Here is a 72,089-nt window from a genome sequence, read left to right on the forward strand (position 1 = left end):
TTGAAGGAAAAGGTAGAGAAAGGAAGGAAAAGATAGGGAAATTAATACAAGGTTTGTATTAAAAAAATATTAAGTGTATATATTAATACAACGTTTTAGCTTGTTTGGTTTGTAAAGATTTTCCTACCTTTTTCTTCCTTTACCTACATTTTCCTTCAAACCAAACATAGCCTTAAAGAAACATTAAGTGTATATATATTTTTCTTGAGTAGCATATTTTTGGCTTATTTAAAAATAGAAATAGGATTTTTTGGCCGAGGTGGGTCGTTTTGGGCTTATACATAAATAGATGGGCACTTAAATACGCATCCTTTATTTTTTGGCTAGGCTAATTTGGGTAATACATAGATGCATAGGCCCTACGTGAGCCAAAGGCAGCCTGATTGTCAAACCCACGAGTTTCAAACTGCAAACACTATATATTCCTCAAAACACGAGTCCTTTGTGGGCCCCATTAAGCTGTTCTGGAAAAGCCTAAGCAAACATCAAGTGCATTTTTTTCCTTGGCCTGACCTATTTTGGACTTATTTATAAATAGATGGACCCTCAGTGGGCTCCGGATCTCCTGCTCACGCCTACCCACAATATACTACCCCCAATGAATTAGGAATATTTCCTCCTGTATAATACTATGTAGAGGATGAGATGTTCTCCATATGTGACTGCGATAAATATGAGCAAGATTTTCATGGGCAGGAGATCCGGACTCCCCTCAGTGGGCCTAGGGACAGTGATTTTGGCCAGTCTATTTTGCCAAGGCTTAAACAAACAGTCAAACACTAGGTGAAATACCAAAAAAAAAAAACAAAAATTAAGTGCAGATGTTCTTTTTTTTTCTTGTCTAAGTTATTTTGATCTAATTTATAAATAGATGGGCCCTTCCTGGGCCAAGCTAGGGTGATTTGAAGGCATACAACATGCCGAGTGCATGGGCCTCCACTAACTTACCAGTCCGTCTTCAAAGATTTGTCAAATTGGGATGATCATCTTTGGCCTTATTCATAAATAGATTTATTTAGGGATGGCAATTTCTATCCAATCTGGTGGGAATTCGCCCCTACTTGCCTCGATGGGGTGGTTTTTTTTTGTTTGAAGGACGGGTTTTGGGTAGGGTATGGTATTAGGCTAAATCCGATCCTCTCCAACCCACATATTGTTGGAAAGTATATAAACTTTATATATTAGGTATTGAATTTAGCGATATTTTGAATTTTATGTGAAGTATAATTGATAGCTTGTGTGCTTTTTAGATGTCTTAATCAAATAATTGGAAATTTTGTTATGTTGTTTGTGCTATTTTATTTATTTTTTGCTTATATATAACAAAAAATAATAGAAAGTTAGATGCAGTCTCTAAATCCAATCCCCCTACCCTTGAATGCGTGGAGGATAGGGTTTGGGAGGGTTTTGCATTTTCATGTGTGGGGATGGTTTGGATTCTCAAAATCCAACCCGCTATGGGTTTTGGGGTAGGTACAAGTTGGAAGGTTTAGGAAGGAAGATTTACAAAACCCACCTCATTGCCATCCCTATTCTTGTTATGAGTTGTTCTATTGTTTTACTTTTTTTTTCCTTTATCCCTTGGCTTGCCTTATTCTTGGTCTATTTTTCAAATCTTGAGGGGGGGGGGGGGGAGTTGTCAATGGGATTTTGGTCATCATTGACCGAGATACCTATGTTTCAAATTTTAGTTTATTTTGTTGACTGCAGTACAAATGAAGTAAATTAAGACATGAAGCAAAATAAAGTAAAACCTAAAACAAAGTCAAACGAGAATTTGCTTTTTTTCATTTGTACTCCCATGCATTTGTACTAGTGCAAATAAAATTGCATTGCCACCAAACACAACCTAAGTAAATGTGTAAAACCAATTTCGAACCAAACCCTATATGGTGAATAGGACTGTTGGGTCCAACAAAATTACCAGAAATAAAGAGAAAAATAGCTATTTTTATGGTGAAAGAAAAAAATAGGTACTAAACTAGGGCTATCTTTAATACACAACTGGGACTTTGTAATATGGCAATAGTGGCCCATTCAAGTTTTAGGCTCAGTTTAGAAAGAGTATAAATGCAAATATGTACAATATAAATACATACAAAATAATACAAAATATAAGGTTTGTACTCTACATATTAAGCTCAGTTTGGAAGGAGTACAAATACAAATATATGCAGTATAAATACATACAAAATAATACAAAACACAAAACTTTGCACTCACATATTTGTATTTGTACTCCTTTCAAACGGAGCCTTAGGCTCAATTTGGAAGGAGTACAAATGCAAATATGTAGAGTGCAAAACCTTATATTTTGTATTATTTTATATGTACTTGCACTGTACATATTTGCATTTGTACTCGTTCCAAACGGAGTCTTAGGCTGTGTTTGGTTTCAGTGTAAATTTATTTGCACCGATGCAAAATTATGGCAGTGCAAATGTTTTGAGTGTAAATTTTGATTTATTTTTTGTTTCGAATTTTACCTTACTTTGTTTGGTTGCAATAAAAATAAAGTAAAATAAGACAAAGAAAAATTAAGTAAAATCCAAAACAAAATTAAAACGAATTTTGTATTTTTTTCATTTGTACTTCCATACATTTGTACTAGAGCAAATAAAATTGTACTGCAACCAAACACAGCCTTAGGAACAACCAAAGCCAAGCTGAACGCAAATAAGGCTCTGTTTGTGATGGCTTTTGCGTTTGGATTGAACTGCTACAAAAAAGTTGCTCATGTTGAGTTAGTTGAGTACCCATGTGTGTTCCGGATAAGTTACCCGGGGTAAAGTTGCATTACAATGGTTTGGGTTTCCGGCTTTTCACCAAACACAACTTCTTGTCTTCTTCCATTTTTGTATGGGGCCCAGACCCAACTCAGAATATCAGAAGCCACGTCCTGAAAGCTATCCCAAACAGACACTAAAATCGGGACAAATAATCCAGATCCAGACCTTTATAATTGGGAAAGTTTGTTTTAGGTTTGTGGGGCCTACATGGCTTTTAACATCATCCTCTCAAATGTGGTAAGTTTTAGACCAATAGATTATTGCCACGTTTCGCTACTATCACAGCCTTCACAGGCCATTGCTTACTTGACAAAAAAAGGAGAAAATAACAACCAAACAAATCTTTTTTTAAATCAGTACAGCCAAAAACGGCCATAATTTTCATAAAAAGAATGAAGTGCGTGATTAGTTGGCAGGAATCTTACCACGTCCGAAGTTAATAGGAATCTTGCCACGTCAGCGAGTTAATTTGGGTTGCCAGCTCGTGGAGAACTCTCCGTCTCTATCTACCAAACCGTTTTCCGGAACGAGGCGAGACATATCCATGCAGCCAAACAAGACCCTTGAAAAACCACTCGTGAGAAACTGTTCAGTCTGCACGTACGCATTTGAGAGGGAGAAAATAGAGGGCTTTTGGAACGACATTTTCTTACCTGAAATTTAACGGAAAACTTCAGACAGAAGGAAGAATAAAGGTGCTCGGCGAGAGACACAGAGATAGAGAGAGAACGCGATAAAAGAGAAAAGCTCTCTGCAACTAAAACCGAAAGAATCAAAAGGAAAAAACCCTAATCATCGAAGAAGTATTTTAATCGATCGTACGTAGATTCATGGCGGAACAGGGCACTTCGGCCGATTCATACATTGGTAGCCTCATCAGCTTGACATCCAAGTATGAGATTCGCTACGAGGGCGTTCTCTACAGCATTAACACCGAAGAGTCCACCATAGGATTACAGAATGGTACGTCCGGGGATGCCCGTCTCGTTCTCGTTGCATTTCTTTGAGAATCCTTGCAAGGCTTTGCTTTACGAATTCCGTGATCGAAAGCGGATTTGGGTACAATGTGTTTGATTTTGATTGATAATGCGGTGCTAAAGAATTCATTGCCTGTGACTAGAGTCGCTTACAATGCAATCTTTCTGTTGTTTCCTTGGGATTCTGATGTTCTTTTTTTCTAAATAGGTTACTAAGATTTTGCCATTTTAAAGAAAATTCTGCGCCTTTAGCTGAAGTAGAAACGCCGAAGAGTGGCGACAAAATTGAAGGAAGCGGCTATTAGAAGCATCTTTTATTGTTTAAAATATAATATATTTCTGTATTCGGGATTTTATGTTTTCTTTAATGCTTTTTTTAATGTTAAATGGAATCAGTATCAATTGTAGGCGTCTAAGATGCTTCGTTGCACGTGGTAGCAGAAGAAAAAGGGAAAAGCAGAGATGTCACTGGCACTGTTGTGGAAAAAAGAAATGGAAAAATAGAAAATAAAATCAAGAGCATATATTCTTTTGTGAACGAAGGAAGGATAAAACAAATGATGGTACTTTTCAATTGTATGGAGTCATGTCTGCTCCTTATGGAATATAGCTTCTTAAGATAATGCAAGTTATTAAATGATCAGTCAACATAAGAAGGATTGAACTATCTAAAGAGAAACTATGGTGTCCTTTTTTAATAGATTGAGAAGGTAGAATAATTAGAACAATATTCTGTTCTACTCCTAGGGCTGTCAAACTTGATAGTCATCAAAAGAGTGAAAGATGAGTCCATATCTTCTCCTTGTATTCTTTTATGGACCTTCCTGTGTTGGGAATTTGTTGGAATATATATAGCTTCATGAGATATTTATTAACAATCAATGAAGTTGCTATTTGTAAGGTGTTAGTAAGGATTTCATTCACCAAGTATGGTCTGTAATGTGCACATAATGTCAAAACCACAATTCCAGCACAACATTATATATCACAGTTCAAAGACTTGTAAGGGCCCATTACTTAACAATTGATATGGAACAACAGAGCAGAATGTTAGAACGGGATTCATTTAATCAGTCCTATATATTTGGGGCAAGGTTTAGTTGAGTTGACTTGAGAGTTCACAGACTTATAAGATGTAATCATAGAGTATTACATGTTTGGAAGGAGTCCATCTCTTACACATCATTTACCCTAGAATCAAGTGAGTTATGAGTTGCACATTGTCATCTGACCATTTTACCATATTAATATATATTAGCTATTATTACTGAGCACTTTGGAAAGAAGGTTTCTGAGAGTGATCACTTCATGCTAGAAAATGCTAAAGGTTAGGGCCATCTCTAGTCTACCCCTCCCAATACCCCAGATAGCCATTAGCCAGGAACAACATTGGTTAAAGACCCTCTTTGATTGATTTTCTATCTGAGAAGAAAGGAATGCCAGGTTTCAATGGATCATGTTGGCTTATCTTAAGCCATTTTTTTTTTGATCAATAGCTTAGCTTAAGCCATCAATTATGTGATTGTTGCTAGAGTCACACATTAGGCTAAGGTGTTGGAAAGATCCCATGGGATCATGTGGATTCATTTGTTTCAGATTGATGTTCTGTATAAAGATGTACTTCCACTGGTTGAACTTGTGTAGATATTCCTTGATCAAGTAGACATCATTGAACTGTACTTTGGTTGGTTTTCTATATGAAATTTGGGACCATTAGGCATTGAGGGAATCTTAAGAAGAAGAGCAAATGTGGGATGTATAATGAACTTATTGGCAGGTCAAACTGTTGCAATGTCCATAGGGAAGACTGAGAAGTGCTGGCAGGGAAGCTGTAAGGCAAGGCTTATGGAGTTTTAGTGCACCATTTAAGTTTCAGGGGTAAAAGAACAAAAGGGAAATCCTACTGAACCAAGATATATCTATTCATACTTTTATAAATAAGGAGGAAAAATACAGGGGAAGAAGAGAGAAGAAGGGAAGAACAATAACCATCACTGAATCAGCACTAGCAAGGTGTGTTGTTGGCATCACCATTAATAATAGAGTAGTTTCAGTCTTTCAGGCATCAACATCTTGTCCATTGAAGGATTCCTTCCCCAACTCGGAAAATCTGTGCAACATGATTTGTAAATGGAACTTTATTTTGTTGTCTTAATATAACTAGTGAAGTGCATCTTTGGCAAGAGCATGGGAATGAGCTTTAAATGCAATGCTAATCATCCTACAACTATGAATTATAGTACTCTCATGGATTACTATTTTCTATTTTCACTTTCTAATCCCAGGCCCAACTTTTACAAGGACTACACTCAACCTTAAATTGGAAAAAGGGTGGTTTTTGGGATTTATGCATTTCACAACTTACCTATTTCACCATGTTGTAACATCTATTTGATGCAGAATTGGGAATGTATCATGTTTGGTTAAGTTGATTATTCATGCAGAAATGTTCCTTTAATGATTTGGGAAGAAATCTGGGAAGATGGATTGTCCTTGAATTTCCATTTTGACATTTCTTGAGTCACCATTCTGATCTGGTCTATTGAAAGTAAAAAGGGCTGACCGATTTTCTGAGGACCATATCTTTATTTATAATAAATTTATTAATAAAGTTAAATCAGTTTAAAACACTCAATCAGCATATGTCCTCCAGCAAACATGTTTTTCAATGAGGTGATGCATAGAGTGGCGTCTTCCTGATTCATGGCGAAATGCATCCCTCCAAGACACCCACTAAGTTTCCTTGTTTAAATTTAAAACTACTTATGCAGTAAACATATATCACAGAATCACTACAGATGAGAAACCTGAAGATTATTATAAGTGATAACTTGAAATGCACTAAAAGTGGTAATTGAGTAATACCATGTACGGTTTGTAAAATAAATCCCTAAGGTTACAATCTACAAATTCCTAATTTGTATAAATGTACCCATAAAAGGAATTAGAGTTACTGAAAAAAGGCCATTACCCAATGCTGGTGCTGCCTTATGGGGTCTTAGGAGGTAGTGAGGTACGCATGATCTAATTCAGATCTGGATCTGCAGAATCCCTATTAAATGTGTTGTCCCTGTTGTAGCGAAGTTTTTCTAACTAATACCTTACTTAGTTTTCTTATCTGTATGCATGCAAATAGTTGATTTCTATTTCCTCTTCTCTCGCTTTGTCCTTGCAATCTCTAATTAAACTTTGAATGTTACATGGTGGTATTATATTATTCTGTATTTCTGTAGGCTCTCAATGATTAGCTTGGAGTCTCCTATTCATATCTTCTTTGCTCCTGTTTTCTTTACCATTATGTGTGCCTCCTTTGCTGCCCAAGCTTCTGTCATGTTTATCGAGGTGATGTCAACGTGCTTAGGCGTTTTGGTGATTATCTGCCCCAATGATCCCTTGCAATGCATTCTAATGTGGTTTGGCCATCATTGTTCCTCCTGATGTGTCAAAGTTGATTGTTATTTGATCACTTGGTGGTTTCTATTTAACCCTTACCTGACCTTTCTACTTTTATTTAATGCCATTATTGGAGTTCATAAAATTCCTTATACTTTGTTGTTGCCTTTTTGTATTGTTTGAGATGGACTCAATTCCGTATCGTTGAAGGTCCTCCAATTTTTGTTCTTCCAAATTGCCCATAGTAGGACCACCACCTTTTCTGTTAGGGAGAGAGAGAGAGAGATTACAATTCTGTTATACCAGCCTCTCTACTTGTCCAGTCCACTTGTCTAGTTTGTTATTTAGTTTGTTCTAGTGGTTGGCTGTTAGTTACATTCTTTAAAGGCTGGCGTGGCCTTTTCTTGTACACTTGTATTCCCTTTATTTGTGTCTCAACAGTCCCTCCTCCCTTGAAAGTGACCTTGCCCTCAAGGTCAAGATGTGGGAATCTATTCTGTAAATCCAAGTAAGGTTCCCAAGTTGCATCCTCAATTGGGAGACTTGACCATACCACCAATGCCTCTGGTTCAATGTGATTCCCTTTGCATATCCACCTGAAATCTGTTATTTGAGTGGGCTCAGTTTGAACTTGGCCATCTTCCGAGAATGATGGGAGGGTGGTTGTTGTTATTGCTCCTGTTTTTGGCCATTTCTTCAATAGGGATACATGGAATACAGGGTGTAATTTTGATGTTGCTGGGAGGTCAAGCCTGTATGCCACCGACCCAATGCGTTCCACAATCCGAAATGGGCCGAAAGTACCTAGGGCTCAGTTTGTTCCACCGGTGGCCTGCTACTGAAACTTGCTTGTATGGTTGTAATTTAAGGAAGACTTGCTCCCCAATCTGGTGCTGGACAGGCCTATGCCTTCTGTTGTAGGAGTCTGCCATCCATTGTTGGGCTCGATGGAGGTAAGATTTGAGATCTTGTAACACCCTATCTCGCTGGAGGAGTTGGTCTTCTACTGCTGCTACTGCTGTAGACCCTTTCTCATAGGGGAGGTGGGTCCCGTCCATATAGAGCCCGGAAGGGAGTCATTCCTGGTGCACTATGATACATGGTATTGTATGACCATTCTGGCCAATGAAGCCACTTGAGCCACTGACGTGGCCTATCCCCTGCATAGCACCTTAGATAGGTTTCCAAACCCCTGTAGTCGAAAAAGTTCTGCCCAGAAACGACTCATAAAAATAGGGTCGCGGTCTGAGACAATAGAGTTAGGGGTACCATGCAGTCGTGCCACCTCCTTAGTAAAAATCTCAGCCACCATGGAGGTTGTAAAGGGGTGGGACAGAGGGAGAAAATGGCAATGGCAGTATTTGGTGAATCTATCAACCACTACGAGAATGACGGACTTGCCATAGGAAAGGGGGAGCCCCGTTATAAAGTCCATGGATATATCTGCCCACACTTGTGTAGGAATTGGGAGTGGTTGTAGCAGTCCTACTGGAGACTGGGTATCCGCCTTATTTTTCTGGCAAATGACGCATTCGACTATGAATTTTTGGACCGAATTTTGCATGCCTTTCCAGTGGAATTGGGTGGCTAGTCTCTTGTAAGTGCGCAGGATCCCTGAGTGTCCACCTGCTGGGGATGAGTGGAACACTTCCAAAAGCTGCTGAATATGGGCTGAATCCTGTGGTATCACCATTCGGCGTTTATACAACAACAAGTTATTCTCCACTGTGTACCCTGGGTGGCTAGTAGGGTCCTCTTGGACCTGTGAACGCAGCTTGCTCAGTTGTGGGTGCCTTTCAGCTTCTTCCCTTAGATGACCCATGATGGAACATGTTGGGCCCGTGAGAAGTAATGGAAATAGTTGTGGCTGGCGTGACAGTGCATCCGCCACCTTGTTAGTGTGCCCTGCCTTGTATTTAATGACATAATCGTAGCCAAGTAATTTGGCTATCCATCGCTGCTGTTTCGGGGATAGTACGGACTGCTCCAATAGAAATTTTAGGCTCTGGTGGTTAGTTCGTATGATGAACCTCCTTCCTAGAAGGTAGGGCCGCCACCTCTGAACTGCAAGAACAATTGCTATCAGTTCGCGTTCGTATACTGATTTGGCCCATTTCTGTGCTGTCATTGCTTTGCTGAAAAACGCTAGTGGCCTTTCTTCTTGCATGAGGACTGCACCAACTCCTTGGCTTGACACATCACATTCAATGATGAAGTCCTTCGAGACAATTGTTTTGAGTGTCTCGAAGGCCTGTTGGGCCTCCCTAGTCTAGCAGAACCCGTTCTTCTTAAGTAAACTTGTCAAGGGGGCAGCAATCAGTCCATATACCCTCTAATGAATCGCCGGTAGTACCCTGTTAAACCCAAGAAGCCTCGTAACTCCTTAACATTTTGAGGTCGGGGCCAATTTATCATGCTTGAGATCTTTTCCGGGTCTGCTGCTACAATGCCATTTTTGACCACGTGCCCTAAATAGTGTACTTGTGTCTGTCCAAATGCGCATTTTGACTCCTTTGCAAGGAGTTTATGAGTCCTTAGCAGTTCCAAGGTGATTTGTAGATGTACTAGGTGTTTGTCCCATGTAGCGCTATATACAAGTATATCATAAAAAAAACAAGTATAAATTTGTGCAAATGGGGTCGAAATATGTCATTCATAAGGGCTTGGAACGTAGCTGGCACATTGGTCAACCCAAACGGCATAATCGGAAATTCATAATGCCCTTCGTGTGTACGAAAGGCAGTCTTGTGGATGTCTCCCTTATGGACCCGAATTTGATGATATCCCGATCTCAGGTCTAGTTTAGAGAATATGGTGGCCCTGCCGAGTTCATCTAGTAGTTCATCGATTACCGGTATGGGAAATCGATCCTTCACAGTAATGTTGTTCAGAGCCCTATAGTCTATACAAAACCGCCATGTCCCATCCTTCTTTTTCACAACTAATACTGGCGAGGAGAAAGGGCTTTGGCTGGGTTGTATAATTTTTCTGTCAAGCATATCTTGCACTTGCCTCTCAATCTCTAGTTTCTGAAAATAGGGGTAACGATAGGGCCTTACATTTGTGGGTGCAGTTCCGGGCAGCAACGAAATGCAATGATCATGGGCAGGTTTCGGTGGTAGTTCCTTAGGTTCTTGGAAGATCACTGAGAACTTCTGAAGTAGCTGCTGTAGTTGTGTGCGGCCTTCTTCGGATATGCTTCATTGGGCTAGAATGGGGCCGTTCCCGTGGGAGTCTATCTGTATTAAAACGATGTGGGTTGGGTCTGCTGCCTGTTTCCTTAGGGAGGCGAGACTAGTAGGTCCTGGACCCTTGGACAACTGCCCTTGAATATGCACCTGTGAGCTGCCCACTTGAAAATCCATGGTGAGACGGGCCCAATCACATATCACCGGCCCTAGTTGCCTTAACCATTGGACTTTGAGAACTACATCTGCTCCATTGATTTCCATGGGGTGCAGATCTACCTCGAACTCATGGCACCCTTGTACCAGTCTGGTTACTCTCATAGTTTGAGAAGAAGCAAGACCGGTCAAGGCTTGCGGGGATACTTCTGGGTATTCCTTTGTCCATTGCCCCCATTCTTGGTTGTCCATTGGCTCTTCAATGTTTGTTGATTTCTCGACATATTCAGTTTCAGGTTGAAGGAAGAAAACTTAAGGGATCTTACAACGATGGCCTGGTCCGAATTTGTCACCACATGCATAACAAAGGCCCTTTTCCCGTTGGGCTTGCATCTCAGCCCAGGTTAACCTCTTGGCTGAGCCGGGGCCTGAACCAGTGTTGGCGTCCTTGCCTATGATTCCTACTCCTGATCTGGGCTCCGGTTTACCCAAGGTACCTGGTTTTGGGTTCGGTATACCTGGTTTGATCATAGCTCCCAGAGGTCGATTAATCCTTCTTGCCCGATTCAGTTTGTCTTCATGTAGTCGAGCTAATGCTGCTGCTTCAAGAATGGTGGTGGGCTGCATGGCTTTTACCTCCAACCGCAATTCTTCCCCGAGTCCACCAACAAAACTGCCGACAAGCGCATTTTCTGGCCAGCCTTGCACGTGCACAGCTAATCTTTCGAACGCCATCTGATAATCTTGGACGGAGCCGGTCTGTCGTAGCTTAGCGAGGCTTTCATCATAGTTCTCAAAAGCCAAGACTCCAAATCACATGGTTAAGGCATCGGTGAAGTCTGCCCATGTGGCTCTTGGGTGCCGTTGCCGGTACCACTGGTACCAGACGATCGCCTCTCCTTCCAGGTGTGTAGAAGCTAATGGAACACGATCAGGTCCTTGTGTGTCGTGGTAATCGAAGCATCTTTCTATTCGCAGAAGCCAAGATGTGGAATCTCCCCCTGCGAAGATGGGAAACTCGATTCTTGCTGTTCTTGATCCGCTTCGATGACTGGTGTCACTGCACTCTTCCTGATTCGGCGCAGGTGGTGCCTGTGCCAGTCGTTCAAGCAAGGATGCAAAGCTTTCTTTGATTTCTTTGACGTCAGCCGATATTCTTTGCATTTCTCCTTCCATGTTGTCGACTCTGTTCTCCATTGTGGATGACCTTGTGCTTGGCATCTTAGCTCTAATACCAACTTGTTAGGGACTGCCTAACTCAGGGACTCTTTCGAGGGAGCCTGCCTCCTGAATGAGAGAGAGAGATAGATAGATAGATAGATAGATAGATAGAGAGTTCCCAAATCGATAATCCCCTCCTAACTTCCTTTCCTTATTTATATACTGCTGTTGCAATTCTGTTATACCAGCCTCTCCACTTGTCCAATCCACTTGTCTAGTTTGTTATTTAGTTTGCTCTAGTGGTTGGCTGTTAGTTACATTCTTTAAAGGCTGGCATGGCCTTTTCTTGTACACTTGTATTCCCTTTATTTGTGTCTCAACATTTTCCTAGTATTTGTTCATGTCATGGTTGTTTCCTTCCTATTTTTTGTTCTTTCCCACCATATCATCATTATTAATCCTCATTTTTTGGGTACCTTAAAGAATTCCTTAGTTTTTTTTTCTTTTTGAAAAGTGTCCAACTTGAAGATTAACCTAGGAAAAAGTTGTGTTGTGGGCTTAAATCTACAAGAGGAGGAAATCTTTAGAATAGTAGGACTCGTGGTATGACATTAGGAGTTGGCCCTTGGATCACTTAGGTCTCCCCTTAGGAGGAAACTCAAGATCTAAAGGTTTTTGGAATCTGGTTGTGGAGAGATTTGCTCGTAAGCTAGCTTTGTGGAAGAGAAATTATATATCCATGGGAAGGAGAATGAATTTAATCAAAACTACTTTGGCTAACCTTCCTATTTATTACTTGTCCACTTTTAAAGTTCTAATCAAAATAGCAAGAAGTTGGAGAAGATGATAAGGGGTTTACTTTGGGAACTAGGAGATGAAAAGAAAGATCATTTGGTGAAACGGGAGCAGGTGTGTAGACCAAAGGACAGGGGGGCCTTGGGATAGGGAACTTAGTCCAGAAAAACATAGCTCTTTTAGGCAAAATGTCTTTGGAGATTCTCCTTAGAACAAGAAAGGCTCTGGCACAGGGTAATTGAAAGTATACATGGGTGGTCAAACAATGGCTTGGATGCAAAAATAGCCCTTAAGGCTTCATCAACATCTCCCTAGAAAGCAATTCAAGTGATCTATCCTTCCTTCCTCAACCATATTGGATATGATGTGGGAAATGGGAACAAGGTCTTGTTTTGGGAAGACCTTTAGCTGTGAGAACAACCTTTGAAAACACGATTCCCCTTACTGTTTGCTTTGTCAGAAGGGGTCTTAGGGAGATGGAATGTGTTATGGGCCCGCGAATAGGATCTCGTCACGGGTCAGTCCATGGGGAAAACCCTCTGTTTTCCCTTGTTCCTCCCTACTCTTGATGAACCTATCTAGGCGCCCTAATGGTGATTTGTTCAAGAGATCACCTAACTCTCCTTTACTCTCTTTCTTGACTGAATATTCGATATCCTCATTCAATAATGGTGTTTCCTTAAATAGGAGATTACAAGAGTCCTAATCTTAGGGAGTCTCCTTGCTGAATAGGGAGACTTCCAATTCTATCTTGCTAAGGATAAGATAAGCTAATCCTAATCTGATAATAAGATAAACTAATCCTAATCTGATAACTTACTAACAAGATAAGATAAGAACAAGCAAGATGATCTAATCTAATCTGGCGGTGGGTCAGGTTCCTGTTGTTGCCGGCGGCGATGGTACGTCTTTTCGAGGAATGCGTCCATAACATTACTCCCCTCTTGGACTACGAGCTTGTCCTCAAGCTCGAACTCCGAATATGTGGCTTGGAACTCTGTCAATGGGATCCATGTGGCTTCGGTCGATGGTAAGCTACACCATTTCACCAAGACTTCAAGAACTCCTTGATTGAAACGAGAGCGGATGACAACTTTAGGTTGGGGAATCAGTTTGCCATCTTGCAGGGGTGGTAGGGAGGGGACTTGGTCCGGAGGAACACCCGTAAATGGTTTCAGCAAGGCGATGTGGAGGACATCATGAATCCGGCTGGTCTCTGGCAGTTCCAGCTGGTAGGCCACACTGCCAATCCGTCGTAGAACCTTGAAGGGCCCATAGGACTTAGGGGCCAGTTTCAGGGCAACTATACTAGGACTAGTAATAGCTGCTCGGAGAAGCTGCTGTTGCTGTTGTTGATCATGTTGTTGCTTCTGCTGCTGCAGTTGTTGCTGTTGTTGGTTGTCTGGCTGCTGTGGCTGAGGGTGTTGCTGTTGCTGTGGACCAAGAAGAGTTTGCTGCTGCTGCTGTTGTTCGCCGGACGGCTCCGTCAAGTCTGGTCGGAGGCTGTTTGTGGTTACAGCCCCTTCTGGATTCCTCTCCCTGTTAGAGAAATACGATTCCAGCAAGCGTCGCAGCTCCCGGACATCGTCTTTGACCTCATGAACCTCCCTGCTGGTTTCTACGAGCCTATGCTCCAGTTCGTGGACCCTGGATGATAGCTGCTGCAGATCTCCCATGACGACCGGCTCTGATACCAAGTTGTTATGGGCCCGCGAATAGGATCTTGTCATGGGTCGGTCCACGGGGAAAACCCTCTGTTTTCCCTTGTTCCTCCCTGCTCTTGATGAACCTATCTAGGCGCCCTAATGGTGATTTGTTCAAGAGATCACCTAACTCTCCTTTACTCTCTTTCTTGACTGAATATTCAATATCCTCATTCAATAATGGTGTCTCCTTAAATAGGAGATTACAAGAGTCCTAATCATAGGGAGTCTCCTTGCTTAATAGGGAGACTTCCAATTCTATCTTGCTAAGGATAAGATAAGCTAATCCTAATCTGATAATAAGATAAACTAATCCTAATCTGATAACAAGATAAACTAATCCTAATTTGATAATAAGATAAACTAATCCTAATCTGATAACTTACTAACAAGATAAGATAAGAGCAATAGAATAAGATAAGAACAAGCAAGATGATCTAATCTAATCTGGCGGTGGGTCAGGTTCCTGTTGCTGCCGGCGGCGATGGTACGTCTTTCCGAGGAATGCGTCCATAACAGAATGTGAGTCTCTAATACATCTATTGGCCGAGCTGGAGTCATTTTTCCTAGACTAAAGGATAGAGGACACAAAGGTTTGGACAATCCCTACTGATGGCATCTTCACCTATTCTTTTTTCAATAACCTAATTCAGCCTACAACCTTGGGTTTAAACCTCCTGGTTAAAGAAATTTGGAGCAAGCTGATTCCACCAAAAATTCAGGCCTTTTGTTGGGAGATTTTTCTTGGGATGATAAATACCCGTGACTTGCAAAACTAGTGGAGAAAGTTTTTCACATTTGTTTATTCACTGTGCTTTTGTACTTTCTATTTGGGAGCATTTTTGTTCTCTTTTTGGTTGCTGATGGACACCTCCTTAGGATGTGTTGGGTCTCTTTGATCCACACTTCTTGAGACAGTCGAAGAAGAGAGGAAGAATTCTGTGGAAAGCAGTGAGAGCAGCTCTGATTTGGATTATTGGGAAGAAAGGTGTTATAATTCAGGTCTGCCTTAGAGTTCGGCCTGACTGAGTTCAGTTATGTAGAAGAAGAAAAAGTGATAAAGAAAGAGAGAAAGAGAGAAAGAGAGAAAGAGAGAAAGAGAGAAGAGAGAATTCTGGTTCGAACTGAAAGAGTCAACTTGACTTCTCCCAGTCGGCCAGTAAGTATTTATATTATTATTAAAACATGACTGAAAAGACCTATGTGCCCTTACTTAAGTTAAGAGCACATGTTTCAACACAACATTACAGATCAGCAACATCAATCAAGGTATAAAGATAGAAATACCCCTACGCTAACACTCCCCCTCAAGCTGGTGAGTATATATCATATACTCCCAGCTTGTTACATATGTAGTCCACTCTTCTCCGACTCAAGCCTTTTGTAAATAAGTCAGCCCACTTTTTTCTTGTATTAACATGTGTAGTGTCTAGCTCTCCATTCAGCACCTTCTCCCTCACAAAGTGACAGTCAACCTCAATGTGCTTGGTTCTTTCATGAAACACTGGATTAGAGGAGATATGAACTGCAACCTGATTATCACAATAGAGCTTCATTGGAGTGTTAATGTTGTACCCTACTTCCTGTAGAAGGTTCCTTAGCCATACTAATTCACAAGCGGTGTACGCCATAGCCCTATATTCTGCTTCTGCACTGCTTCTTGCCACAACCGTCTGCTTCTTACTTTTCCATGTCACCAGGTTACCTCCCAGACACGTGCAATAGCCTGTAGTAGACTGCCTATCAGACATAGAACCGGCCCAATCAGCATCAGAATACCCTTCTATTTCAAGTTTTCCCCCACTCTTGTATATTAGATCGCGACCGGGGCCCCTTTTAGATACTTCACAATTCTCAGAACTGCATTCCAATGAGGAATCAGAGGTTTTTGCGTGAACTGGCTTACAACACTAACTGCAAATGAGATGTCTGGTTTGGTCATGGTTAGGTAGTTCAGTTTGCCCACAAGTCGTCGGTATTTGCCAGGGTCTTCAAACACTTCACCCATATCACTGCTTAGCTTGGTATTTGTGTCCATGGGTGTTTCAGCTGGTTTGGCACCCAACAAGCCTGTTTCTTCCAGCAAATCAAGCACATACTTCCTCTGGCACAGGTTAATCCCATACTTGGATCTCACTACCTCTATCCCCAAGAAGTATTTCAGTTTACCCAGATCCTTTGTCTGAAAGTGATCCTGCAGATAAGTCTTCAGCCTGTCAATACCAATGTTATCATTCCCAGTAATAACAATATCATCTACATACACCACCAATAGTATTTTTCCTCCCGGAGAGTCATGACTAAATACAGAATGGGCAACTTTGCACTGTTTCATGCCAAACTTCTTTACCACCTCACTGAACCTACCAAACCATGCTCGAGGAGACTGTTTAAGCCCATATATAGCCTTCCTTAGTCTGCACACCTTACCATCCTCCCCCTGAGCAACAAACCCTGGAGGTTGCTCCATGTAGACCTCCTCGAGTAAGTCACCATGCAAAAAGGCATTCTTGATATCAAGCTGATATAGTGGCCACTCATACATGGCTGCAAGAGAGATCACAACACGAACTGACCCTATCTTAGCAACCGGTGAGAAGGTCTCTATGTAGTCAATGCCATAGGTTTGGGAGTACCCTTTTGCAACTAATCGCGCTTTCAGGCGTTCAACACTACCATCAGGCAGATACTTAACCGTATAAACCCACTTACAACCAACAACTTGCTTCCTAGGAAGAAGAGCAGTGAGGTCCCAAGTATGATTATGATGAAGGGCTGAGAGTTCTTCTTCCATGGCACGGCACCACCCTGGAGAGGCAAGGGCTTCCTGGACATCTTTAGGAACAATAACTGATGATAACAAGGTAACAAACTGGCGATGGGAAGCGGAAAAGTGAGTAAGAGAAACATAATTAGAAATGGGATGAAGGGTGCAAGTACGTTTACCTTTCCGCAAAGCAATGGGTAGATCAATCTCAGATGCTAAGTGGGGGTCTGGTGCCGGATCCGTTGACGGAGATGTAGCCGGAGGAGTAGTAGCTGGTGCACGTGGGCGATGTGTATACACATGACGGATAGGTGGGCGTTCAACAGGTCGTGGCACCGGAGGCAAGGATTTGGTCACAACTGGAACAAAGGGAGGAGGATCGACAACGGGAAGTGGAAGATGAGGAGGTGATGAGGAGGAAGAAGCATCACCAAACCCCAAAAAGAATGGAGTAGACTCAAAGAAACTGACATCAGCACACACAAAGGACCGTCGAGAACCAGGATGGTAACACCTATACCCTTTCTGGGTCCGAGAATAGCCAAGGAAGACGCACTTGAGAGAACGGGCATCAAACTTGTCGTTCCCGGGACCCAGATTATGGACAAAACAAACACGCCCAAAAACTCTCGGCGTAAGAGGGAACGGAGACAAAGTGGGAAACAAGACCTAAAACGGAGACTGACCATCAAGGATGAACGTGGGCATCCGATTAATCAGAAAACAAGAGGTAAGCACTGCATCACTCCAAAAAGGTTTGGGAACATGCATGTGATGCATTAGGGATCTTGTTGTTTCAAGGAGATGGCGATTCTTTCTCTCAGCCACCTCGTTTTGTTGTGGGGTGTAGGTACACGAGGTTTGATGTATAATGCCATGTTGGTCCAGGTATTCCTGAAATGATGAGGATAAATATTCGCGGACATTATCAGAACGAAAAACTTTGATGTGGGTACCAAATTGGTTACGAATTTCAGCATAAAATTTTTGAAAAATGGTAAACAATTCACTTCTTTCTTTCATTAAATAGAGCCACGTCATCCTTGAAAAATCATCCACAAAAATGACAAAATATCTGTATCCATTATATGACATTACTTTATAAGGACCCCAAACATCTGAATGAACTAAAGAAAAAGGACTCGACACACGGTTATCAACCCTAGAACTAAAGGGAACACGATGGTGTTTCCCAAACTGACACGACTCACAATCCAAAACAGAAAGCTGACTCAAGGACGGAACCAAGGGCTTCAAGACTTTGAGCGACGGATGACCAAATCGACAGTGCCACTGGAGAGGAGAAAGAGATGATTGGAGAGCTGTTGAAGTTCTACCACCACCACCGTCATGATAATACAGTCCCCCTGCTTCATGCCCTCCACCAATCTTCATCCCCGTCTTGAGATCCTGAAAGACACACATAGAAGGATAAAAGGTAATGGAGCAGTTAAGTGATTTGGTCAGCTTACTAACAGACATAAGGTTAAAAGGCAATTTAGGAACATACAGAATAGATGAGAGGGATACAGGATCTAGGTCAACATTACCAACACCACAAATTGAGGATGTGGAACCATTAGCAAGGGTGACAGATTGTGATGTTGAGCAATGAGATAAGGAGGAAAACACACCTGGAGTTCCAGTCATGTGATCAGAGGTTCCAGAGTCAATGATTCGGGGATTGGGTGTAGATGCCAGACAAGCCATACCTGAGTGAGCAAAAGTCGCCGTATTCTGCTGTGATTGGATAAGCCTCTCATATTCATCACGGGGAACACTCACCATCTCCTTCATGGGACCATCTGTGGATGTAGGAGGCAACTGGTTAGATGAATGATTCTCCTGTCTAAAGCTGGAACTTGAGTCACCAGTCGCGGCATGATTGGCCCAGGTTGAGGGAGGACCATGTAGATCATAACAATAGTTGATGGTATGTCCATCCATACCACAATGAGTGCACTTCCTCGGGCCTGAGCTACGTCCTCTACCACGGGCTCCTCCTGAATCTCTGCTCCCAGTACGACCACCACCACGATTATGAGTAGACCCACCATTGCCACTTCGGCCATATGCAGAACCACTACCACCACCACGGCCAGACTGAGCTCCCCGAGCTCCACCTCTACCACCACGGCCTTTCGATGCAACAAAGGCAGATCTATCTGAGATATTAGAGTTCTCAGTAGATCCGATAGAAATCCTCCGAAGTCGAGCAAATACCTCTTCTAGGGACGGAAGAGCTGATCCCCCTAATATCTGAGCCCGTACTGGTTCATATTCAGACTTTAGTCCCACCAAAAATCTAGTCACATCAAGCTACTCTCTCTGTTGTTGCTGAATCTTGACATCAGAAGTGAGAGGATGATAGACATTCAACTCATTACGTATGTTCCTCATGTTGGCAAAGTACTCCTCAAGACTCTGATTGCCCTGTTGCAGATTAAAGTACTCTTGATAAAGCTGATAAACTCTGGTTGTATTGTCCTGCCCCGAATACAATTTCTTTGCATGGTCCCACACATCTTTGGCAGTATCAAGGAACATGAAGTTCACACTAATCCTGGGTTCCATACTGTTCCACAACCATGTGATGATCTGAGCGTCCTCTTGCTCCCAGTCTTCATACTCGTGAGAGTCAGAGGAGGGTTTCTCCTCTCTGATGTGTTTTACCTTCTTCTTTGCCTTCAGAAAGACTTCAACGGATTTAGCCCAAGGCACATAATTCTCTCAATTTAACTTAATGGAGGTCATTTGAACATTCAGGTAGTCTGTAGGCACCATCACACTAGGTTTATAATCATTATTGTCTCCCATTATGTTATCACCAATTCTGCACACTTGCTGAATTCTAGTATCACCGAGATTTGCACAGTACACACCACTAGGTCACACCTGTCACACTGATTGCAGCACTAATTGTTGCTGGAATGTGTGCTCTTTAGACCACAAACCCTAGATCACACCTGTCACATTGATTTCAGCACTTGTTGCTGAAAAGTGTGCTCACACCACAAACCCTACTCCTACAACTACCTGAAATCTCACCACTATATGATCATATATCTTCCTTCAAAATGCACAAAGAAACCAGCATAAACCCTAGCACTTACTGGCCGAAACCCTAGCAAATGGTCTGAAACACACCTCCTATTTAATCCATAACAGATATCATGCACTGAAATCTCTTACCTTATCACTGAAGTAACACCCATGCGAGCAGGAGAGCAGTCCACACACAACAGCCGCTTCACACACAACAGCCACTGCCCACACAGTTTGGCCCTCTATTCTTCCTCTACTAGGAGAGGGCGATCTCAGAAATCACAGCAACCGACCACATACGACCTGACTGGAGGCATAGAGACCCCCAAGGGAAGAGGGCAATCACTCCTTTTCAGCCCTTTCCCTTATCTCCAATCGAACACAGAAAAAAAAGAGGAAAACCCTAGATAGGGTGCGCAGAGAATGAACCCTAGGCAAGCAGAAATCTAGGCAGATTTAACCTAGCTCTGATACCATGTTATAATTCAGGTCTGCCTTAGAGTTCAGCCTGACTGAGTTCAGTTATGTAGAAGAAGAAAAAGTGATAAAGAAAGAGAGAAAGAGAGAACGAGAGAAGAAAGAATTCTGGTTCGAACTGAAAGAGTCAACTTGACTTCTCCCAGTTGGCCAGTAAGTATTTATATTATTATTAAAACATGACTGAAAAGACCTATGTGCCCTTAAGTTAAGAGCACATGTTTCAACACAACATTACAGATCAGCAACATCAATCAAGGTATAAAGACAGAAATACCCCTATGCTAACAAAAGGAATTGGAGAATCTTCAATGGAAAGAGTAGGCCTGTGCCGGAGATCATGGAATCCATCAAGATAAAGTTGCACATCGGGTAAAAACCTTGGAAAGCTTCCATGACATTTCCTTTAATGACGTTGGGATCATGGAAGGAAGTGGCAAATTCAGCTCAAGAGAAAGAAAGGATGGTTATGGAATGGAGACCACCAACACTCAATGCTGTCAAACTAACAGTGATTTAAAAGGTGCGCATGAGGAGTGCCTAGGCGCATTTTAGGGTAGTCGCCTCGCCTAAGTCCTAGGCGCAACACTTTCAAAAGGCGTACACCTGATGCACCTTGCGTCTTGGCCCAGACATGTGCCTTTTGAAAATTGTACGTTTTTTTTTTTTTTTGTTTTTTTGAGCCTAGTGGCTGGGCCGGGGGCTCCACCCTTGGACCTCGACCATGCCTCCCAGAACCCTCTATTTGCTAATGTTGTTCATTCATCTTAATAAAATATCTTCTTAAAAGGCAATTAAAATTATAATATCATTATCTTTTGTGTGAGAATTAAGAATTTAAGACCTGAAACATGGGCTTGTTTGGACTTTCCTCGAGGGGCGTGGCACAAAGGCGACTCGTAGGATCAGGAATGTAATATGTTTATGTATTTTAATTTTAGATAATGGGTTTTTTAAACCATTAATTTTAAAATTTAAGCGTATATTTCTTATTAATATTATGTTTAATATATATATTTTTGCATTTTTTTGAATTTTCTGATATATATATTTTTAGCATTTTTTTTTGTATTTTTGCGCCTTGTGCCTCTCGCCTTGGGTACAAATTGGCCGTTGCACCTTTTTTGCGCCTTGCGCTTTTAAAATACTGAACTAAACTTTGATGGAAGCTTTTTGGGAAATGAAGTAAGGGCTGGTTAGGTGGTGGTTTTCGTGATATAGAAGGTGGGATACTAGCACTTTACTCAGGTCCTGTAGAGTAAGGAGATCCACTAACAGCAGAATTATTGGCTCTGTTTCAAGGGCTGAAATTTGCAAGGCAGTTTGATTTTCAGTTGCTAGTAGTGGAAGGGGACTTTCAGGTGGTAATTTCCTGGACACAATTTCACAGCCAAACTCCTTGGGTCTATAGGCACAGGATCAGGGAAATTGAAAGCTTAACAAGGGAATTGAATGTTACGTTTAAATGGGTGAGAAAAACTGCAAATGGCATGGCAGATGCTTTCGCTAAACAGGGGGCAAATAGGCAGCAGTTATTTTGGGCTAAATTGTATGGCTGGGTATGGGGACTGCATTTTCTAGTTGTATTTGATTATCTCTATGGGTGTGGGTAACTTACCCACAGATTTGTAACCTCAAATTTGATATATTGTTTAATAATATTTACCTTTTTTGATAAAAAAGCCTCAATTTTTTTGGGTGAACTGTTAGCCAATTCTGTTTTATGAGTGGGCAATCCCTAAAGATGTGTATTTTTTCTTTAACTTCTTCTGTACAAATGCTGCATTCTGGTTTATTTTCAACCTCCTATTAACAAGCATTTTCTTTGTCAGAAATTTGCCATTTAGAATTATCCCGAGGAAAATCTTCAATATGGGATAACATTTGATTTTCCATATGTTAATTACTTCTATAGATTGCTCTTGTGGGGCTTCCATTGGATTTGGTCACTAAGCTTTTTTAACTGAGAAATTTCCTTTTGTATCTAGTTCTAGGCTCCACCACATTTTGTCTTCACCCTCTACCATTGGGATTGATGCATCTTGGATTTCTTTTTTGATGGAATCTGGCACTATATGCCCCATGGTGTTGAATTTCCATGTTCTGTCAGCAGCATTGTTTAAGTCCTTGACTTTGATATCTTGCCCATCTTACATGTATTCTGGTTATAATTGGGCTATTGGGTAACTGGTTGTCTATCCAGAAGGATCACAAGGAAAAAGAGAATATCTTGGCTGATAGCTTGGCTACAATGGAGAGGCTCAATATTATTGTGTACTTGTGTGTGTGTGTGTTTGGGTGTGGGGGGTGTTTAATCCGGGATGTCATTGTGTTATGTGCTATTTCATACTATTATGGTGCTTGATCTTTAGACTATACATGATTCCCTTTTCTTCAAAGGTTAAGGGGTTGCAGAATTTACTTTTTCATTTTATAGAATATTAATATATTCCCATTTCAACTAGCGAATGAGGTCTTGCCTTTGCTTTGATGAGAATGGCTTTCATATATGCTTTTCTATTTGTATCTATGTCCATGTTTGTTTGGTACTGTAGATTACAGATAATTTATGATTATGCAGGTTCGAGATGCCTATCTTTTCCATTTTTTTAAATATCCTGACTACATGGTTAAGACTTTTCCTTTGGGATCTATATGTTATAGCAATCCATTTTTATTTGACTTCAATTCTCTTTGTTGGGAGTTGGTGCCTCTTTTTTGTACTGCCTTTACTTGTTATCTAGAAGACTAATCAAATTGCCATTTCTTTTTTATACATTTTCCTTGAAGTTATTCATTATCTATAATATTTTTTTATTATGCCTGAAATAGACATTAAACAAACTGCTCTGCAATTTCCCATGATGAGTTGTGAATTTTAGTAAGCTACCATGCTGGATAAATTAATGAATTCTTGTAGCCTAAATTAATTTTGGTAGGTGCCATCTTTTTGGTCTTTACCTCCTATGTTGCTTGATTGCAGTCAGGTCATATGGAACTGAAGGACGAAAGAAAGACGGTCCACAGGTTCCTCCAAGTGATAAAGTATATGAATACATTCTGTTTCGAGGAAGTGATATCAAGGCGAGTGATGGATTTTTACATTGATGCATCAGTTTGAAATGCTGTTAACATGTTCTGGGACCTTCTGTTAACTGATTTTCAGTAGATTAAGTCTATTTGGATATAGCAGTTATTTTTTTCATTATCATCTTACTTTTGCATTCCCACATTTTTCTTTTTTCTGGAACCAAATCTGGACTTCTTTGTTTTTGAGGAATTACTAGCTTGAAATCAATGCTTTAAAATGCGGAGGGCTGACGTGAGGCATTCCACTACCTACAGGCATGAGACGTAGTTCAGAACATAAGAGGTGTAAGCCTCCTGAACACAAGGCGTAAGCCTCCTTAAGAGAATAGGGGGAATGAGGAGGAAGGAGGAGGAGGAAGAAGAATCTCATTTTTCTTTATTTTTAATAAAAATATTTTATATTAAGAAGAATGAAGATGCATAGCACTAGTTGAACATTTTGAACTAAGCAACGTCGCAACACCATCTCCCATTTAGAGACACCTTGCCCATCAACGATGACTGTGATAGAGTCATTTAGAACCCTAACTCTTGTGTCTCTCTCTACAGGGATGCCTAGCTGCATTGCATACATCTCCTACCCCTCATTAGTTTCTCAAATTTCCTATCTATCCTTTGGATTTTAATCACCAACAAGAGGTAGACAGGCAAATTGGCTAAGCTGGATCTAATTAGTGTGATTATCCCTCCAAAAGACAATTAAATTTCTTTCAAGAAGTAAGTCTCTTTTCAAATCTTTCTACAATTGGGTTCCAAAAATTTCCTTTATTAGGGTTATCTCCTAGAGGCAGTCCCAAGTAATTCAAAGGCCAATTGGACACCGCACACCAAAATATTTGCATACTCTACTACCTCACCCTCCCCCATGTTGATTCCCACTATACAACTTTTCTCAAAATTCATCTTTAGATTTGATATTTGCTAAAAAAGTTGTACAACAAGTTTCAAATTCCTAATCCATCTCAAATCACCTCCTTCACAAAAAAGTACCATGTCATCTACGAATTGTAAGTGGGTAATTGGTACCCCATCCCTACCAATTACTAAGTTCACTGAATTTGCTCTAGAAATTAGTCTCTCAAGGACATCTGCTACCAAGGTAAACAAGAAGGGAGGAAAAGGGTCTCCTTGTCTTATACTCCTCAAGGCTAGGAAAAAAAAATCCACCATTGTCCCATTTACCAAGATAGAATAATGGCATGTCCCAACACAACCCATCGCCCATTTGTGCACCACCTGTCTCCAAAACCAAAGCTTGCCATCACCTCCAACAGAAACGACCAATCCACCATATCATATGCTTTTTCTAAATCAAGCTTGCAAACCACTCCTTTCTTTCTTGACTTCTTGAAGCTTTACACTTTTATTTGCTATTGAAATTTGATCAACTACCTATCTCCCTTTGACAAAAGCTCATTGATTAGGTGCAATGATGAGAGGGAGGACTTTCCTAATCCTAAGAGACAACACCTTAACTATAAATTTGCAATTCGCCAAGATTATTGGTCTAAAGTCTCTTGGCTTGGATAATATCTCTCTTTTTAGGGATCAAAGCAATAAAACTAGAGTTCAGCTACGAATCAATTACTCCTTTCTTGTAAAACTCACCAAAAGCTAACAGTATGCCATCTTCTAGTTCTAGTATGTCCCAACGATTTTGATAAAATGCCATTGTAAAACCATCTGGCCCCAATGCTTTTGATCTATCCATAGAAAACACTGCTTCTTTTGTTTCCTCCAACTTAAACTTTCTTTCTAACCATTCCCTAGCCTAGGCTGCTTCTTATGATTCAGTCCTTGGGGGAGGTAACATCTCGTGCCTCTTCCTAGGCCGCTTGTATTTCTGATATTTGTTTCAATAAAATTACTCTCATTTATCAAAAAAAAAAAAAAAAACTTTCTTTCTAACCATTCCCTAGCCTCAGTTTCTAGTCTTGGCCACTCGGCCCACTCCATTCCTTCTACCCACACTTTGCCATTTAAGGGTCTTCTAAAAGTAGACTTAAAGTGATCCACAAAAGCCCCAACAATCTCATTCTATTAGGTTATATTTGAGCCCTTCTAGCTTTGAGATAAAACTTTTCCTCCTCCTACCATTTTCCACAATACGAAAAAAAATTCATATTCCTATCTCCTTCCTTTATCCATTTGTACCTTGAATTTTGCCTCCAACTTATTTCCTCCTTGTACATGATATCCTCCAATTGCTTTCTCAAAGTCCATCTTTGTTCCTTGTCTCCTTCCTCAAGAGTTCCCCTACCTTCCTTCAAGTCTAGCTCCGTGATTTGGTCAACCACAACTTGCTTCCTCTCTTCTAGCCTCCTAAAATCCAATAGATTCCACTCCTTAATTTTATCTTTCAGATATGAAGTTTCTTATTCAACCTCATTTCTTTCCATTTCACTCTAGGGTTACTTTCCACCAACAAATCCTTAACTTTTTTAATAAATCCCATTTGACATAGCCACATGTTTTCAAACCAAAAAGGAGATAACCCAATATTTCTCAATTCTCCCTTATAGATCACTATTGGCCAATGGACTTGCTGATGTATTAGCTATGTAAGGAGATCATGGGCAAGAGCTGAGTCCCCATGGAAACTCACTGGTTCAGCTAGTGATGTTTTAAGCAAATTATTCTTTTATACCATCAGTTACTGATTAAAAAAATTGTTGATGGTTGTTACTGATAAACAAGGTGTACTTTGTGGAGCAGTAGAGGTGAAAGTGCAAGATTCAATATTGATATGTAGATTTGGGTTTACTAGAAGCTTGGAATTCACTTTCCTTGGGAACTGGGTTTGAGATTTGGAGGGAGAGTTTCTGCTATGTTTAGGTCATCTGTTTCTTGTGTGTCTTTCATAAGTACTTTGCTGTCTCATTTATAAAATAAGGTGAAAGCTAAAAGTGACCTAAGCATATGCACCATATACCATTGACCATATGTAACATAATGAAGTCTTCAACTTTCTAATAGCCTGTAATTATCAAAATAAATAAATAAAATTCTAATAGCCTCTTCCTCTTTTTTGGCTTGCCATATTGGAATAGCTTTCTTTCCCATGAATTTGCAGTGGGATTTGTACTAAGACATAGGAGTGCACCTTAGGTACTGAATTTGAAGAATTTCCACTGCATCAGGTCCAGGCCCTTGGACTGGGGTCCCTCAAAATTTAAGAAATGCTCAACCCAAATCTATCTATGTTGCACCCCTAGTAAGACATGATTAACTTTATTGGGTTATATCCCTTAATACATATCATTTTTGCCTCTTTCAAAAAGGAAAAAAAACATGATTGGCTTAAACATTGGTGGTTCTTTTGTTCATGCATTCTCATTTAAATTTTATGAGAACAATGCATTTTAACTATGAAACATAATAATTGTCTGTGATTTCAGGATTTGCAAGTTAAATCTTCCCCACCTGTTCGTGCAGAACAGATGGACAATGATCCTGCTATTATTCAGGTAGTTATGTTACTGTTAAATGATAAAAACATACATTATCAATTAAATGTTTCTTTTCATTTTGTGAGATGCCCTTATCGGTTCTTTTCTTTTACTCTGCAGTCACGTTATGTCTATGGACCATCATCTTCTTCAGCATCAGCTTCAACTGGAGGTGGAACACGGACAGATTTGAGCTCCCAAGGAGAATCTTCGGCCTCGGCCTTCCCCAGGACAGCCTGTCCAACTGCATTGTCTTCTTCATATCATAATCAAACCCACTTTGATTCATGGGCTTCTTCTTCTTCTTCTTCTACTCAACATACAAATGGGTCATCTCTTTCCATGCCGATGTACTGGCAAGGGTATTATGGGTCATTAAATAACCTTTCACATACTCAACCTCAATCTATGCCTTCTCAGTCACCTTCTACAATGTCTGATCCATTGATGCTGCAGAATAAGTTGCAATATCCTGAACTTCAGGTACCCTTGAGCACAGGAGTGGCAAAACCTGTACCTCCACTTATCCCTACATCAGGATCAGCTCCTTCAAATCTTTCTCCCACTCTGACTCCACAATTTTCTACTTCCCCTACTGACAAATCATCTTTGTCCATTAAGGCATCTCTTCCATCTCATGCTTCATCTATCACCGGTAATCTACTAACTGCTCAGGATATAAGTGGGGTCCCAGCTTCAACATTTTCAAATGCCATGTCTGCCCAATCATCTAACACTTCTGTTCAATCCTTGCCCTACTCTGCCTCTTCTGCTTCTGGTTCTACTTCTGGTTCTTTACTAACAAAACCTTTTACTTTGTTAACTCCCGATCAGTTGGCACAGCCTGGGCCACTTGTGCCTTCAACGTCCCAGAAACTATATCCTGAGCAGAAAATTGAGGGTTTGATAACCATGGCATCAAAACCTTTATCCCCAGTTTCTTCTTCACCACTTCAAGAACCATTATTGCCTCTGCCTCTCTCTCCACAACAGGTTAGACAATGTGATTACCTCTCTTTACAAAAAAGTAAATGTTGTCTTTTGATGTGAAATTCATGATCGATTCCCTATTTGATTGATTATTCACTGATGTGTTTCTTCTATATATAATGTCACTCTTGGCAATTTGTTGCTTTATAAGATACTTCAAGTTATATGTTATCAAATTAGCCTTCCAAAATTGTTGGTTCCTCTGTAATACTTGTTTATGTTATTTTTCTAGGGTATTTAAATAACTATATGAGTCTTCATAATAAACAGAAAATGTTGGCAAGTTCTAAAGATGTTGCAAAGAAGAGGAGACAAAGGGGTAAAAGAAAAAAAAGAAAGCAAACATGAATGGATATCATATAAAACCACTAATCAACTTTAGTAGCAAACAGTTGAGGCTTTAAAACATGCCTAGGCCTTTTTACTGTCAAGACTTCAAGATATGGTACCTAGGTGATGATTGTGTGCAGAAGTATATATAATTGAATCTTGGAGAAACAAAGATTTTGTTTCCTTTGCTAGGGTTCACTACTTGAATAAAAGCATGAATCCTTAGACCTTTCTTAATACTTACCATATCCTTTTGGGCTTCAGCCTAGCTCTTTTGAATTTCTCACCTTGATTCAGATAACTCCTTTCTAGTGCAGTAGGTCCCTTTATTATAATTTTTTTTATGCACATGTGAACTATCCTAGTTGATTTATAAGGGCCTTCCCTTCTCTAGTCCCCACGAATGTGCTCATGTCTAATACTATCCATTATCCAATGTACTCTTCTCTTTCATCCATTTCAAAAATCCTTTTCTCCATTGTGTTTTTTCTCTTCGTTGCCTAAATTTTTTCTATTTCTTTCCCTTGTTATACAACATGCTGGCCTTATTCTTTGATAGATTGGAAAGAAATATCAGTAAAAGAAAAAGAGAGTATACAAGTAAAATATGTTTACACCAAAGACTCTGATACATTGATACCCAGATATTTGTACATAAGTGCCATGTCATGTCAGATATTTCAATTTTTATTGTAAATCCTATGCCTGACAAGTTATCCAACAATAGCTGATTTAATAATCAGATTTTTTTTTGATAAATGATAGAAATTTTATTAGAACATAATTATCACAAGATTACAGAGTACAACCAGCGGAGGCGAGAGATGCAGCCCCAGCCATATAAACGGATTACAACTGAGCTCAGAATAATTCAGACTTATGCACCCCCTGTTTTGCAAAGAAATCAGCCATCCCGTTACTGACTGCCTTTCCCATTGGACTGAAATTTTCATATCTCTGACCGGTCACTTAAATATTTTCGTATATTCTTTGTATTTCCAAATTACAGTTTCAGGTTCCTTCAACCATCCTATTACCAGTTAAGAGTCACCTTCAGTTAACAGCCTATCATAATTTAAAGTTTAAATCTCTAGCAATCTGTACTCCTTGCAGGACAGCTTGGAGCTCTGCAAAAACCGAGTCCCCTACTCCAACTGGACCTGAGAACACAGCAACAACTTGACCTTCATAGTTTCTAAAAACTCCCCCTATACCAGTGGCCAGCCGGGCCTGGGTTCCCTAGGCTGCTGCCATCAAAGTTCAGTTTGATGAATCCTTCATCCGGTGGTTTCCAGCCCATAACAGGTTTAACCCTTGTAGCAGAACTTCTAGCTACAGCTTCCAAATTTCTCCGCATGTGACATATCATCGAAGGAGAAATCAGAAAATAACTTTAGGGACTTGGCCCACATTAAAGCTCTATATAAGATGCAATCCAGAACTGCTTCCTTATTTCTTTCTTTATCATTGAACACTGCCATTCCTTTCCTCCCACACTGTCTAAATCAGTGCAGCCCTGATACATCTCCGCAGAATTTTACCCCTTCTCTTTGCCCAACCGAACTACTCTAGGCTTTCTAAGAATCACATAATCTAGGATCACCTTAGGATTGTTGCATCACAGTAGAAAGTTTGCAGCAGCAAAACAGTGAAAAATTCTTAATTCCATTACCTTTTTTCTTCTTTTTTCTGCTAAACTTCTTAATCCCATCTATAACTTCTTTTTGGCTCATGCTATGATTATTTTGTTTTATTGGTAACAATTGAAAGTATTTATTGCAAAGAATGAATGAAGACAGGCTTATCTAATGTCAACAAGCATGTCCAATGTACAAGGAGGAATAGATGCCCTTGAAAAAGGATACGCTTTTATGGCAAGGTAGATGAACAAACGGCAAGGTAGAAAGGTCGGAGCCTTCGCCCGGACTAAGTGAGTTTCAGAAGGAAAGAATAGCAGAGGAACAGTCAAGGCAGAAGAAGTTGGGAAAGTTGGGTGGTCTAAGGGGATGCAAAACCTGAGAAATGGGCGGAGGCACCAAGCTGAAACATATGCAGAAGCTGTCAACAGCTCTTTATGGTCGGAAGAAGGATCGACGGAGGTTAGTGCAGATAAAGCTGGCCTGTACATGGTAACAGGGGAAGTGGAGAATGAGAAGAGAAGCCAAGAAAACATCATGAGATCTTTGGAGGAGATTAAACAATGGGCCATCTGGAGATGGAAACTGAAAGGGGGACTGAGAATCCGAAGGTTACTGGATGCCAAGCTTCTTTTCATCTTTGTGAGTGAGGAGGAAGCCAAGAAAACTTGGTGCCTGGGAGACAGGAAGTTTGAAGGGGAGTTACTTCGTCTGGTGCCTTGGGACATGGGATGTTTAGCCTGGAATGAAGGGGAAAGGAAAGATTTCTAGGAGAGAGTTTTTGGCCTACCTTTGCACCTCTAGAGTATGAGTTTAGTAGAGAAAATCAGAGATGTCTGCGGGGGTTACCTTGAGATGGACGATTCTAACCAGGCTAAAGAAACAACGGAGTGGATTAGGATCAAGGTAAAATGGAAAGGGTACCCGCCGAAATCCATTAGAATAAAGGATGGGGTCCCAATGGTAGAGGCAAGTATATGGATGGAGATCCCACCTGTTCGTGTTGACAACTAGACAGTCCGTTCCTTGTTAGTGCAGCAGAATAGGAGTGGATCGACAAAGTTAGGGCGGGATCAAATATTTCTGCAGAAGTGGGGAGAAGACTAAAGGGGAAGGAGATCTGGTCGGAGGAGGAAGCAGGGGGGTTGGTTGTCGCCAGAGAAGGAGGAGGTGCAATGCTGAACACCACAGTGGAGTGTTTGGATACTTAGTCGAGTAAACCCAGAGCTGATGTGGTGGAACCGGGCAGCTTGATGTCTGATGAAGCTGGGAAGACAGTTGATGCTCCTTGTCAACCTGGACAGTTGACAGCTTGTGGTGTTCAAATTTCAAATGAGGACCGCCTAGTGGAAAGGGTAGCAACCCATTGTATCCAACCTTTAGCTGGGATGGGAGTAGGTTTTTTTTTTTTTTGGTAGAGTAAGGGTGAGCTACACAAGCCTGGGGGTAGCTCTTCCCCATAATTTGCACCAACAAATGAACTCTAGCGGCTTAGGAAGCACAGGGAGAGAATTGCTAACAAGAGCATCTGATTCGAGAGCATGTTTCGCCAACCAATCAGCTGCTTGGTTACCTTCATGAAAGGCATGAGAGAAAAAGACACCACAGTCCAGCAACTCCACCAGTTTGAAGCATTCACCAATGATAGTCCGAATTCTCCATGGCGGGTCAAAGCGTCTTCTTAATGCAGGAAATGACGATGAGCGAGTCACCCTCAATGTAAATGGATTGATCTCTGAAGTTAAAAGCCATATTGAGGGCTTCCCAAGCAGCCCACGCCTCAACAAGATTTATCGATGCCTCCCCGATAGGACAAGCTTTCAGATCCAAGACTTCCCCAAGGGAGTTCCTGGCAATACACGCAACAGTACAACGACCCCCACTATTACGGGAAGCATCAAAATTGATTTTGATAACCCCTGGTTTTGGGTTCCTCCAATAAACTGAGTTCCAAACTCTTTTATCGATCTTGGCCCTTGTCGCGCTGTTACAAATCTCCAGTTGGTTGTAGAAGATTGAGCTTTATCAATGATCCCAACTGGAGTGATGTTGTTATTAAAAGTTTTCTCATTTCTATTCTTCCACAAGAACCATAGAATAATGCTTGCTTTTTCTCTGCTTAACTGAGTTACATGGTTGCTAATCATGTTAGACCACCAACTATTAATAGAAATTTCATTGTCCATTTGGTTCACAATGTCTTGGCCCACTAGCCTCCAAACTTGTTTTGCAGTCATGCAATTTTTGAAAATGTGATCAATGTTTTCGTTATCTCCACAAAAGTTACATGCCTCATTTATGGTCATACCCCTCTTTCTAAGGAGGTCTTTGGACGGCAGTTTTTATGATTAAGGAGCAGGAACATGAAGATTCTTATCTTGGGGGGGGGACATTGAGGCCCCAAATAGTGTTTAGGAAGCCTTCGTGCTGCACTTGCACATTATCCCTAACACAAGCTTCTTTGTACGCTGATCTTATAGTGAAATTCCCCTTAGGGTTGGGTCTCCAAATGATTTCATCTTCTTTTGCATTCGAAGGGATGAAAATCATTTTTATCTTGTTCCAAATCAGCTTTGGGACCATTTTGCAGATTTGATCTTCCTTCCAAATCATTCTATCATGATCAATACAGTCACTAACTTTTAAGATCTTCATTAGCAAGAGTGTCCTTGAAAATCCCACGGGGGGGGGGGGGAGAGATGGACCAAAGGAAGCTTTGCGATAAGGGGGTAGCAGGGAATCAAGCCTTGTAGTGCTGGCGTTGGACCACCTAACCCAAATCGATTCCCTTAGCCGTCGCAAGGACCAATCAACCCAACTAAACTATAGTTCTCACTTCCTGTCCTCCTTTTATTCCTACTGTTAATCCCCTTCCCCAAACCTATAGTTCTCCAAAGTGGGGTTTGGGAACCAAGGAGGGAGTTGAAGCAATAGGCGACAACCAACAGGAGCAGTTTCTTGGGAGGCAACTCTTCTCCCTGATGACAGAAGAGAGACCCAACAATGATCATAGTGCAGAAAGTTTGGGCAGCCAGTTGACAGAGACAGAGACGACGGGGATGGTACAAAGACTGGTTAGGGAAAGGAATGACGGCGTAAGTAGGGTGGTTGACAGGGGGAAGGTGGAGAAGGTGGGTTGGGTGAGTCGAACCCCAATGTCGAAGTGTTGGAGGTAAGCCCTTTCGCCCTAATACCTACAGAATGGCCGTTAGTGTGGGAGGCTTCAACAAGCTGTTTTGGGAGTAAGTCACAAAACAAGAGTTTGGAATTGGCTCTTATAGCTGGTGCGCCAACCCCAGAACCGTCATCTTGGGTGTTATTGAAGTTTTTGGAGTTTGGGACGTTCCTGGGGGTCTCAATGAAAGGCATGGAGGAAGAAACATTAAATTTTCTAATGGGGGTGGAGAAGAAAACCTTAGAGGAGAAAGGGAAAAAGGGAAGACAGACTTAGAGGAATTGTTTAGGCTGGCTTGGGGACTGAGCGATAAGGCAAGTTGGTGTCAAAGGAAGGCAAAGAGAGGGAAATAAGGGAAGAAGTTCTCTATAACAGAGGACGGAGGTTACAGGTTTTTTCTATCTGGTGATTTTCTTAACCGTGAAATTAGTATCCTGGAACATGTGAGGTTTGAACTCAGGTCGCCGGAGGATGGTTGCGGGTTCGGTGGTGAGGTCCTGGAAGGTAGACATTCTTTTCTTGCAAGAAACAAAAATGGAGGTGGTGGAAGCTCAAATCATTAGAAGCATTTGGGGAGACCGGAGTTGTGTTACCGGCTGAAGGTATAGCTGGGGGTGTGGTGGTGATTTGGGACATTGATACAGTGAAGGTAAAAGTCCCAGAAGTGGGGCTTTTCTCAATTTCAATTTGGTGAGCGCTATAGAGGAAGGCTGGGGTTTTTTCGTTACTGCAGTTTATGGTCCAAATGAGAGCAGTTTGAGGGATCTCTTTTGGGTAGAACAAGATGGCATGAGACAAAAATGGGATTCTCCTTGGGTGGTAGGAGGCGACTTCAATACGATCCGGTTTTCTTATGAGAAGAAAGGGGGTTCCAGGCCGAATAGGGGTATGAGAGGTTTTGCTCATGGAAAGGTGGGAGTTAATGGATTTACCTCTGCTGGGTGCTAAATATACCTAGACAAATAATCAAGAAGAGGCAACGTTAGTGAATCTGGATCGTTTTGTAGTCTCCCCGAAGTGGGAAGATAAATTCCCAAATCTATGCCTCGAGGCATTGCCTAGGCCACTTTCAGACCATGCACTAATTTGTCTAGATTGCAAAGGGGTCCAATGTAAAAGTTCCCCTTTCAGATTTGAAAACTTTTGAGCAGGAAGAAGGTTTTGTGGAGAAGTTAAGGGGATAGTGGGAGGAAACACAAGTGGTGGGGACAGCAAGTCACAGATTCAGCAAAAAACTAATAAGTCCTAAAAGAGAAGATAAAAAGGTGGAGGAATGAAGACTTTAAGGGGCTGGATCAGAAGAAAAAGAGAGTGCCTAGAAGTAATACATGAAATAGACAGAGCTGAAGAGGTCTTTTATCCCAAGAAGACAGGAGGAAAAGATTAAATGCGAAGACAACTTTCGACAAGATAGCTTTCCAGGAAGAAGTGAAATGGAGGCAAAGAGCCAAGTGCTTATGGTTAAAAGGAGATAACAATACAAAATTTTTTCACAAAATGGCAACAGCTAGAAGAAGGGAAAACGGGGAAGTGATGGAAGAAGAAGACAGAATTAAAACCAGTATAGTTAACTTCTACAAAAACCTTTATAAAGAAGACTGGAAATACAGGCCCAAACTCGATGGTTTAAACTTTGATGGGCTGACAAGTGAGCAAGCAAGGGAGCTAGAGAGGGATTTCCAGGAAGTGGAAGGGAGGCAATTATGGATATGGAAGGGGACAAAGCTCCAGGACCAGACGGTTTAACCATGTCTTTCTACAAAAGGAGTTGGGATTTTCTGAAGACAGACATCATGAAAGTTTTAGAGGAATTCCATACATCAGTAACCTTAGAAAGGAGTCTAAACTCTACTTTTATCATTCTGGTCCCAAAGAAAAAAGGGGCTGAGGATATTAAAGACTACAGGCCTACTAGTCTAATAGGCAGCGTGTATAAAATCCTTGCAAAGGTGCTAGCAAAAAGGATGAAGTTAGTCATGGGGCACATTATTTCGGAGTGCCGGGGAGCTTTTGTAGAAGGAAGGCTGATGGTAGATGGGGTTTTAGTGGCAAATGAGCTGATCGACTCAAGTCTGAGAAGTGGAAGGGGTGGGCTGATATGCAAAGTAGATCTGAAGAAAGCATATGATCACGTGGACTGGAGCTTCCTGGACTATGTGCTTAGAAGAATGAACTTTGGCTCTAAATGGAGAAATTGGATGAAGGTTTGTGTGGGTACTCCTTCCTTCTCAGTTCTAGTAAATGGGAAAGCTTCTGGGAACTTCAAAAGTTCGAAAGGAATCAGGCAAGGGGACCCACTATCCCCTTTCCTGTTTATTTGCGTGATGGAAGTTTTAAGCAGATTGGTGAAGAGGGCTGGTTCGGGGGGTTTCCTAGAAGGCTTTACAGTAGGTAATGAGAGGGTGGAGGTTAATTTACTGCAGTATGCTGATGACACCTTGATCTTCTGTCATGCATAGCAAGAGCAGCTCTATTTTGTGATGTCAGTGCTAAAATGGTTTAAAGTAGTCTCGGGCCTGAAAGTTAACTTAAACAAAAGTGAGTTGGTGGCTGTGGGAGAGGTGCAGGAGCTGGCCAGTTGGGCAGATTTGTGGGGATGCAAGGTGGGAAAGTTGCCTATAAAATATCTGGGCATGCCCCTAGGTGCTAAGTGTAATTCCAAAACAATCTGGGAGCCAATTATTGAAAGACTTGAAAAGAAGCTAGCATCCTGGAAAACCAAGTATCTTTCTTATGGAGAGGTAAGGTTACCCTGGTGAAAAGTGTGTTATCCTCCTTCCCAAATTATCTGCTTTCCTTGTATCCAATCCTGGCAGGAATGGCTGCTGTGAATAAACCCTAGTTGTTTCTAGGTCAAAGTAGAGAAGAAAGAAGAAAGAAAAGAGAAAGAAGAAGAAGAAGGAGAGGAGAAAAGTATTCGGCCAGACTAGAAGAGAGGATGTACTAAAGTACCTCTCCTAGCCGACCCACTTGACTTTTATTCATGAAAATTTGAGTTACAAGAAAGACAATTCTGTCCCTCATAGAAGATGGGACACATAACTTAAACTCAGATACAATAGACATTTCACTTTCAATAAGATACACCAGAATGACCAAAATACCCCTGACTCGAGCATTCTAACACTCCCCCTCAAGCTGGAGAGTATATATCATATAGTCCCAGCTTGTTACAAATGTAATCTATTCTTCCCCGAGACAATCCTTTTGTGAAGATATCTGCCCACTGATTTCCTGAGCTCACATGAGATGTAGTTATTACCCCACTTATCACTTTCTCTCTCACAAAGTGACAATCCACCTCAATATGTTTAGTTCTTTCATGGAAGACCGGATTGGATGAGATGTGAACAACAGCTTGGTTATCACAGTATAGTTTCATGGGTTTGTCAATTGAGAAACCCATCTCCTGTAGTAGGTTCTTCAACCATACTAGTTCACATGTGGTATGGGTCATAGCCCTGTACTCTGCTTCCGCACTACTTCTTGCCACCACTGTTTGCTTCTTGCTCTTCCAAGTTACAAGATTGCCACCCAGGAAGGTACAATACCCTGTGGTTGACCTCCTGTCTGATATAGAGCCAGCCCAATCAGCATCTGTGTACCCTACTATCTCAAGAGGTCCTCCTTTTTGGTATAACAGACCACGACCTGGAGCACTCTTTAGGTACCTAACAATTCTCAGAACAGCTTCCCAGTGAGGAACCCGGGGATGTTGCATAAACTGATTCACCACACTCACAGCAAATGATATATCTGGTCGGGTAATGGTCAGGTAGTTCAACTTTCCCACCAACCTTCTGTATCTTCCAGGATCATCAAACTCATCACTTGCATCCACACTTAACTTGGCATTGAGTTCCATAGGAGTCTCTGCTGGTTTAGCACCTAACAACCCTGTTTCTTCAAGTAGATCAAGAACATATTTCCTCTGGCATAGGTTGATCCCCTGTTTTGACCTCGCAACTTCTATTCCTAAGAAATATTTTAGCTTCCCCAGATCTTTCGTATTGAAGTGGTCCTGTAAGAATTTTTTCAGCCTGTCAATTCCATTGCTGTCACTTCCAGTTATGACAATATCATCCACATACACGACTAGCAAGATTTTTCCATCTTTCGAGTTATAGCTAAACACGGAATGATCAACCTGACACTATTTCATCCCAAAGGCCTTCACCACTTCACTGAACCTGCCGAACCATGCACGTGGAGATTGTTTCAGTCCATAGATTGCCTTTTTGAGCCTGCACACCTTACCGGCCTCCCCTTGAGCAACAAACCCTGGTGGTTGCTCCATATACACCTCCTCAACAAGATCACCATGTAGGAAGGCATTTTTGATGTCAAGTTGTAGGAGAGGCCAATCATACATAGTAGCCAATGAGATCAACACCCGAACTGAACCAATTTTAGCCACAGGAGAGAATGTCTCCATATAGTCCACACCATATAACTGAGAATAGCCCTTGGCCACTAACTGTGCCTTCAATCGTTCCACACTGCCATCAGGAAGATGCTTCACTGTATAGACCCATTTACACCCAATAGTGTGCTTACCAGGAGGAAGGATGGTGAGTTCCCACGTATGATCATGTTGTAGAGCAGAGAGTTCTTCTTCCATGGCTTGCCGCCACCCTGGAGAGGCAAGGGCTTCCTGTACAGTCTTGGGAGTGGGAACTGAAGAGAGTAATGATATAAACTTGCAATGGGAAGCAGAAAGGTGAGTAGTGGAAACATAGTCTGAAATGGGATGAGAAGTACAAGTACGTTTACCTTTCCTCAAAGCAATAGGGAGATGAAGATCTGAGGGAGAAGGAGCAGTAGCAGGATCTATCGACGGGTGCCGAAGTGGAGGAGGAGTCGAAGCACTTCTGCGAGTATACACTTGAGTAATTGGCGGCCTCTCTGTAGTAACTGGCATATGATGTGCATCTGCAGTAGGAGTGGGAGCTACGGGAAGGGGGTCCACAACCAGAACAGGAAGAGGAACCACAGAGGGAGAAGAAGAGACCCCGGCATGGGAGAAAAAATGAACTGATTCAAAGAAGGTGACATCCGGGCACACAAACGATTTATGAAACTTAGGATTATAACATTTGTACCCTTTCTGAGTCCTTGAGTAGCCAAGAAAAATACACTTCGTAGCCCGAGCATCTAGCTTGTCTACTCCAGGCCCCAAGTGCTGAACAAAACAAACACAACCAAAGACTCTTGGGGTGAGAGGAAAGGGAGACAAAGTGGGGAACAACACGGAGAAAGGGGATTGACTTCCAAGGATTGACATGGGCATCCGATTTATCAAAAAACAGGATGTAAGAACAACATCACTCCAAAAGTGCTTTGGGACATGCATATTGATCATCAAGGACCGAGCAGTTTCAAGAAGATGTCTATTTTTCCGTTCAGCTACACCGTTTTGTTGTGGGGTGTAGGCACAAGAAGTTTGATGAATTATTCCATGATGTTCTAGGTATTGCTGAAATGATGAGGAGATGTATTCTTTGGCATTATCAGAGCAAAGTATTTTCATATTAACACCAAACTGAGTGCGTATTTCAGCATGAAATTTCTGAAAAATAGAGAACAATTCACTACGGTCTTTCATAAGATAGATCCATGTCATCCTTGAAAAGTCATCAACAAAGATTACAAAATACTTAAACCCATTGTATGACACCACTTTAATTGGACCCCATACATTAGAATGAACTAAAGCAAAAGGACTTGAGACACGACTATCAATTCTTGGACTAAATGAGACTCGATGATGTTTTCCCAACTGACATGACTCACAATCTAATGATGAAAGATGACTCAAGGAAGGAACTAGCAGCTTCAAAGCCTTGAGAGAGGGATGACCAAGTCTGCAGTGCCATTGGAGAGGAGTAAGAGACGACTGAAAAGCCACTGGAGGGCCACCACCATCAAGGTAATACAAACCACCGGCTTCATGCCTTCCACCAATCTTCGTCCCCGTCTTGAGATCCTGAAATACACAAGAAGAATGATAGAAGGTTACAGAACAATTAAGGGACTTGGTTAATCTACTAACAGACATAAGGTTAAAAGGGAACTTAGGAACATATAAAACAGATGCTAAAGACAATGAGGAGAGATCAACATCACCAACACCACAAATAGGAGATGTAGAACCATTAACAAGTGTAACTGTCTGAGATGTGGAGGTGCGAGAAAGGGAAGAAAATACATCAGGAGTCCCAGACATATGGTCTGAGGCGCCAGAATCAATGATCCAGGGTGAGGCTTTGGAAGCTAAACAAGTCATACCTGAATGGGCAAGTGTAGCTATGTTCTGCTGAGATGTTTGAAGGAACTGCTCATATATTGCCCGTGGTACACTCACCATTTCCTGCCTGGAAGCACAAGTGGGTGTGGAGGGGGTTGGTGCAGTTTGCTGGCTTTCAGTAATTGTGCTACTACTTTTAGATGTAACACGGTTAGCCCAAGTGTTAGGTGGACCACGCAAATCATAGCAAAAATTAACTGTGTGCCCCTCTAAGCCACAATGTGTACATTTTCTCTGAGCATTACCCCTTCCTTTTCCACGGCCTCCCCCTAACTCACGGCCTCCAGTCTGGCCACTGGCCCAGTTAAACATGTGTCTACCACGGTTGCTTGGAGGGCCACTGCTGCCACCACCACTTCTACTTCCACGACTACTCCCTTTAGTCACTACCAAACCAGATCTATCAGAGAAGGAAGAATGTTCCACTGGCTCAATGGATGTCCTCTTAAGACGAGCAAAAACTTATTCAAGTGAGGGGAGAGCTGATCCCCCCAATATCTGTGCTCTGACAGGCTCATACTCAGCCTTCAAACCCACAAGAAACCTAGTCACATCAAGTTGTTCACGTTGCTGCTGTTGGATCTGGACATCTGATGTGAGAGGGTGATACACATTTAGCTCATTGCGGATGTTTCTCAAACTTGCATAATACTCTTCTAAGCTTTGACTTTCTTGCTTCAAATTGAAGTACTCTTGGTATAACTGATATACCCTAGTTGTGTTGTCTTGTCCAGAGTACAACTTTTTAGCATGATCCCAGATCTCTTTGGTTGTATCTAGGAACATGAAGTTCACACTAATCTTTGGTTCCATGCTGTTCCAAAGCCATGTCATTATCTGTGCATCATCTTGTTCCCAATCACTGAACCCAGGAGAATCAGAGGAAGGTTTCTCTTCCCTCACATGTTTGACTTTCCTCTTGGCCTTCAAGAACACCTCCACAGATTTTGCCCATGGTATATAGTTCTCACCATTCAACTTGATGGATGTCATTTGAACACTTAGATAATCTGAAGAGAGCATGATGCCTGTTTTGTTGTCATTCCCAACTACAGTTGAAGCCATCTCAATTATGTCTCCTCTGAATATACACCACAATCTCACACTTGTCACAAGACTTATCTCACTTACAATACCACCAACCCACTTTCTTCAACTGCACATTACACACTACACTCTAAAGCTGAAATTATTCAGTCAACACATCAAACACTTGGACTGCACACTGCAGGACCATTTACCACCAACACACCACTACTGAAATTACTCAGTCATTTCATCGAACACTTGTTCTGCAAACTGCAGAGCTGATTACACACAAGGTCTAGGGGTTCACTTTTAAGCATTTAAAAAATAGATATGCCAGCCACCACTGTTAGACAATTTTGTATGCCCTTAGCTTCAATCAGAATGATGTACTTTATGAGTTTATTGTAAATGAATAAAGATACATATTTGATTCATGTTCCCTTGGTATGTTTCTGTGTAATACCCATAAACTGGACACTTAATGAGACTCGTGTTAGTTTAGAATGTTCACAGCCGGTGGGTCGGTCTGGGGAGACCTATCCTGACAAGGCTGACACTGTGGTGCCACCAAGTCGGTTGGGGTGGCCTGTCTCAGCTGCCAGGGTGAGACCCTAGGCACATACAGTGTAGGATTAATTGAATCTTTGAACTGGACCAGATTTCCAGTATTGCCCTAGACCTTGGAGATTGATGGGCAAAACTGGAAAGTTACACCCGACCCCTAGACTCGATTATGATACTGCACTAGGTGTCGGATTGGGCTATCTTTGATGTACCAATCAGTGAGATCCTTAGCGGGGGTCAAAACCTGGGTATGTTGGGACAGTCCGAGAATTCATCTGAGTGGGTGATCATAGTGACAGGATCAGCCCCTTTGTCGGACAAAGGTAATGATCAGGGATGCACTCTCATTGATGGAAGCCAAGACTGCCGGCAGCCGATTTCAATCGTTGAGATTTGTTTTGCAAAATATATTTTATATAAGATATAAAAGTATATATATTATGTTTTCTAAATTGTTTGCAAGAAGGTTTTAATTCCCGGGATTCATATGAGTGGAGAGCGCAACACTGTTCCTTGCAGCTGAGGGAGAGGTCCTCTCTTGTCGGGCAGTGTATGATCATTATGGGCTGAGAGGTTAAGTGTAAGACCATTGAGGATAATGCCTGATGGGCTAATCTTGCATCTGCCCACAGTCCCTGGGTGTTACAAGGTGGCTTGGCCCAGGGACCACTTAGTGTAAGTGTTGGGCCCATAGAGCTCATTTGATGGGTTTCAAGGGGTACACTGTCTTCAGCAGTGCATTCGGCCAGGCCTTGTAACAAAGGCTGGGCTGAACCCATGTGGCTGATGTGTAGATCAATGCTTGGGTCCCACGCCATACAAGGAAGCCCAACTGGGCAGCAATTTGGAAGGTTTTTGAGTACATAACCTTAAATGGGCCTTAAGCCCATTTCGAACTGGGCTGATTTGATCAGTCATCTAAAGGGGGCGAATTCTGAAGTGGGTTAGCTAAAAGGATTGGGCTTAGACCTTATCCACTCAGAGAGTCCAAGATCTAAATAAGATTTGGATCTGGAAACCTCCTAATTAGATTAGGAGACAGTTGATCTGATCTGCAGATAAGATAAGGATTATCCCTTATCACTAAGGGACTTTTAACCCAAATATGATTTGGATTAGCAACTCCTAATCTGATTAGGAGCTGATCCCTTTAAGATTATAAAAGGGGAAGGGGGCGGCAGCCTTGAAAAAAGGACAATAACATCAATAGCATTCTTCTCTTTAAGAAAGAGAGATTAAGAGATTTCCTGCATACTGCGAATTCTCTTCTGCCGCCACCTTCCTGCCATTGCCATTCCTTCAGTTCGATCTCCAGTTCTTGGGAGCAATCAAGATTGGATCTTGATTTCAATCTTTTGGGAAAAGATTGATTGGAGCTGTACTCACAAGCCGTCCAGTTGATTCTTGCGAAGGGTCAAGTTCTTTTGAAGAACATTGCTGATTCTGCTCCATCCTTCACTGCGCCATCTTCAGTGGGAGCAGATTTTGGATCCTTCCTTGGGCGTGAACACCTCCATTGGGAGATAGTATTTCTCCGTATCAGGTATAATCCTCTCCCACTCTTTTTGGTTCAGATCTGGTTCAGTTTATGGTTCAAGATTGATCCTTGAAAATATGATTTTCTAAATAGGGAATACGATTCCCAGTTGAAGGGAGAGATAAAATTTTTGAAATTCGCCCCTTATTCCGCAATCTTTGGGCGTCCATTGGATGGATCTCTCATCCCTTCAACCACAACACAATCAACACCACACCATTGCTGTCGTGGATATCAGCAGTCTACCACTCTTCTTTCAGCACACATGTGAGCAAGAAAACACAAAAAAAACATGACTGATATGTGTATCAGTTTCACCCAGCACCACAACAATTAACTTTTGATGTACACAAAAAAAATCAGCATTCACAGTCCATTTCTGAACACACGACAGCAGTGTCCATACCTGTATACGACTAGCTCTCTTCGTACACTGAATAGAGGGTCTAGTATACCACTTCAACGACCACCACAGCACCGGCCAGAGGCATTCTCACCTCCAGGCCCTCAAAACGACAACTCCTTTTCAGCCCTTTATCGAGTCTTCAATCAGATCAGCTGTAGGATGAAGAAACCTACTGTGAAGCTGGCGGCGAACCCAGGAAGAAGACAGCAGCAAGAAAAAAAAAACGAACACCAGACCTTAATGCTCTGATACCATGTGAATAAACCCTAGTTGTTTCTAGGTCAAAGTAGAGAAGAAGAAAGAAGAAAGAAAAGAGAAAGAAGAAGAAGAAGGAGAGGAGAAAAGTATTCGGCCAGACTAGAAGAGAGGATGTACTAAAGTACCTCTCCTAGCCGACCCACTTGACTTTTATTCATTAAAACTTGAGTTACAAGAAAGACAATTCTGTCCCTCATAGAAGATGGGACACATAACTTAAACTCAGATACAATAGACATTTCACTTTCAATAAAATACACCAGAATGACCAAAATACCCCTGACTCGAGCATTCTAACAGCTGCTATCATCGAAAAGAAGATGAGGGGTTTCCTCTGGAGAGACTGGAAAGTGCAGAAATACCACTTGGTGAACTGGAACAAGGTATGTCAGCCCAAAGCTGTAGGGGGTCTGGGGGTTAGAAGGGTGAAAAGTATCAATACTGCTCTGCTGGGGAAGTGGTTTTGGAGATTTGGGGAAAGGAGGGCAGTGGAAAAGGGCGGTGCAGGCCAAGTATGGTGTTAGAAATATGGGATGGGATCCAGGAACTTCAAATCACTCCTAGGGATGCTTGGTTTGGAAAGGTATTGAGAAATCTTACCATTGGTTTGCAAAAGGTGTGAAATTCAAAGTAGGAAATGGGGAGAGGGTCAAATTCTGGAAGGATGTTTGGTGTGGGGAGAGACCTTTGAATGAGAGGTTCCCTGTTTTTGTTTGAAGTTGTAGCAAACAAGGAAGCTAAGGTTGCTGAAAGTTTGAAAATCCAAGATGATAATGTGGTTTGGATCCCATAGTTCAGGAGGAATCTAAACGATTGGGAAGTGGAGTGGATGGAACTTCTGCAACTCCTTTACAGTACTCAACTGGAGGAAACAAGGGCTGATAGTAGAATCTTTTTAGAAGGCAGTGGACAGTTCAGAAGGACTTTCAGTTCCAACCCACATCATTTGGAGTAAAAATGTGCCTTCAAAGATATCATTTTTTGTATGGACAGCTTACCTCAACAGAATACTTACAAGGGATAACCTCTCTTGGAAAGGTGCTCTGCTGGACTCAAATAGCTGTGTCCTATGCGAAGGGCATCTGGAAACAGTGAATCATCTATTACTTCACTGCAAATTTTCTTCAGAGATCTGGAACAGAATCTCACATTTATTTGAAGTGAAAAGTTGCTGCCCAGGTTCAGTACAGGATTTTGTAAAAGGTGGGAGAGTGGAGGGCTTGAGTAAAAGAGGAAGATTAGTTTGGAATTTAACCCCAGCAGTGGTTTATTGGTCTGTGGCGAGAAGGAAACAGTTGGGTTTTCAAAAATAAGACAAGTTCTGCTGACTCCATTTTTCAGAAAATTGTGGGAAAGATGTTTTCTTGGTTGTCTGGTAACAGGCTGGTTAGGGGTATAGGTTTTGAGTCCTTTTTTGTACAGGATAATCTTTAAGAAGGGTGGGGTTCAAGTTTAAAGGGATCAGTTTTGTGGTTCCTTTAGCACTTTATCTTGCTGTATGTTTTGTTCATATTTAATACAATGATACTTTACTTTCTCTCTCTCTCAAAAAAAAAAAGCATGTCCAATGTACATATAAGAGATCCAAGGAAATCATACTTCATATTATGATTGTCTGCCTCCCCAGTCAGACCCTCCAATATAGATCAGTCTTGTTTGCAGCTTCCCTTGCAAGGGAACCAGCAGAAGAGTTTTCACTCCATGAGATATGGGGTCCATTTAAGCAGAATGTTCAACCTTGATGCCATAGATCTTGATTCCCTTATGCCATTGGTATGGATCCAAAGGTGAATGGAGAGGCCATCTATGATATGAAACTTGAAACATTATACACTATTACTAGATCGATCACTCCTAGTGGCAGGACCCTACAGACGTTAAGGTAAAAACACCAAAAAAAGAAAAAAAAATCTATCTAGAAACTAAAGAATATAAAAAGGACTTCAATAATTTTAACCCCTAGTTAACTAAACAGTAGCTTTTTGCAAGACTGCTTATAATCTTCACCAACAAGGATCTACAAATTTTCTTTATTTACACTCTTATATTTTTTTTTCTAAAATTTACAGTTACGCTGTATTACTATATCAAAAAGTAATAACCACAAAAGGGCTATCCATCAATCACTGATGTCCACTGCAATCAGCAACTCTATGATAGAGGCCTTACCTTTGAGAGTGCAGCTATTCCTATCATTCCAAGTACACCAATACAAGGCCAAGGAAAGGAAGTTCTAAAGGATAGTACAAAGGGTTCAACTGTGATACCAGAAAATTACAGCCAACCAACCCGTATCATAAAAGAGCTCCACCGGTACCATGTCTTTCTGGTGTCATAGTTCCCTAGTTCAAATTTGCTGAAACCTCAAGTCGTCCATGAGGGAATGAGTGGAAGAAAATGATAACATGGTTTGTGGTCTGTACAAATCCTGTATATTGCATGCAGAAACAAGTGAAAGAAGAGGCAAAATAGAAGAGAAGGGTGGGAGAAGAGAAGAATAAGGGAAGCTCAGTGCACAAGGCTCCTGCCAATGCAGGGTCTGGGGAGGGACAGATGTACGTAGCCTTACCCCTGCACATACAGAGAGAATAACCGGCAGATAATATGTCTTCTGATTCAGAGAAAAACTCAATTCTCCCAGTTGGCCGGCCCTCTTTATATAGCTTTCTTTCTTATGACTGAAACCAAATTGCAACATTACCCCTGCTTTTGAAATATTGTAAGGCCTAAATTACCCCATTTAAGTAAATGAAGAAAAGACATATATGCCCCCAGACCCCAGATCTAAATAACAATAGACAACATGCATAATTTACATAAATGCTAATGATCAATCTCTCAAGTCTCAACATGGGTGAAGGCACAGTTAGCAGTAAATGAGGAACCGACTCCTGAACCACTGCAAAGGTTATTGTTTGTCCTCCCTCTGAAAAGTAGATGAATTAATATATTTTCTAGAAATTCAGTCAACATGAAAGAAGCCTTGGATGGGAGCCTCCCTGATTTCCATGTGAAATGATCTAGTTGGATCAAAGAGATAATCTTAGGACTTCAGCTGGAATCTTCCTTGCCATGTGTATTATAGAGTGGCTTTTCTGGGCTAGATGTATTTGCTTCCCAATCAAATACATGTCAATGAAGATGGGGTGTCCAGAATCCAGACAATCATTCCATTTATTACCTTGTCCTTGATGGTGGCATTTTGGGATGATGCAATATTCCAAAACCTAATCCCTCTTCCTCTACCAGATTTATTATTACCATGACATCCACATGCAACACCTTTGCATCAGCACCACGACCAGCTCTCCCTATTGCAGCAAGAATTGACTGGTCTGGAAAGACTTTGATAGTTTAAATCCAATGATAACCCACAGTTTTCTTATGTAATGAAAGTGTGACAAGTCTCCAAGTATTCTTATGTGGGGTTATCATCTCCTTCCATAGCTGTGCTCCACCCAGGATCATATGACTCCCTCTGTAGATTTGGGATTGGAAATTAAAGATAAAGAAGAGATGAAACTAGAAACAGGAGACAGGCATAAGAAACAAAATTTTCAATATGATGATGGTAAAAATCTTTTACCTCTATGAAGAGTAATATTATGTGATATGTCTAGGTTCTCATATGGAGCAAATACTGGAGTAGGATCACCTGGGTAACCAGTTTGACATCAGAAAATGGACCTTGTATTTGCTTCTTGTTCTCTTCTGATTGTTAATAAATTTTTGTTTTTCATCCAGAAAAACAAGTGTTCTCTAGCTCCCTTCTTTTGTTAAGATGATTCTAGTAGGACCGACATGCATGGATATACATGTTCTTGTAGTGCTCTATACTTGCAAAACTGCAACCTATTTCATTGTGAATCTTTTGTGATCCCAGTGCTGTACAGTACTGCTTCGTGTAATTTGTTAGTCCTGGAAACCACAACCTGAATTTTTGTTTCATTGTGCAGCTTGGGCTTTTGGCCTAATGGAGTTTTCTTTTCTTTCTATTTCGATACATGAATGTATAAGTAGGGCTAAATTTCAAATATTGTCCTGAGGAATTTTGTCTAGCTTTAATTAAGGGAAGGAAAAGAGAAAAAAGTTCATTCTTGTCTGTACAGTTCTTAGGTACATCTCCTAGATAAAAATTGAAGTTCTAATATCTTATCCAAATTCTCTCTGCCTTTTGTGTAAAATTTTGCAGTCTCAACATTCTCTGACACAATTTACTGAAGAATTTGACTTTATGGCCATGAATGAAAAGTTTAAGAAGGATGAGGTATGGGGATATCTTGGAAAGGCAAAGCAAGGGTCTAAAACAGAAGGGATAGAGGAAAATTCAACTGATCAATGTGTGAACAATGATGAGGATAATGGTCAGACAACCAAATCTATTGTCAAAGTAGGTCCTGAAACCTTTATTCTCATTCTAGTTTTAATTTGTCTCCCAATTTAGACATCATTAAGATTAGTGTAGCAACTTTAAGTGCCTGATTCTCTATTAAGCTATTGTTGCTGAAAAACTGAAGTGACGTTCTTACTGTTGTAAGTGAACTTGAGCTCTGTTGTATCTGTATGCAGCCTGTATATGTTAAGGATGAATTCTTTGACACACTTTCTTGCAACTCACTTTCCCATGGAGCGAAGAATGAACGGCCTAAGTTTTCAGAGCGAATGAAACTTGATATTGAGGTTTACTTTTTGGGTTTTCATTTCTTCTCTTCAGAAGTGGAATGCCAGGAAACATAGTTATGTTGATGACTAACAAACTCTTCAATTTGTCTTGCAGACCTTTGGCGATTTTCAGCAGAGGCCTCGTTTATCTCGTGGTGGTCGTGGAAGTGGCCGTGGTAGACATTACAGGGGCTCACATAACTGGGGAAGGGGATATGGCTATGGTGGGAGGGGTCGTAGTGGCTATACACCCCTTTAACATTTCAAGCTTTTATGCCATCTGAAGGTGCCATGCTCTGCTTGTATTTGGCAGTACCATTCGAATTTGGCTTCTAGGGTATTTGCCACAATTTTGACTGCAGCTTTCTGGGGAATCTATGCTAATGTGAAATATCTTTTTCTTGGTAAATCATGCAAATGTTTAATGTGTAACTTGTAGAGTTTCTGGTTATTGAAGGTCCTTTTTTGTCCATGGGCCAGCGTTTCCATTCAACTATAGGGGGGCATCAGTTCCCGGTTGATTGATTTCATAACCTGAAAAACTTCTGGATTTAGTTTGGTTTGTGTTTATGCAAACGAATGCATTTTTGAGTATGTATTTTCTCACGTACTGAATCAACTGAGCATGCTTATAGGGGGCTTTGTGAATGATGAAACTAGCTTTCTATACGAGCATTGTACTTACCAAATTTTCTCATGTAATACCTTACCAAAAGGTTTCTATCAAAATTTGAAGTGTACTACCGAATCTGGTTATGTCAAATTATGTGAATATACTTTGTTTATTCTTTATTCCATGACATCTATTATTATCTCCAAAAAAAAATATTGGTATTCATTGCAGTCAATTAGTTAAATTTGAACTTTTGATTCAGAGCCAAGGTTGCTAGCAAAAGTGATGCAAATTGGGCAAATTGGTCTTCCATAAGCTCATCAAGGGTTATTGCCCTGGAATGTGGAAAGACGGCCTACAAGAGCCTTTGTTCCATGACTAAAACCTATATAATGACCTTTGCTTTTTGCTGCAGGGAAAACTTGGTACCGGTTCAGGTGGTGATTTGGCTCAGAGGAAACAGAAGGCCTACTGGTAAAGAATTGATCCTTTGATAAAGGAGAGATCCCAACTCAAGTGATGGTTATAATATTAATAAAAAGTAGGGTTATATATGCTGTATTTTTTTAATTTTTTCGTTCTGTTTTTCCTGGTTGGTGGGGGCGGGGGAGGTGGGAAACTGAGGACCTGTTTATCAGTTTTTCAAGGGATGGAGGTTATTCTGACAGGAAAGGAACCTCCCTGCAGCTATGGCTATGGCAATGACGTAACTGAACCATGAAGAGTACCTTTTGTTTTTGATTTGTATTACTAGACTCCTTGCAGAATTAAAACCTAAGGAAAGCATGGGGCCGACCGTCGAGGTGGTGTTGCCCGTGGGTGTATTGGATGGTTGGAGTAGGAACCGGCAAGGACACCTAATTGCATTGCTTGGTTGCTGAAAGCCCGAAACCTATCCACGGATGGCAAATTGGCTGTTGGCACTTTCTTAGAGAATGGTTCTTATACGGAGATATTCCCAATGCAAGGCTGTTCAAACAGTGTTCAAATGGGGCTTGCACTGATTGAAGCCGGTCTCGACGGAATTTAGCATACAAATGGTCCCCATGACTTGGAATCTTGTGAAGTTGAACAATTGGATTTGGATGAAGTACTTGTCCTTTTGAAACAACCCAGAGGTTGACAGGAAGTGCCACTGATCGGTGGATGATGACCAAGGTTCAAAATATTAGTATCAGAAAGTTTATGGATCAGGTTGGAAATGGATGGGTCGCCATTTTGATATGGTTGAAAGAGCTGGATACCCATTTGCTCTCATGAATCCCATAAATACATTATCACACTAAATTTGAGGGTTTCTTTTTTGAAACCGCTATTTTTTTTTTCATATATTAGAATGCATTACCCCTACCACTAGAAATTAGGATGTACGCTCTCCCACTTGAGGTTGAAATAACCATGTATAAGATACAAACATAAAAGAATACTGCAATGGATTGTTTAAAAGAATCCATTACAATAATAAAAAAAAAGAATCCATTACAGATGGCTGGAGTGGATGCCACTTGTTCTCTTTTCTTCTCATATTTTACTTACAACCTCTGCTCAGAGTATTTCTTTTACATTTTGATGCCTTGAGGCTTTGCTAATCAACTCAGAAAAAAAATAAAGACAAAGCAAACGTTTAATCTGCAACTCCTATCCTTAATCCTTCCCCTATTTCATCTTATTGTATTTGGAAAAGTATATTACACTTACAAAAACAAAAAATATATATGTACACGATGGAGAGTAAGATTTTGCTTGGTAGATGGTATAATGTAGTTCAGATTTGACCCATTATTATTATTATCCATATATCCAAATGTGAACAAAAGATCTCTCTATTTCTGTACGTGGGGTCCTTTGCTTCGTCAACACTAAAATGCTGCCATTTCTCCTTTGCAGACAATCTCAATGTCTTCTTTATTTGTCGTAACTTGCTACTGTCTTCATCAATGCCTTTCTTTTGTCGGTTGAAGAGTGAATACTACACTTCAATTTTAAGGGGCTCTGTGCTTCTCTCCATCTCTGTAACTCGTCATCCCATCTGTGCATGTATCTTCTTCCCTTGTTCGACCTGCTTTCTCCAATCTCTCGTTCTAGTCGTCAAGATGGATCCCAGTGAAAAGATTACAGTAGCCAGAACTAGTACAGCTGATCCGGCATAAACTCCGGCCCTGACGACGTAGCAATCTCCGTCCAGCCACCCTTCGCCATACGGCTGCCTCTGGCTTATACTTGTAGCCCCACCCAATAAGATCATTGCAAGTATGAAGCTGATCCTGTTGATCAAATTCAAACCAATATAATATTCTTAGAACATGTCCCCATGTGGTAGTACTATTGGCCACGAAACACTAACAAAGAAAATGGAGGGCCCGGATGCTGAAAATTGTTTTATCACTACAACTGGTTTGGCCTGACAAGGCCAACTCACAAAGCCATTTTCTAAGGATAGTACTTATCCATGGTTCCACCTATTTGATGATTGGTCCAATACATGAGTCAGACACCATGAATTAAAACATAACAACTTTATCAGATGGTCAGGATTATACCATCAATGAGGTTTGTGGGCTGGCCATGACTGATCTAAAAGCTGCTCATGGATTTCAAAAATCTTGGGTGCTGTGGTGGGCCAATATATCCTTGCCATTGATCAAAAGCTTTGTAGAAAATCAAAAGTTGGTGAGGAGAACTGGAAAAGAATTGACTACCTACCAAGAGAGAACCAGCAAAGCGATTGCAATTTTTGGTTTTCTGGGCTTGAAACCGGTTTTCTTCTCTCTTGAGCAGAATTGCATGCCGATGGCAGTGTTCCCGGCGATCTGAACCACCAAGAGACAGACCAAAGCTGCGAGTCCGAGCCCAAAGGCTGGGCTAGCTGGAAGGTAGCATAACTTTCCATCCAATTTGATATCCCTGACCTTCAAAAAAGCAACCCAATAAACAGCCCCAGCGAAATCATCAGGAATATGGAACAATTTCTCTGAGCCATCAAATGCAGGGCAGACATGAAAAAGCAGGAATCTAACATTTACGCTACTATTGCGTATAGATGAAGAACTCATGGAACAGCACCTTACCTTTGTTCTCTTCACCTCGGCGGCAATACATGTGGAGAAGGCAACCAGGCCGAGGAAGACAATGGTTGAGCAGATTATCACGAACCCATGTCGTTGTTCCTCCATTGGAGACCGAATTTCCTATCTGCAGCAGAGCCCGGAGAAGCCTTGGGAGTTCCCCAATTGAATAAACAGAAAAAGCTTGGAGCTTACTCAAGGGAAAGAAAGATATGGAGGTCTCCCTTCGGGATCTCTTCCGTTGTGGTTCTCAAGACTTTCTTCCAAAGTCTTTCATAATTGCTTGGAAGGAGAGATACCATTCCAACTGTACTTAGACGATATAGAACATCTGATGAAGCTTGGGATTTCATCTTGCCTGATCTCATCTAAGCAGTCTCATCTCCATTGACAAGGAGCTCGTCAACTACTACAAGGTTCCCAATCGTTGTAGATAGTAAATAAATAATACAAATAGAAAGATTGGTTTAGTCTACAAAGCAAGGTGATGATTCCTCCTAGATGGAATTCTGGGTTGTGGATATATATAAAAACTACAAATGGGTTCCTTCTTTAATTAATCAAAGCATTAGAGATCGAGGATGAATGGTCCCAACAGCATCAAGAGCTTTAAGACTCAATGGCTTATGGGATATTTTTTGTTACAGAAATACATGGTGGGTGGCCAATCCACTTTTGTTTATTGGAGGGGATTTGGTTGATTATTTTGGAGTTCATGATTCTTCCAGGAAAGTTCCAAACAACCAAATTCTTTTGTGTTTGGATTCTGGGGGTGTAGGGTCCATGCAAGACGACGTGTGGATAGGTAGCTTCAAACTGAATCAGACCCAGATTGTGTCACAGACTTGGACAAGCAAAATGAGGATAAAAATGAGTCACGTACCTTGTTTAGGGGAATGGTGGGTAAGTTTTAGCTGGTGCAATTTAGGTCGGGTTAGTCCGAAGTCCGAACCCAATCCAAAGGTGAGTTAGGTTGAAGGCCTCTCTCTGTTAAGGCAAGGATTGAAAATATGAATCCAATTTTAACTTCAGGTTGTATTTCAGTATTTGGGTTGAGGCTCCGGACAACCTGATTCGACTTTGAACTCGTTTAGCAGAACTTGATACATTTATTATGTTTATTCACTTTTGTGTTAGGGCAATTTTTATGAGATGCTGGAACGGTACGATCCCAGAAGAACTTTTGTATTGGGCCAACCTAACCTCAATACAACCTGATCCCATCCATTCAATAGGGTTGACGTCAACCCCAAGCACCTGACCCAGCATGGTTGAACCCTTAGTAAATTTCATTTTCATTCAATGATGATTTTCAAGTGGTCCATTAATATTCGAATTTGAATTTGATTAAATATTTGAATATTCGATTTGATTCGAATTTGATTAATTAATTACTTTAGATAATTAAAAAATATATAAAATAAATATTTTATTAATATAAAGTATATAAATATATAAATTATTTATGTAACTTAATTATTATATATAAATTATATAAAATATTTTATATATTATATATAAGAATTAAATAATTGGTCGAATTCAGATATTTATCGAATTGAATCAGGTCATATCCGAATTTGAATCCGATTAACTATTTGGTATGAATAGGATATCCAAATTCGACTGATTAGATATTTGAATTATCCGAATTCGATTCGATTATGCTAAATATCAAAATCGAAATCGGATTTTCGAATACCGTTTACACCCTAATTACAAATGAAAACATAAATGCCTATTTCATATTTTAAATTACTTCATTAATAAATGTTGCTAAAAATCTATTATTTATTATTTTATCACTAGTATCTAAACCCATGCAATGCATGAACTTATAGAAGTTAGGTTTATGTTGGCAAATTTAGGTTTTTGATTTAATTTGGGTTTAGGCTAGGGTTCATATGAGTTAGGCAGAAGTTAGGTTTTGCATGGCTGATTTCGATTTTTGGTGTCAATTTGATTTTAGGCTAAGGTCCATATTTAGAGCTAGGCAGAAGTTGGGTTTTTGGTGGGCAAATTTAGATTTTTGTCATCAATTTGGTTTAGGATTTGATTGGAAAATTTAGGTTTTTTGTGTCAATTTGGGTTTAGGATAATGTCTATATTTAGAGTTGGGCACAATAAGTTAAGTTCTAATTGGCAAATTCGGGTTTTTGGTGTCAGTTTGGGTTTAGAATAAGGTCTATATTTAGAGTCGGGCACAATAAGTTAAGTTCTGATTGTCAAATTCAGGTTTTAGGTGTCAATTGGTTTAGGCTAAGGTCCATGTTTAGAGTTGGTTTGTCCTTTAACTTAATTAACTGAATCCATATAATTTATTGAGAGAAAAAGGGTTGAGATTTGACAAGAAAGAGAGAGAAAAAGAGTTTTAAGAATGAGAGAATAATGATTGACTTTATCAAAGACAATTGAGATTCGTGAGGTTTATATTTTGACATTCTATATTTAATCATTAATTTAAAAATAAATAACCACATGTGTGTGAAATGAAAGGATAAAGAGGTTTGGGTGAGTTGTTGTTCAAAAATGTATTTTTTAAGGGAAAAAGTGAAGTAATAGTGGTTAAACAAAGTTTTTATATATTTTTAGCTCTTTAAATACAAATTAGTAGCAAAAATGATTTTTTTTTCTTTTTTAGTTATTGAGCTTCAAATTATTCCTTTTTTATATAGCTTATATATTATTATATACATAAACCAACTGTTAGTTGCTTAGTCAGTAGATACTTTCACTTCTTTGGCTAGTTGTAGTTAGAGACTTGAGATCAAATCCCATTGCCACTAGGGTTGGGGGATGTTTACCCCCATTGTATAGCCCTATAAAGCATTAAAGCCAAGAAAATGTGCTTACCATGAGACCCATAACCAAGTTAAGAAAACAATTTCAAAAATGAACTAATGAACCAAAAGCTCATGTTAAGTGTTTACTTACTGTATTTTATTGTTGAACTAGAACAATTCATGAAACAAATCTACACTAAATTAATAAAAAAGAGAAAAACCTAATAAACCATGGAAAGTAGCAATTAATGGTTTCTTTAGACTTTCATAGAAAAAGAAGATTGGTTCACCCCATAAAATTAGTTTAAGTCCAAGTTAGGTTTCGTATTTAGAATTGGTCCTAAACCTAACCCAATCCCTCTAATTTATACCCCTACTTTATTAAAGACAACCAAAAGGAATCAATAGAGAGTTAAGAAGAAAGGAGGGATTTAATGGGGAGAGGAGATGTTTGTGACAAACATTGACTATCAAGGGGTGTGTGTGTGTGTTTGTGTGTGTGTGTGTGTGTGTGTGTGTGTGTGTGTGTGAGAGAGAGAGAGAGAGAGAGAGAGAGAGAGAGAGTATATTTAAGAATGATCTTATTAGAGAGTCAAGATGGATTTTATAAGAGACAATGAAGACCTATGTGGGTTTGATTTGCTATATTTTTAATAATTTCATTTAATATGAGCTATGTAGTGAATGATATAAAAGTTATATATATATATATATATATATATATATATATATATATATACTACTTATAAAAGTGTGAATGAGGAGGTATTGGCTTCTGGAATTTTTCTTTACTAAAATACCCCTCCTCTTGAATTTAATTCATCTCTATTAAAATGGCATAAAATGTAATTAAAAGAATACCATTAAGTACATTAATTACCTCTCATTAAGTATTCTTAAATTTAAGCCATTAAATAAATCACATTCTCTCTCATTGAATCCAACATTTATACTTTTGTTTATCATCATTAAATTCCACTAGGCTGTGTTTGGTTTTAGGAAAAGGTAGGGAAAGGAGGTGAAGTGTAGGGAAACCTTTACAAACCTTGTATAGGTTTCCCTATGTTTCCCTTCCTTTCCCTACCTTTTCCTTCAAACCAAACATATCCCTAATAAATCCATACACAATAATTATTAATATAATGAAATTTTATATTTTAAAATAAACATAGAAATGAAATCATATTTTTCATCAAGGTGGTGGGTAAGTAGTTCAACCATTTGGATGAAATGGATAATTTCATGATGTCATAAATAAATAATACAAATTTAGAAATATAGAAAATACATTTATTTATTATTATTAAATTCCACTAATAAATCCAAACATAGTAATTATTAATAGAATGAAGTATATTTTAAAATAAACCTAGAAATGAAATCATATTTTCCATTTAGATCGTGGGTAAGTACTTCAACCATTTGGGTCAAATGGATAATTTCATGGTGCCATAAATAAATAATACAAATTTAGAAGTATAAAAATATAAAAAATATAGAAAAAATGAAACTTTGATAAAATAAGTATGACAAAATAGACATAATTTTAAAATAAGTATGATAAAATAGATGAGAAATTAAGTATGATAAAATAGATATAATTTTATTATTATTTATTTGTCATATTAAAAAATAAATATGATAAAATAGACATAATTTTATTACTGATGGACATCAAATATGCAATTTAAAACTGATGGAAAATTAAGCCATCTTTCTATCTAGGGGGTGGGTTAGTGGTTCAACCTTTCAAGTCAAATAGGTTAACCCATGACGATAATTAAAAATAAAATTTTTAAAATAGAATCTATACTACTTTAGAAAGCGTGAATGGCCTCAAGAATATTTTTGGATTTTTTAGGACAAAATTTACCCCTTTATATTATTGATAAAAATAAGGGCAAATAGGGTAATTAGTTATTGACATTAAATGAGTTGAAAAGAGGTAATTTTAAGATATTCAATTCCCTCTCATTAAATCCAACATTTAAGTTATTAACTTGCATTCATGTTCGTTGAATCATATATTTAAGTAATTTTCGTTTCTTCTCAAGTTCTCATTATTATGCTCTGTTAATTAATTTCATACTTAATAAATTAATAATTCCAATAAAATAAAAGCTTATACTTTTAAAATCTACTTAGAAAAAAATAGTGTTTTCATCCATGTGGTGGTAAGAAATTAAACCATTTTGGGTCAATCCATGTTGCCATGATTAAATAATAAAATAAAAAATAGATAAAATGAAAAAATTAGAAATTAAAAAATTGGGAACATTTTTAACATGCATATTAAATAACAATAAGTATGATAAATAAGAAATATTTTTATTAATGATGGAAATGGAATGTAAAATTTAATTGGAAATAAAAATATTTTCCTATTCTCTCTCATTATATCCTATATTTAAGATATATTTTTCTCATCATTGAATTCTTGTATTGAAATCCACAATATTAACTTTAATAGTATAAAAATAAATATTTTGAAAAGTAATTTAAAAACAAAACCATTTGCTTCCCTCCTGGTGGTGGGCAAGCAATTCAGCCATTTGAGGTCAAATGGATTAATAAATAACACCATAATTAAATAATAAAAGATTAAAACCAATAAGTATAAAATATAAGAAGTGTTTTTATTAATGATGAGAATGGAATGCCAAATTTAAAATCTACCTAAAAATGAAATGATGTCATAGTCAAATAATAAAATTTTGAAAAATAGAAAATTCAAAGAATCACAGAAATAAAAAAAAAAGAGAGAAAATTTTGGGCACATATCTAATGTTATATATTTATAAAAATAAAATATTGGGTACACATCTAATATTATGCATTCATTATATTGAACAAAAATAAGTATTATAGATAAGAAATAATTTTATCAATGATAGAAATGTAATGCAAAATTTAACGTCAACCTAGAAATCAAACTATTTTTCTTTTTGGGTGGTGGGTTAGTGGCTTGGATCAAATGATATCATAGGAAAACAAAAATTAAGTGTGATAAGTAAAAATTATTTATATAATGTAAATAAAAAATATAATTTAAAGAGAAAATTATAGTAAAAGTCGGTTGTACATTTAAAATTAGGTTGCAAGTTGGTCTAGAAACCAACAAAATTCAAACAACCGACTCTACATTTCAAATTATAAAAACCCCCACCATGTCACCAGAGGCTTATTTGGTTGTTACCAACATGGGACTCTTAGTCCATGTTAGACACAACAAAAAGCCTATAACAAAAATAGGTTTTTAGTTTCTCTCCTGCTCCCTCTATCTCTCGATCTCCCTCCCTTCTCTCTCACTCTCACAGTCATCTCTCTATGTCATACTCCCTCTATCACACACACACACACACACACACACACACACACACACACACACACATTCTCCCTCAATCTCTCTCATTCTTCTCCCTCAATCTCTATCATTCTCCCACTCCCTATCTTGTTCTTTTTTTTTTAATTTTCTTACAAACTTATATAATATTAATTAAATAGTATAAAAAAACTAAAGGGACCAATCACTTGTACAATCAACTTATAAATTTTTATCAAGTTGGTGTAAATTTCTTAGGCAAGAGTTTCTTATGAATTTTCATCAAATTGGTGTAATGATTTTTGAACCATACCAAAGTTGGTCTCATGTTCTTTTATACGGTCTGATTAAAAGGCTCTTGTGTGAAAGACAAATTAAGCAGCTTGAATGTTCGGCTGCTATGGTATATTTATATACAATGTTGAGGTTGTTACATTTGAATTCAAACTACAAAAAGATAGGAGATTACAACATATAAGATTATCTATAGAAGCAAGAAAACAGGGATGAGAACTGCCCATTGTCTATCCAGAGTTCTGGATGGAGTGGACTCTATTACCCCCTTTCAAGCTGATAGGGCTAAGGCACAACACTCAGTTTGGATCAGAGCTCAATGAAGCAAGGTGATGGCAGTGGTTTGGTGAGGATATCCGCCAGCTGATTGCGAGTAGGAACAAACTAAACATCAATTACTTTATGGGCAAGATTTTCTCGAACAAAGTGAATGTCCATTTCGATATGTTTGGTGCGAGAGTGATGAATCAGATTCAAAGCAAGGATTTTGGCATCGAAATTGTCTATCCATATGGTGGGAGGAGAGGAGAGAGGAACACCCAGCTCTTGAAGCAACATACGAAGCCAAGTAACTTCAGTAGTGGTGGCAGCTAAGCTCTTGTACTTAGACTCAGTGGAGGACCTTGACACTGTTGATTGCTTTTTAGAAGACCAGGAGATGAGGTTGGAGCCTAAGAACACACATTGACCACCTTGTGAACGACGATCGATAGGACAGCCGACCCAGTCAGCGTCTGAGAAGGCAGTGAGAATGCGAGAAGATGGACGATAAAGGAGGCCATGAGTGATAGTCCCTTTAAGGTAACGCAAAATGCGTTTTGCAGCGGCCCAATGTTCATCTATAGGTGCTTTAAGAAACTGACATATCTTGCTGACAGAGTAAGCTATGTTTGGTCGGGTGAGTGACTGAGTGTTACATATTGCAAGGCACCAACAATACTCTGAAACTGTGTAGGGTTTGGTAATGGAGTGCCCGAGGATGGAGTGAGTCGAGTTGATGCTGCCATGTGAGATGAAACTAGTTTAGCTTTATGCAGCTGAGTCCATTGTAACAAATCCTGAATGTACTTGTGCTGGCAGATGTGAACACCAACACTGGTTCTATGGACTTCTAAACCCAAAAAGTAATGTGTGGGACCCAAGTCTTTGATTGCAAACTAGGTAGATAGTTGCTGAACAAGAGTAGAAATAGCAGTGGGGCTAGAACCCGTAAACAAGATATCATCAACATAGACAAGCAGTAGTGCAACAACACCTCCTAAGTGATAATATAAGAGAGAGGAGTTCGCCTTGGACTCAACAAAGCCCAAAGAAAGGAGATAATCTCATAAGCGTGTGAACCAGGCCTGTGGGGCCTGTTTAAGCCCATAAAGAGAGCGATTCAGCTTACAAACATATGTGGGATGGCGAGGATTTGTAAAACTAGTAGGTTGCTTCACGAAGACTTCCTCTTGAAGAATTCCATGGAGGAAAGCATTGTTTACATCCAATTGGCGAATAGACCAGTTGGATGACACAACAAAGGAGAGGACAGTCCGAATAGTAGTAGGCTTTACCACAGGACTGAAAGTTTCATCATAGTCTAGACCTGCTTCCTGTGAGTATCCTTTTTCTACAAGGCACACTTTGAAGCGCTCAATAGCTCCATCGAATTTCCTTTAATCTTAAAAACCCACTTATTGCCAATTATGTTTTTGTCATGTGGTGGTGGCACAAGGGTCAAAGTGCGATTCTCTTGAAGGGCGCGGAATTCATTGGCCATTGCAAGAACCCATCGATGATCTTTAGAGGCTTGATTGTAGGATGTAGGTTCAGTTTCACATAGGGGGCTAGCAAGGAGAGCATACTTGGGATTAGGTTGAATGATGCCACTACGAGATCGAGTGACCATGGGATGACGGGATGTAGTGAGAGGGTCAACATGGCATGGGTCAGGGGATAAAGCAGGCTCAATTAGAGGTGTAGTGAAAGTGGAGGATGGGCTAGGTAACGGTTCTAAGGGAATAGGAGAAGTAGGTTGGGTTGAGGGTTGTGTAGTAGTAGGTGCTGGACAGGGAAGTACAACATGGGATGACGGGATGTAGTGAGAGGGTCAACATGGCATGGGTCAGGGGATACAGCAGGCTCAACTAGAGGTGTAGTGAAAGTGGAGGATGGGCTAGGTAACGGTTCTAAGGGAATAGGAGAAGTAGGTTGGGTTGAGGGTTGTGTAGTAGTAGGTGCTGGACAGGGAAGTACAATAGGTGGGGCACCAACAACACCACTTTGTAAGGTAGAGGGCTGTGGAGAAGGAGATAGGTGATCAACAAAGAGGAAGTCGAATTCATCAAGGGTAGCATTCCTAGTTATGTAAATCCGGCCTGTGGGTAGATGAAGACACTTGTAACCTTTGTGTTGGCCACTATAACCTATGAATACAGGACGTGTGGAGCGTGGTTGTAGCTTGTTTGAATTGTAAGGACGTAAGTGAGGATAACAAGCACACCTGAACACTTTGAGAAATTAGTAGTCTGGAGGTGTGCCGAAGAGCCGTTGCAAAGGACTTTGCATTTGAATTACTGGTGAAGGAAACCGATTTATAAGATAAACTGCTGTTTCAAAGGCATCAAACTACCGATTTGTAGGCATGGAAGCATGAGCCATTAGTGTTAGGCCTGTCTCTACAATGTGTTTGTGCTTGCGTTCAGAGGAACCATTTTGTTCATGAACATGAGGGCATGATTTTTGATGTGTGATTCCTGCTTCACGAAAGAAAGAACGCAGGGGGGAGTACTCAGAACCACCATCGGTTTAAGTATTTTAATTTTGGCACCCAACAGATTTTCCACATTTTGCTTGAATGCAATAAATAAGGAGGGTACTTCAGATTTAGAGCGCAAAGGAAAGATCTAAACATATTTACTATAAGAATCAATAAAATGCAAGTAATACCGAAATCCCAGAATTGAAGGACACGGGGCAGGACCCCATACATCTGAAAAAATAATCTCAAGTGGTGAAGTGATGATAGTCTGACTAGGAAAAAATGGAAGGCTATGGCTCTTCCCAATTGGACATGCTCGGCAAAATGCTAGAGCTTTATTTGAGACTGGAAGTTGATTAATGGAGAGCACATGTTTGGTAACTTTGGTGCTGGGATGGCCCAGACGAGAATGCCAAATAGAAGAAGATGTACGCTCTCCTACAAATGCAGATGGTGCTGAAGGTTTGGAGCAGGAATCTACTTGTAGCTGATATAATCCACCTTTAACTGGCCCTCGAAATAGAGTTTTCCCTGTCAGTTTGTCCTTCACACAGAAACCATGAGAATTAAATAAGAAAATGACATCGTTTTCTTTACAAAACTGGCTAACATAGAGTAAATTTTTAGTGATGTGAGGCACTCATAATATGTTACTCAATACAAAGGAGCCCGTAGAGGAATGAATAACTGAAGAGCCAATATGAGATATTCTCAAATCTGCACCATTACCAACAGGGATCTGATCATCACCGGTGTATTCATCATGAACTGAGAGATTGCTGAGATCAGAGGTGAGATGGTGTGTGGCCCCTGAGTCCGAGTACTAGTTGACATCCTGATGTCAAGAATTGGATGTAGTGTAGGCAGAACTTGCTGATTTCTGATGCGATCGACTAGTGAGAGCAAGGTATTTGCGACAAGTAGCAGCAATATGTCCAACGTAACCGCATAACTAACATACAACATTTTTGTCCTTTTTTCTATAACCAGTATTATTAGAAGGTGGGTGGCTCTTCTTGGCATTGTAATCCTGTTGTCTTGGCTGAAACTTGAGAGTCAGACGCATGAGAGTGAGAAATAGTATTGGTATTAGAAGAGGTATCCTTAGTCTTCTTTGCTAGATTATTAGAGCCTGTTTCTAAGGAATGTGTACTACGGTGCTTCTTTAACCGTTTTTCATAGGCCATGAGAAGACTTTGTACATCTATAAGAGTGAAATAATCCATTCTTGTGGTAATAGAGAGAACAAAGTTATCATAATCAGATGGCAAACCACCAAGTAAATAATGAATCAAATCTGAGCCAGACATATTATAATTGGATGCAGAAAGAGAATCAGCAAGTCCTTTGATCTTCTGGATATAATCATTAGCATTTAGCTCACCTTTGGTCACATAAGCTAATTCAAGTTTTAGATCATGTATTCTAGCCTTGCTAGTGGAAGAAAAAAGATGGTTAAGAGAATCCCATACAGATTTAGAAGTGTTGCATCCCACCACCTGGGCAAGGACTGGCTCTGTCATAGAGGATAACAACCAGCTCAAGATTAGCTGGTCTTGTTCTTGCCATGTTGCGTACAAGGGATTGAGAACCTATCATTTGTAGAAGTTGTAGAGGAGGATTCCTCAAGATATTGTGATGGGTAGGGGAATGAACCGTCAACATAAAAAAGGAGTTTATAGCCCCGCAATGTTGGAACTACTTGTGTAGACCACAAAAGATAATTGGTGCGATCCAGTCGAACTGTGACTAGATTCACAAAGTTGGAGAGTGAAATAGTATTCACTGGATGAGTTGAAGAGTGACTGAACGGCTGCTATGGTATATTTATATACAATGTTGAGGTTGTTACATTTAAATTCAAACTACAAAAAGATAGGAGATTACAACATATAAGATTATCTGTAGAAGCAAAAAAAATAGGGATGAGAACTACCTAGCATCTATCCAGAGTTCTAGATGGAGTGGACTCTTTTACTGATTAATACCATATAAGTGTGTAAGAAAACAAAAAAAAGAAAGAAAGAGAGAGGGAGCGAGAGAGAAATTGAGGGAGAACAACATAAATTAAGGGAGGAGAGATCGGCTGAGAAAGGGAATGAGAGAGATTGAGGGAGAACGATATGTAGAGAGAGAATAAGAGAAATTGATAGACAGAACGTAAATACCAAAACCAAAAACCATTTTTATTTATTTTCAAATCATGCAGTCGTTGAGTAGAGAGAGACGATTGTGAGAGAGAGAGAGTAGAAGAGAAGCTAAAAACCTTTTTTTTTTAGTTTCCAATCACCTAGCATTAAAGGGCAATTTTGGTATAAGATTTTTGTTGTGTCCAATATGGATTAAGAGTCCTATGTTGGCATTATCCACATAAGTCTCCAATGACATGGCGGGGGATTTTATAATTTGACATGTAGAGCTGATTGTCAGAGTTTTTCAATTTCAAGACCAACCTATAGCCTGATTTTAAATGTACAACCCACTCTGACTATAATTTTCCCTAATTTTAAAACTAATCCTAAAGCAATGCTATTTTCTTATTTAGATGGTGGGTCAATGATCCAACTTTTCAAAGAAACCCATAAATGACATAATTGAAAAATAAATATTTAAAAAAGGATAGAAAACAAAAAATGAAAATATACAGAATTTTATAGAAAATATTTGAGAACATTTCTAATGTTATATATTCATCATATTAAATAAAAATAATTGTTAAAATAAATGTTATTTGCTACAAGCATTTAAGTTTATTTTTAATCATATTATTAATTTTGTCAATTTTCAATTTCTATCTTAACTATTATATATCTAAAATTCAAGTAATTAATATGAAGAAAAATTTCCCACGTACAACGCATATGCTTCACTTCTTCACACCCTTCTATCATTTTTTGTACACTAGCATAGCAGGTATCCTTACACTAGTTGTATATAAATGTGGTTTCCAAGGCTCAAAACAAAAAGTAACCTATACTAAAGACAATCAAATTTTTTGTTGTTTATTTACAGACTTTAATCAATACAGCTTAATTTTGTGAAAAAAATATATCTCATCAACTCTGACAAGGCTGTAAATCATTCTTTTAAAAGGCTGTCCTCTAGCCATTTTTTCTTGTTTTTTCCTAAACAAATTGATTCCACCACTCCTCACACATTCTTCATTTTTTACTCTACTGTTGTTTGTTTTGAATCAAATGCCCCCAACAGTGGTTTTTGCAACCAACTAGGTATGATTCATTTATTTTCTCATTTTATTCATACAATGAGCATGGATTGATTGAAATTCCCTTGGCATGAGAAACATTGGTTTGCTTTTTAATGTTTATATACGATGGAAGGTAATATTATCTTTATATTGGTAAATGCCCCTTCTAAACCAAACAATGCTGTCAAATAAATGCTTTATTTTTCATTAGAAAAAGCATCTTTACTAAGCGGATAGTTCAAACACTTTTTTAGAATTACTTATGAAAAAAGCACTTCTAAAAAATCCCACTTTTTCAGTTTGGGCCATTGTTTGATATCAAACTAGCAGCATGCAACTATCACACACTACAGTAGTATCAGACTTTGTCCATATTTTATTATTTTAGTATTTCTCCCTATCACACACTACAGTAGTACCAGACTTTGCCCATATTTTATTATTTTAGTATTTCTCATCCCCTTCATTCATTAATTTATTTTATGGAAGAATGAGCCTCTGAAATGGGCAATCGATCATAACACTTCTAGAATTGAAAACTTATTAGATCATCCTTCTTCCTCCTAAGCACTTCAAGCACCGACTGTGCAGTGCAGTAAGCGATGGACTGAATGGTGACCATGGGATTCACACCCAACGCCGTTGGAAAGACACTCGAGTCTGCCAGGAACAACCCCTCCACCTCCCACGTCTCCCCTCTGTGGTTCACCACCGACGACTTTGGGTCCACTCCCATTCTGCAGCTGCCCATCTGATGGGCTGAGGGTATTGGAGTTCTGAGGTCTCTCAGTGCCCTCCTGCTCTCTTTCTTCACAAACCTCTCAAACTCATTTGAACTCACTTTCTTCACATTCACTTTCCTCCCCAAACAATGACTGGTTCCAATCTCTTCTGCTCCTGCTGCTGCCAGTATCCGAAGTATCTTCTCCAGTCCTTGCTTCAGGTGCTCTTCATCCATGGCATCCATCCTGTAGCTGATGGAGCTTGGAGAGTTCACTTGGCCTGAGCCTTTATCTCTGGCCAATGCAAATATGTAGGCCGTCCTTGAGAATTTAGACATCCTTTCTCTCATGTCGACGCTGGATATCCATGGAGTTATCACCGAGAACATACCAGGGTGCAGCATTGGTGTCTGTATCACTGCACCATAGCCAGAGCCCTCGGAGTTTGCAACGACGGTCGACATTGCCGTGATAATGCCACCTTTGTAGCTCTTCTTATCTTTTTCCGGCCACCCACTGTCAGCTGGTCTACTTGGGAAGTGACCCCATGCCATCACCACCGGATGAAGATGCAGGTTCTTTCCAATGTTGGAATTCCTCAGCCCACTTCTTTTTAGCAGTGTGGGCGTGCAGAGAGCACCACCGGCGACGATCGTCACCTTCGACTCCAAAACACAGAAATCTTTCCCCCATCCATTGTTGAATTCGAAGACAACCCCAGTTGCTGTGTTACGTTTCCTCCCTTTCTTTCTCTCATGCAAGATTTTCAATGCCTCGCACCCAGGAAGAATCACGCCATTACCAGAATCAACTAAGTCCACCAGCCATGTCTCTGAGGTACCCTTCTTTCTTCCATCCTTGCACCCGAAACAACACCAACCACAGTAGTGATTAGGTGGTGAGTTCCGAGGAGCAGTTATCACTGGGTAGCCCAACTCGGAGCATCCTTTTCTCAACACTGTGTTGCTCAAGCTTTCTTCTTCAACATCAGGCTGAACTCCCATGCGCTTGCAGACAACATCCATGGCCTCTTTGTAAAGCTTGCTACCGAATAACTCAAGCTCATATTCGTTGCACCATTCTCTGATTACATGCTGGGGCGTCCGAATTGAGGCTGACCAATTGATTGTGGAGCCTCCACCGACGGTGGATCCTGCAAGCATAATGACACCCATATCATCGGTGACCATCAATCCTCCGCTTAAGTACATTTCATCCATGGATGGCCCTTCCAGGAGTGAAAGGTTTTTCCTTCCGAAATAGTTTCCCTTCTCTAAGACAGCAACTTTGTAGCCAGCTTTGGCAAGAATGCCTGCAGCAACACCACCGCCGGAGCCTGAACCCACCACAACTGCATCACATCGAATGGTTAAGGAAGGATGTGACGGTGATGGATTATACCGTCGATGAGGATGGAGACGGACATGGAATCCAGACTGCCGCAGAGTTTCGGCGAGTGCTTCTCTGGGTTGTCTCATATTAACGATGCCTCTGTAAAGGGGTTCAAATAGTTCTTCATGTTCATGACCTTGTGGGGTTTTAGTTTCTCGAGTTCGATTGTTTATGAAATCTGGATCAGGACCACAGTAGTCTATACCTCTCCAGGTTGGGTTCTCATTGTTCTCGTCTACCTGAAAAAACCAGAACAGTGTAATGTAACAGATGTCATGTCTCAGTCTCACCCATGAACAAGAATTTGCAGACAAGAGAAAAAGATTATTTGAGCCCAAATCTCCTGGACCCATTGACCGGTCCAGCCCGTTCAAAAAGTTCTTGGGGCGCCTTGGCAGAAAATTTTCTCCTAAGCCCAGCCCAACATTAAGCCCAAACTTAATAAGGGCTAGGCCCAGTGCCTAAAATCTTCAGCGAGGAATATATACAACTTATGTGGGTATATATATTATTAGGCTTGGGGTGTGGTATGGGTCGTATCGGGCAGCATGCATGATCATCCCTAGATGGGGTCATTTGGGAATGGTTGAATTGGCTGAACTGAATGACCTATTTCTTTGTCTTTTTGTGAATAGAGCAGTCATATAATAAAAATTTTAGGATGTAGCAATCAAGCCAACATGAAGTTCAGCCATTAAAGAGCTTACAACCTACTAATTAATCATTTAATAACAGTTAGAAATAGCTGAACTCGATGACTTGTTTGTTTGATTAAGCTACTGGAGATTCTAGGCTCTTTAATTAATGGCTGAAACTGAAGTTTGGTTTATTTTAATATCCTCAAATATTTTATTATTTAATTATTTTATATATCCACTAAAAGACAGTGATAAATCAATGGATTCAGCCAGTTTAGCCATTACTAGAAGACCCCTTAATGGCTATTTGGCTAAAAGATAAAGAGCCCTACTATGGTAAAGTTTACCATAAAGCCAAATCTCAGGCTTTCAATCCATGGGGACTAATGTGACAAGTGAGCAGCTTATCAAATTCAACCACTTCAGCTGTTACCAAACAACTCTTAAGTGCTCGTTTGAGAGGGCTAAGCTGAGCATTCAGTTAAGCTGGTTCAGCTAGCTGCTTCGAGGCATTCCAGATAAGCTATTGTAGGGACAGCCTAAAAATGACCGACCGACAGTCAAGTTGAAATCTCCAAATGTTTCATCAAACATGGCTTAAAAGCATATTCAATACTCACAATTCACACTATTTTCACAGCCATTTAAAGCCGTGCAATGGAATATTTCTGTACTTGTATTTTCTTTAGGGTTTTTTAGATTGTACTTTACTTCAGGATTCAGATTTGAATTGCAAACCTACAATAATTAAAATTTATGAACACCTCCACCTTCTGAGCTGGCACCTACCCCAAACTGTATGATGGAGCTAAAATTTTCAGAGGTGGACTGAACGGTAAAATCCCCTTTTTTTATTCATAGGAGATGTTCTTAATGCACATGCACAACTGAAAAGGGCTGTGAGAATGTATGAACACAATTTTGTGAGCATCAAATCCAATTTCTCCCAGTGTTAGGTGAGTAAAGAACAGCTAGCATTGTTTGTATATAAGTGTCCTCCGGTTGGTATTAGGTGGGTGGCCTCTTTAATACCATTAGTATGTTAATTAATAATTTCTTTCGATTGCTAGTACTATGTTAATAGTTTTAGTAACAAGTACTTAAGAAGCATTGAATTTGTAGGTCCTATCTTGAGGATGATGAACATGGAAAGTGAATCTAATTAAATACGTCAACCAACTTGAATAGTCTGCCAACAATGATAATGGATAAATTGCTGAGGCCTCTCCTGAAGTTTGGTAATTGCAATTACCTCCCCCAAAAGTTTCTAACACGGTTGCAAGTAGATTCTCTCTGTTAGAATCTTCTAAAAAGAGACAAAAATGTCTAAAATATCGATGCAATTACTATTGAGGTTGATTTCTACAGAAAAATAATACAAACTTTGTAAACAAAAAAAAGTAGACAATTTAAAGTTGCATCTTTACATTTGAGCGATTAATATGAAGGGAAAATTTGAAAAATAAATCAATTTCAGAAAAGAGATCGTAAGGGTTTGGGCTAGCATTTCATATGAAAAGAAAATTTGGAAAAATAAACATTTTATTCAAAAGTCACTATATGAATATTTTGGACATTTTCATACATTTTTTTAGAATATTCTAACAAAGGGGATCTCTCTGCAACTATATTAGAAAGTTCGGGAGAGGTAATTGCAATTATCAAACTTCAAAGTAGGTTTCAGCAACAACTAGAAACTTTTGTGGAGATTTAAGAAATTTACCCTAAAAGACAGAAAGAAAAGAAAATCCAACCAGAAGAATATATACAACAATAATATGTCTATAATAATTTTAAATGAAGGAGAAAAGAAACTTGGACCCTACATAACTGTCTGATGTTACTCAAACAATTAATAAAGACAAGTGAAATTTTGTTGCTACACATCGCCATTCAAATCCATGAATTTTAGAGGTTTTTTTTGCTAGACACATCTTCATCATCTAAGATTAATAGATGGGTCCAACTACAGTGCACCAACAAATATCTGTGGGGCTAAATCAAGACTTCAAGGAATTATTTTTCATTGAAGATAAGCTTGAAAAGATGGAAACTACGATATATCTGTCTCAATCACTCATTTGTGTTGGGGTAAGGAATTTTCCTTTGAGTCCACATCGAAATGTGCCATGCCAAAAGTATTTGACTTTTTGAGAAAAGCCAAAAGTATTTGATTGGCAATCAATCTTACATGCAAACACAAAAATCTATTCCTATTTGATAAAATATAATTTATGAAAATAGCTAAGGGTTACTCATATTGAAGTGGAAAGACTTATTATTTATTTAATAAGATATAGAAGCAGATGGTCTTCTACTCCAAAGTAGGAAGGTTTAGCTGAACACAATAGTGGTTCAGCAGACGGTGCAACCAATGATATCACTCCACATTAATCATAAAATATACAACTCATATATTTTGTCATTGGTATGAGGCGTTAACATTGGCTCCACAGCCCGTTACACAGGCATCGTGTTCAGCTAATTAATCCGAATTAGAAACAGTGACTCAAATGCTATATCTGTACTTTGAACAGTGGTGAATGGCAATTCAAACGTCAAATCTGAAAACCAGTGTTTTTAAAACCGGACTGAATCAGATGGTAAAATTGGAAAAACCGGGAACCAGTTATTTGACTGATTCCATTTTACCCTAAAATTGCTGTTTGGTCAAAAATTGTTGATTTGGTTAATGGACCGCTGACTCAGGTGATCATATCATCGAACTATTTGACCCTAGAACGGTTTTTGGCCATTTTTTTGGGTTTTTAATTTTCTTTTTACTTTTTGTCAGAGTAAGCTGTCTGTTTTGACCGAAAGGTTAGACCCTTCGACCAAGGAACTGAAACCCATAATTATTTCCTGTCCGGTCCGATTTTAAAAACCTTACTGAAAATCAAAGAATGGGAATTGGAGGGATGTCTTTGACCCTTGGTAAACAAGAGAGATTGTTATCTGAAACTGTGCTTTGAGTCCAGGGATGGCAAGATCATCTAAAGCTATTATTTTCTCAGTGGCTGTTGCTTAGGGTTTCAATGAGATGGGATGGATTTTATGAAAATCCATATTCACCCTCTTTTATATCATGGCTACTTCTGTGGCGGGATCATTGCTGCCGTGATGTTGGTGGTGGTTACTGGTTAGGGGTTTTGCCTTGTAAATCTTGGCGTAATCCATATGTAATTGGAGATCGATATACAATACAAAACCTGGTATGCTTGAATTTCACATTCGAGATTTAACTAAGAAGTAAATAATCCTCTTTTTTTCCTTAAAAAAAATCCTCTTTTTAATTTGTTTGGCTATATATTATCACCAGTTATTGCCAGTAAATTAAACCTCAACCACTTTTGACATGGGCACATTTTGGTATGGACTGGAAGGAAAATTCTTTATTGTCTAAACGCAAGCGCAGATGATCTAAACTGAATTTTATCAACCATTCACTTTTTTGCTCCATGATGCAGTTTATTTATTTATTTTTTCATATGATGGCATCATAGATTTGCTTATATATATATATAATTTTTTATCAGATTAAATTTTAATTGGATTGAATAAAGTTGAGTATGCATTATCTGATCTAATTATTAATTATTAATTAGATGTAAGTTCTAACATCCAAATTCAGGATAATTGGTTATCGGACATTTAGAATTTATTAAAACCCTACCTGCTCTAAATTACATAATGCTATGATGTTAGGAATATATGATACCGAAGAGTTTTGATCAATCAATACCCTACCCATCAATCAATACCCTACCCATGAATTTTGATCACAAGATTTCCAGATATTATATGTATTTCTGATATCATAGTCGAACCCCATACAATACTATTATTCACTGAATCTGGAAGTAGAAATAAATCAGTGAAATAATAATAATAATAATAATAATAATAATAATAATAATAATAATAATAATAATAATAATATGAATTTGATATGGACATGGGCTGTCGGTGAAATGGGTCCATGTTAGAACTGGTTACAGTAGTTTTAATTTAGGGATGAAATTGTTAAAGTTTCAATGAACCCGAACCCCAACGCTGTTGGGTTATCACTTATCAGTTAACACAAAGTTGAAAAATAACAAACCCAACAAACCCTTATCCGATGCAGTTGAAATTCTTCTAATTAATCGGGTAATCGGACATAAAGCGTTTAGTTTTAACGTATGTAGGGAAATGAAACAGGAGAAGCAATATTAATTACCTGAGTGAAGAAGATGAAGAAGACCAGATACTTGAGAGTCTTGAAGAGCATCCTGTAGATGTTAAACGAACTGGAGGACCATGACAGGAGTATCTTCTCCCGTTTCTTCTGAGAAACTTGAGAGAACCTCTGGAAATAAGGAAATTGGGTTGATAAACTCGGTATTCCACACAGTATGAACGTTCCAAACCAAGTTGACAACAGCCACAGAGCCAATAGTAGAACACCCAGCATCGGATGTTCTATCTTTCCACTTAAAAATCCTCCAACCTACAACACTCAGATCGATCCACAAAGGCATTATTAGAGAAACAACAAATGAAAGATGTTAATAATTAGGATAGAACTGTGAGCACATATATATAATTGCTTTTTGGGTCTTACCAGCTCTGGAGTTCCAGCCATGGAAGCCGAGGTTCTGTAGAATTTAAACAAAGAGTCCTCAAGTTGTCCAGAGCAGTTGATATCTGGGAAGACAGACGGCAAGAGGGTGTCGCTGAAAGCAGTGAGTACTTCCATTTGACGAGGGGAGAGTGAATTCACGTATGGTTTTCTCTCACCCGGCAGGAGACTTGGTGAATGAAGCTCATTGGGAGCTTTCGTCGATTTTGATTCTGGGTCAGTACGGATGCTACCAAGATCGATTACTGTATGCCTAACTCCTCCATTCGTCGGAAAATTACTGAATTTCCCGGCTCCGTTGCCGTTCATTTCTCCTTATTGTGAATGCTACAGAGACAGACAGATAGAGAGAGAGAAGTGATGAGGTTAGAAACGCCACGAGGAGGACATGAGGCATCAAACAACGACCACGAATTAATGCCACGAAGGGGGCAATGAGGAACCGAAGTCTGTGACTTACAGGTTCTAATTTTAAAACGAAAAAATAAATAGTACTGGATATGTGGAATGCTCCTCCAACCAAAACTAACTCCATTAATTCTGTATTTCTTGCCCAACTACCCTTCGCCTTCGTTTCCACACATACGATATATCACAAGAGTCGATACTTCGTTTTCTTTTTCTCCATCAACTTTTCTCTTATCAGTTTCTGTCTTTCTCAGAATCTTCAAGTTTCTGATATATCCTGATCACATAGTTTTTTTTTTCTTTTTTTTTTTTTTTGTGTGTGTGTGTGTTTCGATTGGCGATCGGTTGAGCTATATTGTCAGGAATTTATGAACTCCACCAACTTCTATGGTTTT

General features: G+C 39.8%; 3 protein-coding genes across 6 annotated transcripts; 1 reads left to right on the forward strand and 2 right to left on the reverse strand.

The window, feature by feature from the left end:
- The first annotated feature begins 3,384 nt into the window (after window positions 1-3,384).
- On the forward strand, window positions 3,385-49,980 carry LOC104610299 (protein decapping 5-like). Of its 4 annotated transcripts, XM_010276853.3 has the most exons (8): window positions 3,398-3,752; window positions 23,435-23,535; window positions 26,940-27,008; window positions 27,111-27,983; window positions 47,416-47,613; window positions 47,793-47,903; window positions 48,001-48,171; window positions 48,914-49,980. In XM_010276853.3, exons 1-7 carry the CDS (start codon window positions 3,620-3,622, stop codon window positions 48,142-48,144), a joined length of 1,629 nt encoding a protein of 542 aa, XP_010275155.1. In that variant the 5' UTR covers window positions 3,398-3,619; the 3' UTR covers window positions 48,145-48,171; window positions 48,914-49,980. The 4 variants fall into 4 exon arrangements, with proteins under 4 accessions (XP_088752692.1, XP_088752691.1, XP_010275155.1 ...); XM_088896566.1 differs by lacking the exon at window positions 47,416-47,613 and having other exon boundaries at window positions 3,385-3,752; XM_010276852.3 differs by lacking the exon at window positions 48,914-49,980 and having other exon boundaries at window positions 48,001-48,479.
- A 159-nt stretch (window positions 49,981-50,139) lies between these two features.
- Window positions 50,140-52,209, reverse strand: LOC104610301 (protein MODIFYING WALL LIGNIN-2). Its single transcript, XM_010276854.3, has 3 exons — window positions 51,567-52,209; window positions 51,202-51,407; window positions 50,140-50,762 (listed from the first exon to the last, which is right to left on the reverse strand). Exons 1-3 carry the CDS (start codon window positions 51,669-51,671, stop codon window positions 50,519-50,521), a joined length of 555 nt encoding a protein of 184 aa, XP_010275156.1. The 5' UTR covers window positions 51,672-52,209; the 3' UTR covers window positions 50,140-50,518.
- Window positions 52,210-64,092: 11,883 nt separating this feature from the next.
- LOC104610302 (long-chain-alcohol oxidase FAO4A-like) lies at window positions 64,093-71,897 on the reverse strand. Its single transcript, XM_010276855.3, has 3 exons — window positions 71,269-71,897; window positions 70,885-71,154; window positions 64,093-66,266 (listed from the first exon to the last, which is right to left on the reverse strand). Exons 1-3 carry the CDS (start codon window positions 71,593-71,595, stop codon window positions 64,440-64,442), a joined length of 2,424 nt encoding a protein of 807 aa, XP_010275157.1. The 5' UTR covers window positions 71,596-71,897; the 3' UTR covers window positions 64,093-64,439.
- Between the last annotated feature and the right edge of the window lie 192 nt (window positions 71,898-72,089).

This window comes from Nelumbo nucifera, chromosome 1, assembly GCF_055504915.1.
Source record: "Nelumbo nucifera cultivar China Antique chromosome 1, China Antique-T2T, whole genome shotgun sequence".
Taxonomy (NCBI): Eukaryota; Viridiplantae; Streptophyta; class Magnoliopsida; order Proteales; family Nelumbonaceae; genus Nelumbo; species Nelumbo nucifera.

What these genes read in the sequence shown, in the direction of transcription:
- LOC104610299 (XM_010276853.3), top strand. Translation starts at nt 3,620, where the DNA reads ATGGCGGAACAGGGCACTTCGGCCGATTCATACATTGGTAGCCTCATC. An exon ending in TGCCTCTCTCTCCACAACAG is followed by an intron (nt 27,984 to 47,415) that starts GTTAGACAATGT and finishes AAAATTTTGCAG; the next exon opens with TCTCAACATTCTCTGACACA. An exon ending in GAATGAAACTTGATATTGAG is followed by an intron (nt 47,904 to 48,000) that starts GTTTACTTTTTG and finishes TTTGTCTTGCAG; the next exon opens with ACCTTTGGCGATTTTCAGCA.
- LOC104610301 (XM_010276854.3), bottom strand. Translation starts at nt 51,671, where the DNA reads ATGGAGGAACAACGACATGGGTTCGTGATAATCTGCTCAACCATTGTC. An exon ending in CCGAGGTGAAGAGAACAAAG is followed by an intron (nt 51,408 to 51,566) that starts GTAAGGTGCTGT and finishes GCTTTTTTGAAG; the next exon opens with GTCAGGGATATCAAATTGGA. An exon ending in GCTTTGCTGGTTCTCTCTTG is followed by an intron (nt 50,763 to 51,201) that starts GTAGGTAGTCAA and finishes TTTGATCAACAG; the next exon opens with GATCAGCTTCATACTTGCAA.
- LOC104610302 (XM_010276855.3), bottom strand. Translation starts at nt 71,595, where the DNA reads ATGAACGGCAACGGAGCCGGGAAATTCAGTAATTTTCCGACGAATGGA. An exon ending in TGGCTGGAACTCCAGAGCTG is followed by an intron (nt 71,155 to 71,268) that starts GTAAGACCCAAA and finishes TGAGTGTTGTAG; the next exon opens with GTTGGAGGATTTTTAAGTGG. An exon ending in TCTTCATCTTCTTCACTCAG is followed by an intron (nt 66,267 to 70,884) that starts GTAATTAATATT and finishes TGGTTTTTTCAG; the next exon opens with GTAGACGAGAACAATGAGAA.